A 72,089-nucleotide genomic window follows, 5' to 3' on the forward strand; every position below is an offset into this window, starting at 1 on the left:
TGCTATTTAATAATATCTGATTTTATTTTGTTTATACAGGAGAATTGAAGTATCCTTCGAATTTTAATGATAAACACATTTTCGTTATGTTACTATAGTTGCAGTACATCTGTTTTTCCTAATATGTTCTACCATTGTGATAAATGTATTAAAAGGGCAAGGCCACTTAAGGTCATATTGAACGATTTTTCGTTAAAAAAGCACTAAAACCTTATCATGGGAAATAATATTTTCTTTTTTTTGTTTTTGTAATTGCAATTACTACTCATAAATAAAACTTTGCATACCTATGTCCCTTTAACATTGAGCACATAATAACGAGATTTTTATTTTGATAATTCAGAGATTTTATAACAAAATTAACGAATACAAAGAATATTTAACGAATTTTTATTTGTTTATATGAAATAATTATTTATCCTTTTTAACGATATTTTTTTTTTTTTGAAAAATAAGTGCACTCATTGGAATATTTTCTTCTGCTACATTTATTTTTTAAAATTGATTCAGTAGGTAACTATAATTTGTGTCAAGTACATGAGCCATTTACTCTTAATCAAAATATTTCAGTTTTAAATTGTTATATTTTCAACTTAAATTGAGTAAAAGTTGCGAAAGCTTTTGAAAAATTTAAAAAAAAAATCCATCAGGAGAAACAAAAAATATAGGGAACGAAATAGATATTATCAATCATAAAATTTATAAAATAAACTTGTTCTTGTTTTAATAAAATATTTAAGGGAAATAAAATATAAAAAATATTTTACTATATTGATATTGAAATAATTTGTAATGAAATTGTCTATTGTTTGAAAGAGAGTACCAAATTTTCGCGCATGTTCTTTATTCACACAAAACCTGAATTATTTATGTTAGAGGTTATATGGTCCACATGTTCTTTAATACAAAAATATATTCTATTAAAATATTGTATATTTTATATATTAATAATGGTACATAATTAATCTATATGTATAAGATATTATGTCTACATATAGACACACTATAAAACCCTTTTCTATTTGGAATAGAAAAAAAAAACACAAACAATCTTTAAAATGTAAATATGTATGTTTTTCCAATAATAATACCATAAACTTGAAATGACACATGTCTTTAAAATTTTTACAATATAGATGTTATATAAATTCACTATACAAGTGTGTTTCTAATTTTAATTTAAAATCAAATATTTGAATTGGAAAATAATTGAGGGGCATAATAATTATAAATGAAATTGCATACTTGAACTAAACCATTTATTATTGCAGATCAATTTGATGATTAATTAATTAACGCATTTTTTATAAGCAAGTAAAAATAATTTCTATTTACGGTATTAATCAAAAACAAGTAAAAAACGAGAAAAAATAGAGTTGACTGTGTCAAATCTGTGATACCGTTACAAATTTGTTACCTTATGCACGAATTACGAATATAACTTCTGAAGTTGTATGAATAACTTCTGAATTGTATCAACAACTTTTATCAAACACATTGGCCCTACTAAGGTATAGGCTTAGGTTTCTTAGGTATAGTCAAACAAATTTGGAAGTAGTATGCTAGGTACCCGAACCAGTACCACGATCCCAAGCAATTTAAAAGGGGTTCTGGAATTTATTACAATAAATTATTTGTGAAAATTTGATGAACTTAGCTCAATTAGCTTTTGAACTATCATTTGGGCGGACGGACGGATTGACATACGGACAGACAAAGCTTGATCAAAAACATATACTTGAGTCTATATCTCAGATCATTATTTCTTATCGTTAAAAACGATAAACCAAATTTAGTATACCCTTCGAACATACGTTCGTATACGAATATAATTAAATTTATATATTATTTTACACTATTCTCACAATATTCTATGAAGAATCGACCGAGTGCATATTTTAAGGGGTACGCTATCAGTTTCGTTATTTTGTCATCGTAAAATTATTTTTCCGAAATTAATGTTGCAATTTTTATGTAATTTCTTCAAAACACTGAGTACTAATGATGAAGCGGTTAATAATAGCAACTTGATATATTATTTAAAAAAAATGCATAATTATGATGAATGTTCATTCATTATGTTGTATTGGTATGAATAATTTGCTTACCACCTTGTATGAATTCATAAAACTTGTTTTCATTTTTAGTATTCAAAAATAATTAAAAGTGGCATTTGCATTTACTTTCAGTAAGTATATGATTTCGTATACAATTCAATATTTTATTGTTATACTTATAAAACGAAAGAAAATTGGAAACGTAAATTATAAGAATACAAACAGAATCAATTGCATAATCGATAAAGTTTATAAGAAGATCAATATAATACGTGATACTAAAAACATTTCTATCAAATGAATCAAACTAAAAAACTAAATTTACGATATAGGTGAAATACTAAACTGTTTTAAAATAGAAAGTCTAAATGGCTCTGTTTATTATAATACAAAAGAGTAAAAGCATCCTTTTTTAAGATATTACCTTTCAATTTCTATTTTACTCTAAATTATTCTTTTATTTCCATGTATTATCTTTAGTATGTTAAAAGAAAACTAAACTAACAAAAAAAAAATAAAAAAGAATTTATTTTTTTAATTCAACATAAAAGATAGAAACGTGTCGTGAATTTCTATATAGTTTAAAATATTTTCTATTATATATTTTTTTTAATCTATTATCTATACACAATACTATAGAAATTGGGTTTCAAACAGAATACGAATAGTATACTTTTCCCATATATTTTGTTTTTAATAAATCAAATTTTTATTCTATTTAAGGTTCTCTATACTATTTCAAAAAATGTAAAATTATTTTTCAAATCAATAAACGTAAAAACAAGTGATGACATAAGAATTTATTTAGATATTTTAAAAAGAAATGTAAATTGGCCCTCATACGCACTGTGAAAATTACAACACTAACATGATTTCAACTGGTATTGAATTTAAGTTATGGATTTTTTTTTAATAATTAGATAGATTTTTTAATAATTAGATAGAAAATAATTTTTTAGATAATTTCAATTCACATACTCTAACTTTCCTTACTAGAATAATTTCGTTTTGTTAAGACAGCACCCTATACTTCATTGAAAAGGTGAATCGTATTTGAACATTGGCATTTCAACTGCCTAGTTTTGAAGAAAAATTTACTTTAATATTTATTTGTGTACGAATTTCATGCTTTCATCGAAACAAATTCTCTTATATTTTCAAAACTATATATAGATGAATAAATTCCATCAAACCTATACACACATTAAGTATATACTCGTATATAATTTAAATCTAACATTGTTTTTTAAGAATTTTTTGTTTTAAGTTAAACAAACCTTAAGGTGTGTACTTTTTACATATATATATATATATATATTTGCCATAATCCTTTAGAAAATGATTGAAAAATTTCAAGGATAACTTATCTCATATAATATAATATAAATATAAATAAATATATAAATATATATAATGTATATTTTTAAAAGGTACATACAAATAAAATAAGGAATAGAAAGTGTGTATTTTGAAAAAAAACAAATACTCATTATATTTTTTATACTTATTATTTTTTTAGGATAGCAAAATATAAAATAAAATCAATCAATATCAATTCTAGTTTGATTACTTTATCATTAATATTTTAAAAAGAAATATGCTAACTACAATAATATACATAAGAGTAAAATTGAATGGAATTATTTATTGTTACATATATAGATGATATCGGTCAGTTATTCATAATGAAATTCTACCACTATACAAACAGAAAATAATAACAATAACTAGATTCGAAAAGAAAATTGTATGAAATGCTTTTTTTTTTTATAATATATAGAAGACAAACATATAAATTATATAGATAAAAGGAGTACCTACATTGAATTTTGGATAAAATTGGGAGAAATTTTCTTTTTTATAAAAAAAAATGAGAAAATAATTCAGATATGTATTGATATTTTCCTTTATTTTTATATTTTAATTTAGTTTTTATCAAAAATATTTGTATTGAATTTGTGTTGATTCTGTTTGCTTGTATATATAATACAAAAACTTCTTTAGCAATTCTTATATTAATCTTCATTAGCTTTTCATTGCAAATTTTCTTATTTTAATCTTTATTAGCTACTAGTTATACATTTCCCATTTTATAAAATGTTAACGATTGTTTACTTGCAGACTTATAGCCAGTCGCAATTGCTTGTTCATTTGCGACTGAATATAAGGAAAAATTTTTATTGTGCTTTTATAGATTTATATCGTTAATTTTAACAGTAGCAAATAATAATGGGAACTTTAATATAACAATAAGAAAGAAATAATAATATGAACTTTTCATATTCTATTTGAAAAAAATTAAAATTCTTAGAATTATTTTAAACAATATTGAATTAAAAATTAAAATTAAATAAAATTAAATTAAATAAAATTTTAAATGAATTTTATTCATGGAATGAAAACTTTTAATATCAGTGATAAAAGCTCAAATAATTATTAATGATCAAATTATTAAAATATTTTTAATTACGTAATTTTTTCAATTGATAAACTTGGAAACTCAATTTCATATATATACATATGTATGTATGTACAAACTATCAAATCGTGAAAGCTCTGTTAAGTAGATTTTATTTTATTCATAGCTATATGTATGTATGTATATATCGTATTTACGTTTACAATTAATTTATGTTTTAATAGCTTATATTTTACCTATCTTTTTCATATATACGTGTGTATACATATAAATTTATTATCAAAGAGAATCAATTTTAATTGATTTTAAATTTTCAAAAATAATAATTTCGATGTAAAGTAAGAACACTAAAATATAGATCTAAAGATAAATAATAATATAGAAAATGTAAGTATTAATTTAATCTAAAAATGCATTTGTTAAAACTTATTTCTAGTGAGTATACTGAATAAATATTTTGACATATGTACATATGTATGCATGTGGGCATGTACATATATAAAAATTAAATGTTACAGTTTATGGAAATCCAAAAGCTCTGCCTATTATAATTCAAATACAATACCATTTTGAATACAAAATCTTCTATTAAAGAATTTAATTATATTTTTCGTTTTACACAAATAGATCTAATAGAAAAATATTAGCAAATCTTAATACAATATAATCTAATTATTGTAATAAAGATTAAAATCATGTAATATCTATAATATTACAATTATCTTTAAATTAAATATTTATTGTCATTAAAAACACACATATTCTTTATAAATTTGATTATTTTTTATAAAAATTTACAACTTTTCAATTTTCAGTGGAATACCACCTTCTGAATTTAATAACATACTTTTCATGTTGAATTTTAAAGGGATCGGTGTTGCATCGCATACACTAAATTTAAATTTACTTAGAAGCGTTACAAGACCAACTTTTGTTTGCATTTTACCAAAACGCAAACCCAAACAATTACGTGGACCATCACCAAATGCTAAAAATGTGCTAGAATGTCTAGAATTTATAGCCTCTTGATTATAATTATCTGGATTAAATTTTTCTGGATTTGGATATATCTCTGGATCATGTTGAATTGGATAAACTGGTATTATAAGTACTGTACCATTCGGTATAACATAATTTGTTCCCTCAACTTTATAATCTGATATGCATTTTCGCAGCAAATTCACAACAGGTGGATATTTTCTCAAAGTTTCTATTAAAAAAAATATAAATTATAATTTCTTTCAATTCATTTATTTATTGACTAATAATATTTATTAATTCAACTTAAAAATATCATAAAATTTTAATATCTCTTATTTGAATTTGTTAATTAAAGAAGTGTGATTAAAAAATGTTATCACACAAAAAATTTCTTAATCTTCTATATTTTACCTGATATAACTTGATCCATATAGTTTAATTTTGTCATAGCTTCGTATGTAAAATCTCCATTAAAATCTTTTAATACCTCATTTATTTCACTTCTCATTTTATTTTGAATTTCATGATTTTGAGCGATTTCATATAGAAGAAAGCCCAATGTAGACGATGATGTTTCAAATCCCGCCAAAAAAAATAAAAACACTTGAGCAGCTATTTCTTCAATAGTTATCCCATGTAATTCATTTTCATTAGGACTATTTTTAATTTTTATTAATAGATTTAAAAAATCATTTCTTTCAATATTATTTTTTTCACGATATTCAACAGTTTCCTTAACAACTTTTAAAAAGAAATTTATAATCACATCTTCAAATTCCTTAAAACCTAATTTTTTAGCGAAATCCGGAAATGATGCTTTAAAAAATGTTATAAGTGGACCATGACGAGTTTTTGAAACTAATCGTCTGCCCATTACACGAAATTCTGCATTTGGATCTTTTAAACTATTACATTCAATACCAAAAGCACAATTTCCAATTACATCTGTTGTAAATCTAGCTAATAAATCTTTAATTTCTATATGATTTTCTTTTATGATTAATTCCGAAAGTGTTTCTTCTAGCTTTTTGCCAATTTCGAAAACAGTTGGAAACATAAATTTCATTTTTCCTGATGTGAATGTTGGTGATAATTTATTTCGAAGTGATTTCCATTTTTGCCCATCCAATGAAAATAAATGTGCAGATAGCGGATCATCTTTTTCGTTAGAAAATAATCCACGATCCGTAAATTGATTAAAATCTTTAATTAAAATATTTTTAATTAAATCCAAATCTAAAATTATTAGACCTGGACGAAAAAGAACGAAAATTCCAACAAGAATTTCGCCTTTGAAATCATTATAAATTTTTTGCATCCATTCATGGAATATAACAGTTCTGTTTACATCTTTAAAATTTCCAAATGGTATTGTTGGTTCCAAAAATGGAATACCATTATTTTTCCAAAAGGAATACCTTTGCTTAATTAAATAATATAAAAACCCAAGTAAGCCTAAAACTATTGTTGATATTATCAAACTTATACCCATTTTTTTTAAATAAACCGCGAATGATCTTTTTATTATAAACTTTATAACTAACTAAGTTTACTAAAATATTCTTGCTCAAAAAAGAGTATTTTTAGTTTTTTTATATTGAGTATTATGATTACACACTTTATAAAATTCTCAAAGAGAAATATTTTGAACATTTTATTTATATATGTTGCTACATGTGTATGTACATATATACAAATCTAATCTGCTATTCAAAATTATATTGCTGTCCACTTTTTAACGCAGAAACTCCCGATTTGTTTACTAATTTTTAACTTGAAATTTTCAAAAATATTTTGATTTAAAATATTGAATTTATTCAATATGATTTGAATACTTGAAATAAATGTATAACTACAAATCAAAATTTAATGTAAATATATGTTTGTACATATGTATATAGATTTTTAGTAGTGTATACTAGGGATAGGGTTTTTACTAGTAGTTGCTAGAGATTCTAAAGACATTATATTATTACATTATATTAAATTTAATAGTGAAAAACATCAAACATAAAAAAAATATAAAGCGTAGGTAAAACCCTAGCCACAATGTCAGTTCACAAGAGAAAATTTGTAAAGTTTCCTAACATTTTAATCTAAAAATTGCTCTCTTTTAGAACTTTTATACATATACATAATATGTACATATTTAAACTTATTATAGTAACAATAAAAGAAATTTTAAAACTCAAAATAAAAATTTTCCTCCAAGATTGCAAAAATTATTACGAAAAAGAATAAATGATTATAAAAAAACTTAGATTTTTTCGATTTTACCAATAATATATTTAATAATATTACTAATAATATATTCACTGACATATTTGCTAATAATATACGTTATTTATTCTTGTATAAGTTTTTTAATGCTTTTACACTAGAAAATAATTCATAGACATATTTTTTTTTCATTCATATTTTTTTTGCCGTAATTAATTAATAAAAGAAATAATCAAAACATTGATTCAGTAAAAAATCCTGTTAATTAATATATCCATAAAAATTTAATTTATTAAAAATATATACATATGTATATGAACATATCTTAAAAAAAATTTTAAGAAATTTTCGGAGGTCTTTTATATATACACAACTTGCATATTACAATATTTTTTAATTACTATCACTTTCATCTACTTCCATTTTACCATAGGGTTGCATACACTTTAAAGTAAATTCAATGAATTTCAAATCTTTTAAATATTCGGTTACACGTCTGAAATGCCTTTCTGTATAAGGAAGAGCTTCCTCAACCATTTTTTCAAGACCAGTTACTTTAAATTTATTTGCTAAAATTTCCTTAAGTAAAATATTTAGAATCAATTGAGCTGCTCTACAGTTTTTACTATTCGTGTTCCACGTTATCGCATGTTTTAATAAATTTTCTTTATGTAAATCGTTTAATGATAAAACGGTCTCGTCCAGTCCCATTTCTTTGTTCTTCATTATTTCGTTTATAATTTTCAAAGTCAAAAAGGGTTTTTCTAGTTTAAGAGCTAATTTTAAAGCTTTTAACGTTTTCTTCTGAACTAGCAGATTATTTAGTTCCTGTTCTTGTAATACGATTTCCTGTTGTGCATTAAATTCAGCAATTTTTTTCTCTTCTGTAACGTCGTTCCATTTAATTAGGCAGGAATCTGAGCCGCCGCTAAAAAAATGCGTTTCATCTGGATGTACTGCGAGGGCCCATATCCTTGATTCATGTTTTTCAAAAGTACCGTTACATTCATTATTTTTAATAGTCCATAATTTAATAAGACCATCTGCACCAGCAGATAAAAACTGTAAGCCTCGGTTTAAAAAATCAGCACATAAAACTGAACTTTCGTGGCCTTCAAAAGACTTCAAGCATGACATATCGGAAACCGACCATAATCGAACGGTACAATCAGCCGATGTCGATAAAATTACCTGATCTACTGGAGAAAATCGTACACACCAGACACCTCTTTTGTGCCCACGCAATGTGCCCAAAAGTTGTAAATCATCTACTGACCATAACTTCGCTGTTTTATCTTGGGATGCTGTTGCTATAAGACGATCATTGGGTGATATTGCAACGCAATTAATATCCTTTTCATGTGCAATAACAGTATTTAAACAAGTTAATGATATAACATTATCTTCCTCAAAAGATTTTGGAACTTCCCAAACTTTTAAGCAAGTATCTTGACTAACTGAAGCGCACTTAGTATGTGAAATTTTTCCAAAAGTCACAGATCCAACACTCGCGGTATGTTTAATACCTAAAATTTTGTTAAATATATATTAAGTTTTTCCTGTGATCAAAAAATAAATTAATTAACCTTTCGCTACACATCGTACAGAAAAATTTCCAGTATTAACTTCCCATATTCTTATAGAATTATCTTTGGCGGATGAGAGCAGTAAATTTTTATATGATGCCAAAGATAATACAATATCACTGTGTCCTTTTAATATTTGGCAATTCATGTTACACGTATCATAAAATTTTATATCACTGCTGTTAGTTGCAACTGCGAGGTATTTACTCTTTTTTCCAACAAAGCAAACATCCAAAATTTCATCACTGAAACCAATTAATTGTTTTGCACAATGAAATGTGGGTATATTATGGATTATAATGTTATGATCAATGCTGACTACACATAATTGGTTAGTTACAGGACAGTATAATAATTGTGTGATAGCTAAACTGCCTTCCTCCTTTGCTTTAGATATGCAACTATTGACTTGCATAAAAATAATTTTTGATTCTGTACATTCCCAAATTTGAATCGCACCTCCTTCTCCTGCAACCGCTACAAATATTTTATTTAAATTCTTTTCCTCTCCCAGATCAAAGCCATTAGGAAGTTTTATATTGTTTTGTAAAATTTTTACACCTTCTAATGTTTCGTAAATGGGAATCACTCGAACCTTTTCCTTTGTTTCTAAATTCCATAAAATCAAAACTTTGTCCCTGCCAACGGAAACAAGGTTTTTAAAATCATAAGTGAAAGACAAGTCTGTAACTTTAGAAAAATGTCCAGAAAATGTTGCTAGCAAAACTTTTTGACTATAGTCCCAACAATTAATTTTATAATCATCTCCAGCAGCGAAAATTTGTGTTTTTTCTAAATCCGGGTGGAATTCTAAGACGCTAATAACGCCAACACTATCTCGAAATGATATCAAGCATGATTTCTTATCGTAATCCCACACACGAATTGAAGAATCTGAACCTCCGGTAGCGATTATAGAACTACGAGATCTAAAAACGACTTTTGATATAGGCCCTTTATGTGAACCTTTCCACATTTTTATTTGCTCTCCTTTTCTCGACCACAACTTTAATAAGCCACTTCTGTGCGCTGTAAGTATATGTTCATCATCTGAACTTAGTGCAAAAGTGTATATGATGTCTTCTTCTAACCCCTCAATCTCCTGCTGCGTTATTTTCTTAACAATTTTCCCGTTATCAACGTTTATAACATTAATTTCTGCCGAATTTTGGCAAAATATTTCTTTGCCATCTTTTGACCAGCATATAGTACCACTTGTAAAGAAGGCTCCGAAATTTGATTCTACCTCAAATCTATAAGCAAACAAATAATTTGATATACCTGCATGTTATAAATTTATTTAAACTTTACACTTCTTTCATTTTAATATGAACTGCCATTTCTGTTATAAACTTAAGTAAATCAGCTTACTGAAAAATTTTTTGAAAATAGTATGTTATTTAAAAACAAACAAAATATAAACAGCACGTGTATACAGCTTGACACTTAAACATGTCAGAAACTCATTTTTAAGTACTGTTTACATATAGTAGAAAATTTAAGATTTAGTCTGACTCTGATAACAGTCGAATATAAATGTGTCAATGACGACATCGAACTTTGTATGACGTCAAATAATAGAAATTGCTTTATTCTGATCTAAAACTACATCTGAGTCTGATGATAGTCGTGTAAGTAAACAATTTTTGACATCAGTTTTTCTCAGATGGCGGTTTATTAAAATTACCCTAATCTTATTCAAATTACTATTAGATTTTCTGAAAGTAAAATGGCGACAATTATTTTTCGGTGGGAGTTTGGAACAGTAATCAGATGATTTTTGCAGTAATCAGATCTGAATTGCAGTAGCCGGATATGTAACCAACCATCAGACCTCGTCGCTGATTTAATGTCGATTATGGAAACGGCATCTTATTAGTTAACGTCAACATATCATTTCAACCCTGGCGTAAATAAATATATACAAATTTTAATATATTTGACAACTGCTGCTAATGCAATGCAAATATAAAAATAAAAAAGCGATTGTAATATTTCAAGTTTTGTTTTAATTAATAGAACCAATATTTAAATTTTAAATGGATGCAAAGAAAACTAGAGGTAAAGGACGTGGCCGTGGGAGAGGTGGAAGAGGAAGAGGTCGAGGTAATTGTTCTAGCAAATTTTACATGCATAGACAAAAATTTATTTGTTTCGTAGGCAGAAAAGCTACACGAATTGTATCTTCTGACGACGAAGAAACTCCCCAAGAAACTATAGAAGAAATCGTACCAGATGAAAATGTAGTTAGCTCCCACAATGAAAACTTGGTTGAAGCAGGGGCTCCTGAAGAAGACAACAAAGAAAATGAAATGCAAGTAAAATCAGTAGAAGAAAGTCTTACGAGTACCGATTTACCCGGAGTTAATATGACGCCACAACACACAAGTACTTTAATTTTATAAAATATTAAAGTAATGAATTATAATTTTAATAATATCGCTAGTTGATATGGAAGCTGATATTTCTCAATTAGAGGCTCCAACTTTCACAACTTTATCAAAACGACCACCAGAACCAATGCTCCATTTAAAGTGGGATCATAAAGTTTCATTGATTGGAGAAAAAGTTTTAAATCCCATGATACATTGTTGCGATCAATGTGATAAACCAATATTAGTTTATGGGCGTATGATTCAATGTAAGCACGTGTTTTGCTTAAAATGTGCGAGAGCGGAAGCAATAAAAAATTGCCCCAGATGTAAAGAGAAAGTTATAAGAGTAGAAGAATCTGGCTTAGGATCAGTTTTTATGTGCATTCACGGAGGTAGCCGCTATGGTTCAACTGGATGTAGACGCACTTATCTATCTCAAGTAATGTTGTTTTTTCGAAAAAAAAAAAGAATAAATTTCTTATTCTAATTGAAAATTTAGAGAGATTTGCAAGCTCATATTAATCACCGCCATGTTACGCAGCCTCCACCTCCACCTGTTGCAGTAGATAAATCTGTATTAGAAGCTAAAAGTATGTCCAGGAAGGTAAAAACTTTATTCCTTTACCTTTTTAATTTATAAAATTGTTTATTTCCATTTCAGATTATCGAGCCCAATATTTCAAGCAGCGCCCAATCACAAGTCAATCAGCAGATTCGATCTCAAGTTGTTGGACAAATAACTTCTCCAAACATTTGCAAAAGCCAGTCTTCCATAGATTCATCACGATCTATGTCGGGTGTAACTTCAGCAGGAACTAATCAAATGTCGTCGTCTTCTATAAATAGGTCTGCGCAAAATCCAATAAATCCATCCATTCAAGAAGCTCAACATTCTATGAGTAAAATCAGTATACAGCAACAACCTCAGTTACCAATGACACATGTTCAAGCGCCACCTCCACCAATGACTCCAATGGTTGCCGCATTTTATAGTAAACAAAACCTTTTAAACCTTATTTTTCCGTAATATTTATTTTATTTAAACAGGTACCACATATCAACCTTCTTATGGGATGGCCGCGAACACATATAGCGCTCCAACAATGCAACCAGTAATGACACAAAACTATGGAACAATATCATCAGTTCAGCCACCTCCTCAACCTCCCCCACCGATGGGGCCAATGCCTATGCAAGCGAGTCCAATGCAAATGCCACCATCGGCTTGGCAATTTGGCCAAATGCAACCTCCGCACTATGGACAATTTGACCCAAATAACCAGTCCCAACCCTGGAATTCTCAGCAGCAATATTTTAGATAAACCATAAAATTAAAATAATTGATTTAAGATAATTGAAATTAAAACAACATTTTGGCATTCATTCTTTGAATATTTTTCATACTGAAAATGAAAATAATTTGTTTATTTCTTAATTTAATTTACAAGATTTCAATATTTTTTGAAAAATTTGGAAAATATCATATAATTAAGATAAGTTTCGGATTTCTAAATTTTCTTTATGCCTCATAGGACTTGTTGACTCTTATCAAAAAACTAGTGTACTACGGGACCTAATGGTTCTCCTCTGATTGAAGAAAAATCTAATCTAGAATCTATTGTATCGTCAATCTGGCCTATAACTGCAATATTGTCGCCTCTTATTATATGCAAACCCAAAACGATTTGCTCAATACCAGAAGTTGTTGAAAATACTCTTTCATGAGATTCATCCAAAATTATATTTATTGTTTGATCAAATCCTTTCAATGTGCCGATGAAATTTCTACCATCTGCGGTTATAACTGACACTGTATGATTAACATAAGATTCTAAACCTGAAGCCATTTTTCATAAATTTGGATAAAAATTCTTATAATATATCAAGTTCTGTCTTTCAAGACACAGTTTCCCAATAACTTTTTAAACGTTTAAAATCGGCTTTTATATTGTATGTTTCTTTTTACGTGGAATGGCAATTCGTGTATTTTATTATATCCTTGTTTTTATAGCAAATCCGACAAATATTGTAATAAACTTTTTATTGTTACATTAAAAAATATGCAACTAGATACCTATTTAATTTCTAATTAAACTTTAAAGGTAGCTATTAGATTTTGTTTATGTTTCAAACATAACCACAATTATTTTTTGAAATAGGGATATGCAGAGCTGTAAAAAATAATAAAAAACATTGGTGAATGAAATCACTGAAATAATTATCATCTGCGTTTGCATTGATGATCTGATCAATTATTTTAGAAACGCATAACAGATTCTAAATATTCGGAATATATGTACACAGCATTAATGAAAAATGTACAATATGAAACGAAATACAACAAAAAAATCATATGCAAATAAGCAGTACAGAATTTCAGAAATTTACATGTTTTGATCATTGCGGCCAGGCAGATTAATTAAAAGAGAAAGTTTCCTGAAAAAATCAACATTACTTCAATTAAAATTGCAAGTTAAATTTAGAACTAAGTTCAGCCAAAAATTCGTAGTTGATTTCCAAATCTTAGTGCATAGTCTGAATTAACCACTTGGTTGCCGATCAACACTTTTGGAAGATTTCATGTAAAATAACATAAATCTACCATAATAAATTTTGATAAGAACGTAAACTCGCGCACAGAATTTTCTTTTTCCAAAAAAAAAAGGAGGAAAAGGTAACCATTATCGGAAAGAAAAATTGTTTTATAACTATATTAAGAAAAAAAAGTAAAGAAGAGATTTTGTAAAGATTTTGACAAAAATCTTTAATCTAAGTCACAAAGCAGTGAAATATAGATTAATTTGACAGAATTTATTTGTATTATCGAACAAGATAACATATCCAAAGGATATGATCGTTAATTAATATAAAGAACAGTTTCTAAATAAAAATATTTTTCCAACTCCACTTAAATTTTGAAAACACAATTTTGTTACTTATGACTTTCAAATCCTTAGAAGCGTATATGTCAGAAATATGATATTTCCAACATTCGAATTGGGATGACTAAAGATTGACAACCAGCTGGTATTTGTTTATATGTCAAAGCACAATATTTAAAATAATAAACATGCTCATGTTACGTATAGCCTCTCTTCAAATGAGAAACAACTTTTTTTCGGTATGATTTTGTATGCAAAAATTTTTTCTCTGCCAAGATTTGTACTTCGTAAAATAAATATCAACCGAAATTGCCGAATAAGTTGTTCAAGTCAAATAAAGAAAGACATAGCAGACTCTGATAAAAAAGAATGGCGTGTAATTTACCGTCTACCAATGGTTCGCTGGATAGCCTCATTCCATAAATTAAAATTTTATCAGGCTGGTTTAACGGGAATAGCAGCCCCAATAAGCTTTGCTTTAGAAACCTCATCACAATTACCTCCTCAAACTACTATTATTGTGTTATCATTAGGTAAGAATCCTAATATCATATATGTTTTGCCCTTTCAATTTGTTTTATGATTTTGTTTTAGGATTTACAGGACTAATAACTCTATCCATTGCAAGCTTTTTGTGCCAGAACGTAATTGGATTCATTTACCTTAATTCTGATAACCAATATTTGCGATTTTCTTATGTAGATTTTTGGGGAAAAAGAAACGATTCAACCCATAATTATGAAGAAGTTTCAAATATAAATAATGCAATCTTAAATTTATATCAGATTGTCCAAATGAACAATTCTAAATCATCGACATTTAAATTAATGCATAGATTTGGTGAAATAACAGATCCAGCCAGTTTTTCTTCTATTTTTGGCGATTAAAACTATTTTATTTAATTACATTACTTTTATGCTTTGTTATTAGATTATATGAAAAATATATAAAATTATATTTAATTTGTAAGATTTTCCTAACCCCATCTGTAATGAGCATAAGCTCTATTAGCTTCACATTGCCTATGTAAATCATTCTTTCGTTTAACTACCCGGCCTTGGCCAGCAGCTGCATCAAGTAATTCCCATGCCATTTTTTCTGGAAGATGTACATTCCTTTCTTTTTCTTTGGAAGCTTGAATTAACCAATTCATCGCCAAGAATAAGGACCGATTTTCTGTTACAGCAACTGGGACTTGATACTTAACACCACCCCTTTTGATTGGAGTTAATTCCATAAGAGGCCGGCAGTTTGCTATTGCTTGATGAAGTATCAATTTTGGATTTGTCACAATCTTCTCCTTTTCTTCAGCATCTGCTAGATTATAACGTTCTAATTGAGTTCTCTTAATATTCTCAAATGTCTTTTCAAGTAATTCTCTTGCTAAAGACTTTTTTCCTTTTCGCATAATATAATTAGTGTATTTACTAATAAGATCGTCATGAAAAACTGACGATGTGTCGTTATTCCTAGCTGGCTTAATTGGAATATGAACCAACTTTAAATCCTCCCCAGACTCAACAAGCTCCTTTTGCTTCTCCTTTTTAAAGACTGCTGATATATATTGTTTAGGGAACACGGACATGTAACATTTTTGATGATTTGTTACAACGTGATGTCGTAGTAATTGTTCCCATTTTAATACACTTATCATTTTACTTGCAAAAATGTTCAAATTGATTGAAGTGAAATTTAATGAACCGTTTTCAAACTACGTGCGGTTATAAAATAAAATAAGCTTATTATAGTTTATTATGTTTACTAAAGTGACTACAAATTTCCATTATAACATACGCTAAACCAAAAGCAGATGTTTCATTGAAAACGAAATATAAATATACTACATAACACGCCTGACTTTTCTAATTTGCTTTGAAAATGGAAATTCAATTGGACAGTCTTAGCTACGTTTACACTACAGTTAAAAATTAGATATGCGAGATAATATATCAGTATAGACAAAATAACTTGCAGTAGAAATCGAAAACTAACTGATGAATTAAGAAAAATGTCATAGATTTTATAACAAATTAAAAAAATTTTTTATCCAGAAAGTTGATGACAAATAGGTCTGTTTCTTTTTTCATTTTAATTTCCCACTTTATTTTATGATATTACTTCATAAAATAAAGTACTTCATCCACGGTGCGGATTGAATACTACGATATTGTATGCTTCAGTCTGACATTAATTAAAAGAAAAGTATAGATTTGAAAAAAATGAGGTATGACCTTAATGAACACGTATCGCATAGTGCTTATTTCAAAACATTCTCATTCTCGTACATTTTAAATCTGACGGACATAAATGATCTACGCGACTACGTAACGTATTGGATATTTCGATTTGACAACACGTAGTTTCATTATTTTTCTATTTATTCTTATCATTTTTCTGCCAAATTAATCTGGTTATTGTCATCTATATGTAATTACGAATTCAAAATTTAACAATATAAACTTCTTTTGAAAAATAATTTTAAATTTTAGAAATTTAAAAATTAAACTATATAAACATGCTTTTGGAAAATTTTGTAAAAACAAATTTTATAAAAAATACTCACATAAAATTACATATAACAAGTTTTTAACAATAATTGTCATTCGTACCTACGTATCCTTCTCACCCATTAAAATGGATCCTTAAGATTCATTTACAAAGTAAAATTGTGAAAGAGTTAAGAATTTATGATAGAAAACAAATAAGTTAATATATTAAAAATAGAAAAAAAAATTATATAATCTTTTTTATTTAAAGATTTTATTTCTGTCAAAAATTTGATAAGATTTAGACAAGACTTTATTTTTCTGGAACAATTTTGTTTGATTTGATTGAATGTTTACCCATCAAATTTTCATCAGAGTTCCGAACAATCTTTCAAAAGCGTCAGACTTTGCTTGATGTGTAATCGCTGGCTTGAAATAATTGAGCAAATTGGATGTGATACATACATATTTAATTTAATGTGAGCGTTGAGCAACAAAGCATTCTTACTGAATATGAAAAGCGATATGTCAATTGAAAAATTAAAAATTAGTTTTACAGCATTACCAGTTTACTCAAAATCTCGAAATTTGACCAAAAATGTAATTCTGTTGTTATTTAGTGTTAATTTTCGTGTTAATATTGTTTATTTTAAACACTCACATAAGAGTTATAAAATAGGCTCAAAATATTTGCCAAAACATAATTTTTGTTAGTTGATTAGATTATGTATTTAATATGTTTCTTAAAAAAATTCTTTCTGGTAAAACGAATTATGAAAATACTTTCATAAGGAATTTGTTTAATTTTGGCCTCTTTAAAATATTTTTGTATTGGTAACACTTTTGCTCATTCAACAACATTCTGGTCATGGCGGCAAGAATTAGATTTTAGTTCGAACATGTTCTTCATTTCATATTGCAAAAAAGTTAAAATATTAAAACTATAATTAAATTGTATAAAATTTAAAATTTGAACCTATATTGGCAAATTATTATTCCGAACTTTTTTTGAAAGCATAGCCAGAATGTTGCGAAAAAACAAGCCAATTTTGTATGATCCGCTTATTATTCAAAGGGTCAAACAATATTTAGAAGAAAATGTCCACCAAACATACGTTGATGTTTCGGTAATGGCGAAACAACTGCAGGATAGATACCGAGAATACAATAGAAGAAAATCGGGACCGTTTCGTCTTTTAGTTGAACAAGCTTATAAAACAGTATTGCATAGTTATGGCTTGGATAGCAATCCTTCAAGTGATGATAACAATTCTGAAGTTGAAATGATGGACGATAATTCAACAAACTCAAATCAAATGAATAACATGCTTACTAACTTGTATAATAAGGGTAATATTAATAGAAATACAACAGGAAATGTACCAAACCTGTCTTCAAATGCTGATAAAGCTATCGACATAAGCAGTGATGATAGTGAAGATGACAATGGTGGCACAAATGGAAAGCCACCAGATAATTCTGCTCTGAAGTTATCTAAAGAAGTTCTAGTTACAAAATTAGCAGTTAATGATGCAGCACAGTCCAACAAAACCTCCAATCAAAATCCTGCAAAGATTACTGTCACACCAGACTTACCACGTGTAGGGTTACTTCATCTGAAAACTACATCGCAACCTCCAACGGCAACTACAGAGAAAAGTGCAAGTAAGAAGCGCAAGTTAGAAACATTATTACAGCAAAATGAATGGCCAAATTCTACAGGTAATGGGCATATTCCGAAAAATTTTTTAAATTCTAGCCACATGACTCGAGGTAGAAGATTCAAAAAAGAAATAATACCGGAAACCGCACAATTCACTTTTTCGCAAATTGGGGGACAAGAAAAAATTTTGAAGGAATTATGTGAACTGCTTTTTCATTATCGTAATCCTCAAATTTATTACCACATTGGTTTATCAGCTCCAAGAGGCATTTTATTACATGGACCCACCGGATGTGGAAAGTCAATGCTTGCAGAAGCTATAGCTGGAACTTTGGAACTTCCATTATTACGTGTTCCAGCAACTGAACTAATCGCTGGACTTTCTGGTGAATCAGAAGAGCGGATACGTGAAGTATTTGAACAGGCCGCCTACTTTGCCCCATGTGTTTTATTTATAGATGAGATAGACGCCATTTCGTCAAATCGAATAAATGCACAGAAAGATATGGAAAGGCGAATTGTATCACAATTAATAAGTAGCTTAGATGGACTTGAAAATATGGAGAACGGTGATTTGGTTTTAATTATTGGAGCGACTAATAGACCGGAAGCACTAGATCCTGCGTTAAGAAGAGTTGGTCGATTTGATCATGAAATAGCTTTGGGAATTCCAGATAGAAAGGGACGTGAAGAGATTTTAAGGGTTATATGTGAGAAATTAGTGTTGGAAGAAAATTTTGATTACGATAAAATAGCTGAACTTACACCTGGTTTTGTTGCCGGTGATTTGCAAGCATTAGCATTTCGGGCTGCTTCAATTGCCGTTAAACGTAAATATTTCACACAAATAAGAAAAAGGCAGGCTGAGCTTGAGAAAAATATTGAAATAGTAGATCTATTAGACGAAAATCCAGGAGAAAATGATCAGATAAATACGAAAGAGAACAAGGAAACTGAATCAGCAGAAGAAAATCAAACAGAAAAACAGGAAAAAACTGAAAGTATTGAAAAAAAATCAGATGAAAATGAACCAAAAAGCCAAACAGAATCTCTTGACACAAATGCTATGGATGTAGATGAAGACAAAGCAAATGAAGAAAATAAAGAAACAACTCAAGATAAAGAAACAGGCACAAAAATCAGTGAAAATACTGAATTGTCAAAGAAAGAAGAGGAAACGGTTGCTTCCAAAGACAGTGAAGCACTCAAAACAGATAAAAAGCTCGTTGAAATACCTCATACAAAGAAGGATCCGTCTTTGTTGGAACTACTACATTGGCTTCATGGAGCTTTCTGTGACATAAAAGAAAAAGATTTAAGCGATTTATGCTTAAAAATGACCGATTTTACAGATGCTGTTAAGATTTTGCAACCGTCAGCCAAAAGAGAAGGATTTATAACTGTCCCTGATGTTACGTGGGATAATATCGGTTCGTTAAAAAACATTCGTAGCGAATTGCAATTAGCTGTTTTGGCGCCGGTAAAATACCCAGAAAGATTGAAAGCATTAGGGCTGACTACTGCTTCTGGTGTATTACTTTTTGGTCCACCGGGCTGCGGCAAAACATTGTTAGCAAAAGCTATTGCGAATGAAGCTGGAATTAATTTTATATCAGTTAAAGGTCCAGAATTAATGAATATGTACGTTGGTGAGTCTGAAAGAGCGGTAAGAACATGTTTCCAGAGAGCAAGAAACTCAGCTCCGTGTGTTATATTTTTCGATGAATTTGACTCATTATGCCCCAAAAGATCAGAAGGGAATGAAAGTGGCTCGGGGACGAGAATCGTGAACCAATTATTAACCGAAATGGATGGTATAGAAGATCGAAAAGGAGTGTATTTATTAGCTGCAACCAATCGCCCAGATATTATTGACCCAGCTATTTTAAGGCCCGGACGTTTGGACACTGTTTTGTATGTTGGTTTTCCTGAGCGGAAAGATAGAATAGAAATTTTGGAAGCATTAACGAAAAATCGTTCTAAACCATTACTTGATGAAAGTGTACATTTTGATAACATTGCTGATCTGACAGATGGATTTACTGGCGCAGATTTAGCGGGTCTTTTGAGACAAGCATCCTTCATAGCCTTAAGAGATTCTATGAACATTGTACAAATAAAACCAGAGGACTTGAAATTAACATTGCAACATTTCTTAGATGCATTAAGATTAATTAAACCTTCAGTTAGTCCAGAAGAGCGAAGAATTTATGAAAATCTAAGATTAAAATATGCTGCACCTAGGAGCAATACAAAATAAAAATATAAATAGAGTCATCAACAGAAAATGAATGTTATATGTTGTCTCTTTTTATGAACTTTGGAATTAATTTTAATAAAAAGCATTAAGGTACATAAAAACTTTTATTTTGTCAGATAAGAAAATAAATTTTAATTTTTACTTTTCAGACAGATATTTAAAAATATGTTCATTTTTATATAAAAAATATCTAATAAAACTATAAATAATCTACGATTTTTCAGATTTTATTGGATTATTTAATTTCCTATATAATAATTCTGCAAATTCTTTTATAGGATGTTGAGTGAATTCATCTAATAAACTGGATCTGGCATACTCCAAAACATCGTTCACTAAATTATGCAAATCGATAGATTTTGGTATGAATGTTGAATAATTTAAAAGTAATTCGCTTAATTTATTTACTGTTTGAGATCTTTTAAGATCTCCAACTGTTAGAACTTCAATCATCTCCTTAAAAATTTCGACAAGCCATGCTTGGGTAAAATTAGATGGTTTTGGTCTACTGTGCTGAACAATTTGCATCGAATTACTTACAATTCCAACAATAACTTCTTCAACGTTAATTTCAATTTTTTCATAGCGAAACACGCTAACAACTTCATTAAAGAGATCTTTAATTTGCTGTGGCTGAACATGTAAAAGATACTTTTTTGGTACAATATTTTGAAATTGTTCAACAATACATTCCATAACCTTTTCCATGTCATCACATTCAAAATTTTTTGCAACATATCCAAGAAATTTTGAAATTTTTTCAATATATTTTCTCATTGAATCTTCTGGCATAATTTGTTTGCTAAAATTTCGTATCATAAATGTGTGTACGATTCGTTTAATTTTATCAATAGTAAAAACATCAGGTCCATACAGATGAGTTGTCGGCATTATAGATTCGATATTTTTGAACAATCGTTCATCATCATTTAATAAATCATCTGGTGGTAAAATTTCAACTGTACTATCTGGTTGTAAAGGTTCTTCACCATCTTTAGGATGAACTTGAAGAGGTCTTGTCTTAAATCGTAAGGATCTAATTTCCTTTTCTAAACTCTAAAAAAAATTTTAAATATTAAAAATTTTATAATTCTACATAATTTAAATACTTCGATTCTATTTTTTTGATGTCTTTCAACATCTTTCAATTTTTGTAAATCTTGCCGAAAATCAGGTGAAGTTCTTATGGTTTGCTTTTCAAAATTTTTATTTTGTAAAATTAAAACCTCTCTTAAAATATTTTTTTCTTCTTGCAAGATAGTCAAAATGTTATATTTTTCGGCTCCTAATTGAATTTCTCTATTCAAAGTTTTTTCCAGTTCAATCAATTGTTTCTATAAAATATTAAAATATAAATTTAAATGATACAATAAAAAATTTTCATAACGAAATTTTTAACTTTTTTTTCTTCTACGTGTCCCATAATAACTTTTCGTTCTTCATCTAATGTTGTTTGTAATTGAAATATAAATCTTCTTAATGTTTCTTCTTCTAATTGATTAACATCTAGTTGGCAACCAAATTTACGAAACATGGCCTGTTGAATTTTTTCTTGAAGTAAATGTATTTGGCGATTCATGTATTTACAGTCTGTAGTCATTCTTGTTAGGTGTATAATATTAATACGATGAATTCTTTTGGTTTCTAAGGTTTCAAGATCTAATTGGCCAACTCTTGAATATAATTGAAAAACATTATCAGAACTAAATAGTAAAGTTTTTGGTATGTTATTAATATTTTCTTTTTCTTTTAAATATTGGAGTTGATCCATTTGGACTATAACAACTGTTGATATTTTATTTAATAATGCCTGCTTTTGACGCTATAAAATTTAAAAGTTGAACTTAATCAATACTATATCTTAATATTTTTTAAACGTATAAAATTTACTCGAAAATCCGTTAATTTTTTTCTTTCTTTTGCGAAAACTGATTCAGATATTGTTAATGCTGTTCTTCGATCGTTTAATTCCTTTTGTTTTTCATCCCTTAATTTCGATTGAACATGTATAGCTTCTTCAAGATCATGTCTCTCATTTCGCAATTTAAATGCCAAATCGTAAAGTTTTCTATCACAACCTGGTGGACAAACATTCTCATCTAGCCGTGTTGGTATTATATCAAAAGAAGATAAACTTTCATCATTTCGTTCCTCTATTGATGATTCTGAAGAAGAATCTGATTGAGATTCATCTAAAAAAGAAAGTTTAGAACATTACATTTAACATTGTCCTATGGTGGGAACAGGTCCTTAGAACATATAAATTACTGTAATGAAAATCAAGCAAAAGCATACTGGAAAATATTTACTGTTTCCCAATTTCGAATAAATTTTGAAACAATAAGCATTCTTAAAAAGTGAAACAACTTAAAAAATAAATATTGAAACTAGCTTACTATTGTTAGTAACCGCCTTTTTACGAGACCGACATTTCTTTTTAAATATTCTTCTTAAAAAATCACAAAATTTATTTCCCTTAATAAGTCCCATAAAATTGTTAGAAATTTGTCTTATCTGGTCATTCATCTTGTCGTATTGTTTCTTAATGCTATCAATATTTTTAGCTAATCCATCGATATAAGTTTTCAAAGTATTCCTTTCGCTCATAGCTTTAAGCGCTTTTGATGATAGTTCATTTTCAAGTTTTTCACAATCTTTTAAAATAACTAGTTCTTCGTTTAAAGTTATTAAGTATATCTCTAAAAATTTTGAATCAACTTCAATTTGTAATTTACTTTCACCCAATTCTAATAAGTTATCATCGAATTCTTTGATTTTATATGTGACTTCCGATATAATTTCATCTTGTTCAATTATTTTATTTATTACCATTTGATACTTCATCTCTAACTCCCATGGAGTATCACTTGTTGAACTATATTTTATTATATCTGAAAACTCCAAACATGTTGGAGAATCGTTCATTATTGAATCAATTTTTGATATGGACTTTACTTCACTAATATCAATAACTATACGACGAAAATTTTCCGTTTGATCTTCTTCAGTCATTGTTTCTTTCAATAAAGTTAAATCAATTAATGACGAGGTATTAATTAAGCTACTTGAAATTTTTTCATCTTTAAATAAATCTGAAATTTCAATCCCTGTACCAGGTTTCACATGCTCAATTAAACTATCTCCTGGATATTCTTTTGTAAAATCAATATCATTTATTTTTGGAAGATTTCTTTTCTTTTTCTCCGGTATATACATATGAATTAATTTAATTTCTTCGGTCTTACTTTTAATTAATTTATAAAGTTTATTCTTACGTTTTCTCAATTCATATAATTTTTTGTTGAATTCTTTTTTATTTTTGTATAACATCTCTCTTGCTCTTAATAACTCTTTATATTTATTTAGAACATTATCATAAGATTTAGGTTCATATTCCGGATCAGTTTTCAATTTGTAATCACCAATTGAACGTTCAGCTTCTGCAATAGATTTAATATCATCAATATGATTTTTATTTGGATTCGGTTTTTTATGATTCATTTTCTCCCAATCTACATAACGCAACATTTGATGCTGTTTCCTTTCTCTATAACGTTCCAATAAACGCAACATTTTTGGTGGAAATTTTGGTATTATATCATCAGGATTTAAACCTAAAAAAAATGTTTCTTCTGGTGGATCTGGCATACTAATGTCAAAACTTTTTTCTGTCTCATATAAATCCATAGCACTATGTAAAATTAGCATAATTTATTAATTTAAAATTGAAAAATAATTGTAAGTGTCATTTTAATAAATAATTAATTTTAGTGTTTTAAAATATAAGAATAGTGACTGTGAAAACCTTTGACATTTTCAAAACAGTTTTGAATAAGAACTACTGTGTAAAAGTTGCTATCCCATAAAATTAAAATAATTCAATCAATTTATATTTTGTAAACATTTCTAGTGCAAATTAATAAATTTTTGTTAATTAAAAGCAAGTGAGTATCAGGTGTTATAAAGAATATACTTAGATAAAACTAGCATTAGTTAATGTATAGATCTCAATTAATTTAAATGAAATTTTAAGAACTCAAAGAAAAAGTATACTTATTTTGAAATTATAAAAATGATTTTCTAAAAATTAAGTGCATATTTCAATCATCGCAAAAGGCAATTAGGTATTCTTTTTAAATAAAATTATGTACCTTATTTCATCTCCATTTTCGTCACTGTTTTCAAATTATTAGGAAATTAAAAATTAAAGATATTAAAAAATACATTTTAAAAATTATCGATTATATTTTGTATTTTTAATATTTACTATTCATTTATATTTTATTAATTAATTTGAGCTTCTATAACAAAAAAAAAAAATAATATTCCTCATTTTAATGGCACAGAAATCTAAATAGATTTAATAGTATCCGCACACTTTTTGTACACTTATTGAGATTTGTCAAAAAAAAATTCAATTAATTTCTAATCACATAATATTATGAATAGTTACTAGGTTTGTTTTGAATACTTAAAATAATATTTCGAAAATAAAATCTTTGCTTTTATAATTATTACAATAAAGCAATGTTTTGACTTGCCTTGTGCTGTCTCCTAATAGTAATAATCTTTTATCAATCTCTTTCTTAATATCTTCAATTTCGGGACTCAATTTTTTAATTCGAAATGATTTCACAACTGTTTCACTCCTTAAAAATTTCAATTCATTTTTAAATATAATATTTTTGTATAATTTTTAATTAAGGAAATATAATAACTGCTTTTGTATGTACTAAAAAATATGTATAACTATAGAAAACTTACCCTATTCCTTGAATTTCAAATGGCATATGTTCCAAAGGAGTTATAAAATAATCCATTACCTTTTTTTTACCTAAAATTGCCTTTTCAACATTAAAAGCTAATTTTCTTCTAACTAAATTTAATTCAGTTTCTAGAGTTGATTTTAAATTATTGGTTATTCTTTCATCTAAATCTAATTCCTCGTCTTTATACTGTTGAGATGGAGCAATCATTTTATTTCTTCTTATAACATCTTTAAATTGAAATCGATAAATAGCTGCAACACCTAACATTTTTTCTTTACGATCATTTCTTATTTTCATTTTTTTGTCTTCTTCTGCTTTAATTTTTTGCTCTTCTAATGAAGGATAATTAATATCCTCAATATCTTTAACAACATTTGGCGGAATATAATCGGTTTTTGATGTTAGGGATTCATGCATTACTGAGCCATTCCATTGAAATGAGAATATATTTCCATCATATCCACAAGTAAATATTTTTTTTCCATCCCAACTTTTACATATTTTTGAAACACGTGCGATTTTGTTATCATGTACTCCTAGCAAACAATAGTCAGTTAAATCAAGAAAATTGTTTGGTTTAATTGAATTTATACGTAATAAACCATTCTGTGTGGCAAAAACTGAATATTCATCACTATAAATTAAAAATAAAAATTTCTATTCATCATAAAAAGTGAACGTAAAAATCTTGAAATTAAAGCAATTTTGCAATTAATTTTATCGATTTACTAATTATTAATTTACCTAATTATTACGTAAAAAAATAAAAACAAATCTTACATTAATTCACAACAATAAATTTCAGTATCATCTCCATCAACTACCATTGTACTCTTTTCAGGTTCATCTTTGTCAAAGTCAATTTCATATATATAACCAGCATCATATCCAGCTACTGAGATCCATACCGTTTCTGTTGGAGTGTACTTTAACCAAAATATAGAATTTGGTTTTGGCGGATAATAAAGTGGAGGTTCTTCTTCTTCCTCCTCAGAATCCTCTAAAAAAATGTATTCAATTATTTTGTTCGTGTGAATATCATTTAAATAAGCCTAAGTTAATAATTTTATTTATTACCCCTACCGCTAATTATATTTAAGTCGGTTTCCATTCCTGGACTTAATTCCTTTGACTTCATCAGCTCATCTACTTTTTTCTGCCTTTTGGCTGCTTTTTTCTTTTCCTTTTCTCTTAAGCGAATATCCCGCCGAATTTTACTTTTTACAGATTTAAATGTTGCTTTTTTTATTCGAATATCAAATAAAGCGTATGTAATTTCCGTATCACCAGGTTCATTAGGCAAATCTGTTTCAAAAATTTCTCCAGAATTAGTCCCAATTAATAACTTTTTCTATTGTGTTGAGAAAACAAAACAATTATTTCCAAAAGAACCATAATTATACAATATTACATAAATTTAATTCTAGTCATCAATTATTTTTAAAACTCACATCAACGTCATCCCAATTGAAAGCTGTCGGAACCGAAGTTAATTTCACAAAACCTATTGGTAATAATTTAACATAACTTTCTCCATCTTTTATAATTGCATGAACAAAAATTGTATAATCTTTTGCCCCAGATATCAAAATTCCTTTTTTTAAATTTGTAGTAATTTTAGTGATTGCTTTATTATGCGGTTTGATAACATCAATTAAATGAATATTTTTTACCGTTGTTAAATTTGAATCAAATTCTATTACAAATTCTCGAATAATACCATCTTCGAAACCGACAATAATAACGCAACCACTTGAGTCCAGCACTGTTGGCAACCATACTAAATCACTTCCAGGATAAGTAAATTGTTTGGTGAATTGTAGTTCTTTTTTTTCATAGTTATAAAAATGCAATCTTCCTTCAGCACCTATCGTAGTGATATGTGGAGATATAGGACTTGTGTCAGCCGACATAATTTCGCCCCCATGACATGAATAAATGAGGCGGGGTGTTTCAGGTATATTATTTTTATCTAACCAACAAATCCATATACCACCCTTACCATCCTGTGAAAATGAATAAATTGAAAATATTATTTAAATCATATTTTTTATATCAAACAAAATTTTTAAAAATAAAAATAATTGGTGTATTTATTTATGTAGATTGTGGGGGATCAGTATAAAAAGTGCACAAAATTTTAGATAAAAAAATGAGCAATTTGGGGTTTAGTTTTATTTTACGTTATTTCTTTAATCTTTAATCCTATTAACAGTCAATTTTGGCTAGGAATTCAATTTTTTTTATTTAATGCTCCTTGCAGTGTTTTACTTGCATAAATTAACAAAATTTTTGAATCTTTTTAAATATTTGAATAATAACGGGTACCTTCCAATACTAACAACCTAGTAAAGATATAGGTTAGGAATTGACTAACTGGGTTACATGAAATTTGTACTTGTGTACATATATACTTATTCTTTATACAAATTTGATTCTCCATTTTATTTCAAACTTCGTGCATATGTGTGTATAAAAATGCTGTACATTATATTAAGTTAATATTCAAATACATTATATATGTAAGTATGAATGTATGAATGTATATATTGTATGAAATGAATTATTATGCGAAAATATTTTTCTAACTCCTTCTGCAGAATTTGGCAAAACTTACAAGTTTTATTTATGTTTGAGGACGTAATTTTGTTCAACTCATTCTTATATTCAACACATTTCTACTTTTTTTTACCAAAATTCCTGTAAAGGCTCTTTTGGATATATGAGAAGCTCGGGGAAGACGTGCTTTTCAATTATACACTACTTACAGCTCAAATGCCAACAAAATTGGCTTCAAAAATTTAATAAGTGGAAATATCGATAATTGATAAATGTTCTTTCTGATCTTGAGATTAAAAAAAAAAGTTGTTACAAAATACCAATTAGTTAATTCAAGCAGAAGTTATAAATAACTAGAATATTGGGAAAAAACTGGTGCTTGTAAGGTTTTTGACATATTAAAGTTGTTAAAAAAAGGAGATAAAAATTTTGTCAAAGTGCTTAAGCCTCAAAGTGCTCCAAGCTGATAAAAAGCATGTTTCCAATTTTTAAAATTAGAATAGGAGCGAAATAATCTGTCTTAACCTGGCATGATAATCTGTCTTAAATAATATATTTTGAGGATAAAAGTGCAATATGTTTACTGTAAATATAGGTAAAACGGAAGCACTAATTGCTTTGCAGCTCAATCATATTTCTGCAAGTTGTTTTGACAATAATTTTATAACAAAAGCAACATAACCTACAAAATTGAGAAAATATTTTTCTGATTTTTACGACCTCCAATACAAGTGATAAGAATTGATTTTTTTTTAAATAATAAACAAAATATACTTTATCAAATTGAATAAAAATAAATGAGAAAAACTACATAATTGCTGTTTACGCGAGTGTTAACTGTTGGGAAAAAATATTAAGCATCAGAAACAGTATTGTCAATTGCTTCATTGTCATTCAAGAAAAAGATTTCAATCAGAAAGTACGCAAAACAAAATAACTCCAAATTTTAGAAAACTTTAAGTACGTATTATCGATTTATATAAATTATTCTAAACTAGAAAATGGTTTTCACAAGAAAAATAGTTCAAACAACGTATTTAATTAGTAAATCATTGTCACGGAGTAACTTAGTCAAGCCAAAGTATATTACAACATCCAGCGTAAATTTATCAAGTGAACAGCGTTTATATACTGATAAACATGAATGGGTATCTGTATCAGGTGATATAGGTACAGTTGGTATATCGCATTATGCTCAAGAAGCTTTAGGAGATATTGTGTTTGCTCAATTACCTGATGTAGGCAAAAAACTATCTATTAAAGAAGAATGTGGAGCTTTAGAGAGTGTTAAAGCAGCTAGTGAATTGTATTCACCAGTTTCTGGAGAGGTTGTAGAAAAAAATTCCGAGGTTGAAGATCAGCCTGCATTAATTAATTCGAATTGCTATGATAAAGGATGGTTATTTAAAGTAAAGTTATCAGATCGTGATGAATTGAAAAAATTAATGGATGAACAAAAATATTCTGAGTTTTTAAAGACTGATGATGCCCATTAGCAATTTATTAATATAAATTTTCAATTTTAAGTAGGTTTTTTTTTTGTAAAGACACTGTTTTTTGTTTTTTAATTTGGTTTGTAAAAAATAAATAATTAACATTAGTTTTGGCTTTTTTTATTTATGAAAATTGAAGATTTCGTTCGATAGATTTGTGCGTATACAAGGACTATATGCATATATATGCATATGGTTGTAGATAACTAATATTTCGTTTAAAAGAATTGAAAATTTTGGGATGAGGTAATGTGTTATATGGAACAAAGGATAGTAAAAGAGACTTCAACTAAAATGTATTGAAATTTAACCAATTAGGTTTAATAAAATTAATTATTATTATGGTGACCGTAAAATACTTAACTGCTACTAAATTAATTAATTAAAAATAAATAATTAAATTTTAATTAACAATAATTCGACATTGTCTATAAAAATGTAATAAGCCCATATTTTGCTTATAAGCATAACCTATGATAGCTTCTCCTTATCTTTAAAAAGAAATAAATTTTTTAAATTTTCTTATTAAAAGTTTAAATTTTGGCCACGCTTACATTTTTTATGTAGTAGGTAATATTTAAATTTATTTGTTTCATGATAGTATTATCATCGAACATGAAAAAATTAGCAAAATTTTGTTTCTAAGATAGTGAAAGAATACAAATAATATACATAGCAATTAAATTAGCATTAGTAGCATATAACATAATAATATGTATAGCTCTGGTAGCATATAACATAATAATACGTATACAATTTATGTATATTTATGGTACGTACTCGTATTTACTTACAGCGTGTTTTATGTACTACAGGGTATAAAAAAAATCACTTTTTAAATATTATTATTTAAGGCTGTTAACATTAGTAATTACCAGAGTAAGACATTAAATATTATGTGTGTATGTACAGTAAAACAAAATTTGGAATAACTGACACTCCATCCGATATCTGTTTCAATTGTTCTTTTCTTGATCGTTTTTCACAATTAAAAAAACCGTGCTATTTCTTCTGATTGTTACAACCAATTACATATAGTACAAGTGTGCGATTATAACACAGTTTTTTTTTAAATTTGTTATACATACCTACATACATACATATGTATATAGCTGAAATTTTATATTTTATATGTGATGTTCGTGTCTGCAATTACAGGTGATAAAAATGTGCTTAAAATACAGAAGGAAATGAAAACACATTTTTTAAAATGGTCCTAAATTTCTTAAAATGTTTTTAACACTATACATATACATATGTATGTACATGAATAGGTTTTTAATACGTTTAACTTAAGTTTTTTGAATTAAAATTCTAGTTTATACTCATTCTAATATTCTACAAAATTTTCGTAATGATAGCGCGCAATTTGTAACATTAATAATAATAATTGCAATAACAAACATGAATAGAAATATTCAATTTTTATTATAATAATATTATGTATGTAAGTATATTAATTGTTGTTACAAAATTGGAGGAGAAAATGTCTTAAAAATAATCTTATTTGTTGTATGTACGTAAATATTGGCTATATAGCACATTTTCCTACATATGTACATACGTTCTACCATTATTTCCGATAACCTATTGACAAGTTCATCAATAAAAAAGAGTTATCTATTACATTAACTACATATATATATTTAATTTGTGTTATACATCCATTTACGTATGTATATATGTACAAACATGTTCGTGTATTTATTTAGAATATGTACAGGATGCTGTAATAGAAATTTGTAATACTGATTTTGATGTACAAAATTATATAATTTATTTAAAAACATAAATTATATAATTTTATTATACATAAATTTTCTTCCGGGTCTTATATCATTTTTAAATACATTGGGTATTTTGAATATGTTTAGTAATGCTATGTAAAGCGGAGTTTTTAAATAACGAACATTTCATAGAACAACTTAGTGAGAAATTTCTTTGAAACATCCAAGACTTTTTTGTGTAAATTAACTATAACACGAAAACTCGGTGTTTCGACTTACGGGTATTCATTGTATAAATTCAAAATAAGAAGCTTTAAAGAATTTACACACTTGTTTGCTCAGTATTTGTTTAAGATTTACCACGTACACATAATATTTTAGAGTCTTAATGTTTTTTAATCATAAAAATTAATTGTAATACATATTTTATTTAATACTATTATGTTTATAATAAAGAAGCGCTTATATTTATGATCAAGTAGGAACTATATTACTTGTATAAAGTGAAAGTTTTTTAACTATAAAATTTTTTTTCAGGTATCACGATTGTTATACAATTCTAAAAATAAATTTGTTATATCTTGGAAGCTATAGAATCTACTGCACTTAAATTTTATTCAAGAAAAAGTTTCGTATTATAGGTGATAAAAATTTGTTCGCAAAAGTTTTTAAAATAGCTGCCACAAAACTTCAAGAATAGTTTGGTGAAATCACAGAAAGCATACTACAATGTTTCATTCTCGAAAAAATGCCTTTGGTAAATGTTAGGGCAACTATTCGGACAGAATTTGGTTCCTGTTTAGGATAGGTGCTAAATAACTCCTCAAGAAATTTACTCAAATCTCGAAAATATTAAAGACACAAGTTCATAACAGGGCCAACTAAAATATAAACATGATTATGTATAAGAACTGTTATTGATACTACATGTACGTAAGTGCACATACTCGTACGTATATAGGTATACAAATTGTTTCCATAATTCAAAATTCACGGCTTGTACACTATGTAACACTAAAATTTAATCGTAATGCATATTAAGAATATAATGATTAAAGTTTATATAATGTTATACTCAATAATATATATGAATTATATAATGTATATACTCAATAAGAATAAGCTTCCTTTTTTTTTAGAAATGCTCCTCAAAATAGAAAATAATATATACATAATATGTATATAAACACAAGTATATAAGTATACAGTTATACAGCATAATCTACATTACATTGAAATTTTGTATATTATGCACATACACACATTGTTTTATTTAAATTAATAATTTCGTTATTGCTTCAGAAATACGAAACTATATTATGCATTTAGTACCTATAAATTACAAAATTGAATAATTTTTTATTGAAATTTTAACTAATAAGCCATTGAGTATGATTGAAAGCGTATACAATTTGCAATTATATAACAGTATTTATTATGAGTTATATATACAGACAGGAAAAGCTCCTTAACACGAACATTAAATAAATGTACCATTAGTATTCGAATGCATACAATTTATGTACCTATGTAATTAAAACCAATGATCATTGACTTGACAATGGGAATCGGTGTTTCTTTATTAAATTGTTCTTAAACGTATATCTATAATAAATTTTTATATTTTTTACTACCTACACATACATATTATTTATGAATTATCTCAAATTTAATTCATATAAAAAACGGTAAAAAATAAAATTGATCGTATATATGTATTATATGAAAATGGATGTGTATAACAATTATTAAATTGAATATTATGTAAATATACTGCCATTTAACATTCTTCAGAGTAATTGTACTATAATGTTATATAATAAACACAATTTTATGTAATAAATACATATTATGTATATACTTTTTTAGAATTTTTGGGTATAACGATAATCTAACCTTAGATTAAAAAGCCGCATACTATCCACGTTCAAAATGGGGCCAGTCAACTGATTTGAGTTCTATGAAATTACAAGTATTTTCTTTAGTTTTTCTAAAATATTTATTTTGAAATTTTCCTTATAAACAGCTGCAATTGTTTTTTCCAGACCAAAAAACAAGACCAAATTTATTTTAAACTATCAGGGTGTTTTACATACCATGGCAAATAATTTCAGGGATGATTCATTTGAACAATTTCCAGCAAAAAATCATGCTGATAGGGGGGTAGTGGTGCGGATTTGCTAGTTTTTGAGCTACAGCCTGTTGAAAACAAAAGGTACCGGACTTTTCCTATATATAAATAAATACTTATAGTTTCGGAACCATATAACATATAGTTATCACTATGTGCTTGTTTTACAGGCGATTGTTTGTTCTTATATTTTTGGTTATAGGAATAGAAGTTAAAAACTCTCAATTCCAACTACGTTCTGCATTCCTTAGTTTTTATTAATTTATGGCCTCGTAAAAACAAGATTGACCCGTAGAACAATTTTGATTGTCCAAACCTATTATTGTATTTGAAAGATCTTAAATGAACAAATATCGAACGAAAAATAACAAAAGTGTTTTAAGAATGTTTTTGTTTCATGAACGAACTAATACTTGTCAAAAATACTATAGTATAGTGTAATCTTATTTCATTTGCAATATTATAAATTCAAATATTAAGTTAGGAAAATATTGCTAGCAAATACTAAATTAAGAAAATTTTTTGATAAAAGAATATTTGTTCAGGAAGGCATTTGCAATAATTAATCTTAAAATGGAAAATTTTTCTGATTCTATTTTTTAGAAATCTTAAAGCAGCAACACTTAACAATTGCCATAAATAACTTTTGGTATCTCTTCTTTCATTTTATTATCAAATTTTAAGAAGAGAATCCAAAATCATTGTACGAGTATTAGTAAATATAGAAAGAAAATTTATTTGTTAAATTCATGATAACAAAAATTCTCATTCAAAACGAATATGTACATATGTTTGTATATATGTACATTTGGTTTATTATCAATTAAATGTAATGCATCAATATCAATATAGGTACATATAATAATAGTGTAAACGTTTCTCATTTAATTATCAGTTTTATTATTTTATTACATTTCATTATATACCAATATAGTATGGCTATGCTTCACATTGAAACGGCAAAAGTATATTGTTTAGTTATTTTCGAGTTCCCGTTGGAAAATATTTAATTTAATAAATAATTGTTGTATAAAAATTTTATAGTAATAATTAAAAATTGTCTAAGAAATATAAAAACAATACATTGTAACTCTTCTATTCTAAAATCATGGATGTTATACACAATGGATGGTTTAGTGAAATACAAAATGAATTGTGGCCTGGTCAATGTTTTTCATTAAAAGTAAAGAAAATTTTACACGAAGAAAAATCAAAATTTCAAGATATTAAAATAATTGAAACGTGAGTAGATTTGAATTGTTAATAAATTTTGTTGCTATTATTCATTTATTTTACTAATATGAAGTACGCTTACGTGGAATGCCGCCTATTAAAATTAAAACAAATATTTTATAATTAAAAGAATTTTTACAATTTTTAGAAGTTACTCTTAATTTCAAATGAATATTGATATTTTAATTTTTTTTAGAACAAATTATGGGAATTGTTTAATTCTTGACGGTATTATACAATGTACAGAACGTGATGAATTTTCTTATCAAGAGATGATATCATTTATACCACTTTGTTGTCATTCAAATCCAAAAAAAGTGCTAATAGTTGGCGGCGGTGATGGTGGTGTTGCAAGAGAAGTTTTAAAACATCCATTAGTTGAAGAGATACATCAAATTGAAATTGATGAACGCGTTGTTGAATTATCAAAAAAATATTTACCTCATATGGCAATTGGATTTAAAAATCCAAAATTAAAATTAACAATTGGTGATGGATTTGAATATATGAAAAATCATATAAATGAATTTGATGTTATAATAACAGATAGTTCAGATCCAGTTGGACCTGCTGTATCACTTTTTCAAGAAAATTATTTTTCATTAATGCGTAAAGCGTTACGACCTGGTGGTATTGTTTGTTCTCAAGGTGGTACATTTTGGACTGATTTGCAACATGTTAAAGAAACTATAGAAAATTGTAAAAAACAATTTCCAAATGTTGGTCACGCAGTTACTGCTGTTCCGTCATATCCATGTGGGCAAATTGGTTTCATTATAGGTAGCTTAAATATAGATCAAAAATTATGTGAACCAGTAAAGATATTTTCAAAGGAAGAAATCGATAATATGAATTTAAGATATTATACAAGCGATATTCATAAGACTGCTTTTACATTACCCAGATATGTTGAGAAAACGTTGTATGAGAAATGAATTAAATTTTGAATATTAAAAAAATAAGAATTTTTGTTTTTGGTTTTCTATTCCTTAAATATAACATACCTGAACATAATAGCTACAATCTTGAGGATCATAAATTTTTATTTTAATTAAATCTCTTATTTCACATAAACGATTATCATCACCAATTCTGAATTCATAAATTGGTTCGATTTCAACGAAACGATCATCATCTGGTGGATTTGATAATTCAACAGTTTCCCAAAACCAAACACGAACGTAACCATCTAATGATGCAGTCATTAATTCACCATTATCCATATTCAAAAATGTAATTGGTCCATTATGACAAGGTTTTCGATTTTTTCGACAAACTTCCAATTTAATGAGACCAGCATCCCATAATAAGAGATTTCCCCATTCACAACTAGATATAACTTTTTCATCGGGTAACATATAAATTGTATAGATATCAGTTATTTCAGTTTTACCAAATCTACCAGGATCACCTTGTAATTTAAGACCAGTAAAAGTTTTTGCCATTTTCCAAAATTTTATATGCCCCAATCCGCATGTTGTTAATAATATTGAATTATATGGTGAGAATAAGACATTTAAAACATCATTCTGATATGATTGACATCTTAAAATAATTTTACTTTCTTTCCAATTCCATATTGTAATCATATAATCTGGTTCACCAGATTGTGTTGCAAGCAATTCACCATCAGGTCTATATTTTGCACATGTATATGAACTATCTGCTCCGCCTTCTAATGTTGCAATAATATCATTACTCGGATAATTGTATATAATTATTAATGGATTGTTTCCATTTTCACAAATTGTTAAATAATTTAATTTTGGATTTGGATTTTTCTGTAATTACAATATTTGAATAGAAATTTAGACATAATATAGAAGCAACAGACAATATACAACTTTCATAAATTTTAATTATTGGGATTAATGAAGCCAAATTAAAGCTACAAATTTTAAATTTAGGCTATTAATTAAAATAAAATATTTTTCCAATTTTTCTTTATCAACTTACTAAAATGAAACCAATTCCACCACCGCTAGCACTTCTTCTATATTTCAATTCTTTAGTTGCTATGTGATAGTAATGAATATAATTTCCAGACGAAAAAACTAATACATTATCCGTAATTAAACATAAATTGAATAGTTTTTTACAATTGTATCCAAAAGAATAACTATGTATATATAATTGAAAATATTTGTACATAAAATTTAAAACATTTTAATTTTATCGAAATGACTCACTCAAATTCAATAATATCCTTTGGTACAGTACATGATTCTGAAAACCACATACCAGATATATAAGACGATGAATTATTCACTTTTTCTTCTTCCGATTGTTCAACCATTTTCATTCAATTCAAAATGTATTCTAATTTTTACAGAAAAAGTGAAAACTTTACTTACGTATACAAAATTTTTATTATACAAAAATTAAAAACAAATTGTCTTAGGTTGTCAAGGATAATTTTGTTTTTAAAACAAAAATAATTTGATTATGTTAATTTTTAAAATAAAAGGGGCTTATGTAAAAGAACAACAAGTAAATGTATTATACTTGATTCTTGTTTATTTTAATGTTGCAATACACAAAATGATGTTGTTATACCATATTGGTTAATACCAATTAATCGCAACCATCTAATCAATGGTTACAATGGGGATTAAAAAATTTTTAAAAGCAAGAGATTTAAAAATAAATTTACCTAGCTATACCTAGGTTCAACTTCGAGTTAAATAAATGTAATTGTTATATAACTACTTTATTTATATGCTTCAAATATAACTTGTTTCTTTAATACAAAATGTGATTTTATGTATTGATTTTGGAGTGCTATTAATTAAGGGTAATTCAACTATAAAATACTAATACCGTTTTCATTCTACTCTTGTAATATTGGAATATATTTTGTATTCTCCCCTGTATTAATTGTTAATAAACCATTTTATAAAAAAAAATTCCCGTAAATCAAAATAAGCTATCAAAATTCGAGGTTGTTAAATTTACGTGCTAAATATATGTACTCCTGCTGCTTTGAAAAATAATATTGAACTTGAAAACTTGGCGATATTTTGATCGAAATGTGCAGAAAAGTATAAATCAAAATTGGAAGCTTTCGCATAGCATCGATTGTTTTATGAATTCAAATAAATATTGCATGCAAATTTGCAGGGTTATAAGTACACTGCAATGAATTATACATATATAAAGTTAATATACTCGTATACATTGGAAATTATTTAACATTATTCTTATATAAAAATTTTCACCATTTCTTCTATTTTACTTTTATATATATATTTTATTTTAAAATTACGAATGTAGAGTGTCAATATGCAACAGCGTATATACATAAACATACATATATATAATACATATTGTAATTATTTATTAAAGCATACTTAAATAGGTAAATTAAATATATTTATGCGTACCTAATCGAGTCTATAAAATTTTTTAAACTATCTCTTCAAATATGACAAATATATGAATAAATAATCCAATACAGTTTTTTTTTTATTAAATTTAAGTTTAGTTTTGTATGTTTGGAATGGAAATATGCATTAATATTGAATTCTTTGTTCGATTTCATTAAAAACCAAATTTGGAATTTCTAAGATTTATTTATCACTTTACTTTAGTAACATAAATATAGTACCGTAAACAACAATATAAACGGCATAAATATTCACTATATTAAGCATTAATTTTATATTTAATATACATACATATACACATGTAAGCAATAAAATAAACTGTGCAAAATTATTCATTTGATTCCGATATTCAACGATATATATAAGTTTAAAACATCAACTTTGAGTCCACATTATAAACAGGGTGATTCAGAAAGGTATATAACAACATATACCATTGGTTAGAGGAGGAATTGCAGAAATTTTCACGAAATTTTTTCTTATAACAACTTTTTTTTTTGAGTATAACTTCCATTCTGAAAAAGATAGGAACTTTAAACAAACAATTTCTGAAATGCCTAGTGAAGGGCTTAAAATAAACATGTGCTTGATTCTGTATTTTATGTACCTTCGGAATACCAAGCATTTGAACTTTACTCAAATTTTTCTCTTGTTTTTTTTTTCCAGTTTCTAGTCAAAAAACTAAATAATTTCATAAGAAATTTTTTAAAACCTTGAATTCTTTTTAGAGAATTTTCACCATTTCTATATCAAGATTTTAAAGGCCCTATTTTTAACTATTTTTGAATTTAATTGATTTTATGCACTGTAATTATCAACTATCATAATTTTTGGGGACAAGGGTTATTCGAAAAACCAGCTGACATTTTAAAGAGCCGTTATTTTGATAAAAAATCTTAATTTTAATGTTTTTATTGAAATGTAACAAATAATAACAAAATTGAAACGAAATTTTATACAAACTTTTTAATTGAAAACAAAAATAGAATTTAAAAAAATTTGAAATTTTTGGAAAGAAAAACTAGAATTTTGTATTACAAAAAAAATCTAGTATAATTATCCAGCTGAAACGAATTTTTAAAGGCGTGCCATATAAATTTTGACATTTATTTTAATAGAAAAAAATTTTTTTTTAGTAGGAAAATTTATTTTGTTTTTCACAAAATGGAGTACGTAAATGATATTGTATTAACATTATGAAGCTAGTAAATAATTAATAATTAATTTAATGGAATTTATAAATTTCAAACATATTTTTACTAAAGCTAAATTGACAAACGGTTGATACCACAACAGAAATGTTCCAGTAAAGGAATTGATTTAAAAGATCAATTCCTTTACTGGAACATTAAGATTTTGACGTGAATTTCATAGGGGAAAGTGTTCGTTTTGTGTTCACCAAAGTGTTCGTTTTGAGAAATTTATAAAATTTTTGGATAAGGAATTCGTATTTTTCCAAAGTTTTTGATAAAGGAATATTAAATTGAATTCAAACTTAGTTTTATAATACTTGATTTGATTTTAATTAAATTTTTGGCTAATATTGTGGTTTTTGTGCTATATCTTCTGTAGCATCAAAAATGTTTTAATGTCTGAGGACTTAAAGTAAAGAATAAGTAGCTGGCAAAAATTCTATAAAACAATTTTATGGTTTAAAAATTTTTTTTACGAAATTATCCAGTTAGAAAAAACTGAAAAAATAAAAAAAGGGAAAAATTTGATTTTCCCTAAAGTTACATAAAATACGGAATCAAGCATAGCATGTCTATTTTAAGTTCTTTACTAGGCCTTTTAGAAACTAGTTTTTGAAGTTCCTATCTTTTTCAGAACGGAAGTTATAATCAAAAATACTTGATTAATTAAAAATTTCGTGCAAATTCGTTAAAATGCCTGCAACTTGGAAACCCTTGAGATTTGGTACCCAGTCCGGAACAAATGTTTTAGCCATTTTCGATCCTCTAACCAATGGAATATGTTAATGATTACCTTTCAAAATCACCCTGTATATATATATTTCATACTAACACATACATTTTAAACAGTAAGCCGCAATTAATAAACAAAATAAAAAAAAAATATTTTTTTAATAAAAAAGGACCTTATTAAGAAATTCATTGTATATATAGTGGCTTAACAGGTAAACTTATCTTATATATTCGATGTAATTTGTACATATGTATACATAAAAACTCATTGCATACATAAAAAATGCAAACAAAAATTTCATATTAATTGATTTCAGTGATCAAATCAGTGATTTTTAAGTGTAGCACATTCGCTTTAAACAATTTAAATTCACTAGTGTAAGAATCACTTCTATTTCTTTTAAATAATGTTTTTTTTCCTATATTTTTATTGCATACATTTAGGATCAAAATTAAATAAAATTGGCGGCAATAATTAGCCATCAGTTACAATATAAACAGTTTTATTTATTGATAGCAAGACTTATGCCGTTGGTTCTTTACTTTTATACAGAAAAATAAAAAAGCTTACCTTTTTAGATTATAACTCGGAAGGAGCAAATTGTGATCTTCATAAATTAGGGATTTGCATATAATTTATGAAAATAAAAAATGAAAACATAAAGCGCTTTGAGAAACTATAATTTTTGAAATGGAATGATAAGTTTTTTAAAAAAAACTTTTGGCATAAAAATTTGCAGCTTTGTTAAAGACTGCGCGGAAATTTAAGAAAACGCATAAATAAAAAGTTTGGCAGCTGGACAGATTTAAAATTTTTGCAATTTTTTTTTGAAAATGCACTAAAAATTTTTTAATAATTTCTTTATAAATATTTTAATTTTATTATAAAAAAAAAATATTTAACAACTATAATAAAAATGGTAAGTGTGAGCGAAATTAAAAGAAATGAGCTCAGTAGTGTTTTTGTGATATTTAAGAAATGAAAATTTAACACAATATTCACGGTGGTGTGAAGTCTTTTTGTAATTTTCAATGTTTATAAAATTTTCTTTTGAAATAATCTATGTAATGAGACATTTATATATTTATGAACATATTTCTTCATACATAAATATAAATAATTACATATTTCCATTTTTATATAAAATTAGAGTTGTTTTACAAAAATTTCCTTTTAAATTTTTCTTGTACTTATTTAAACATATACGAGTAAATATGTATGTATATATATATGTGTGAAAATTTACTTATATTTTTCAATGAAACCTGTAGATGAGTGTGCTTATTTGGGCAAACAAGACTCCCGCATTTTTGTTTTCTGTTGTTTTCTAAATTTATTATGAAAAATAAACATATGATAACAAGTTTGAAAATTTTTTATATGTTATACTTTAATTATAAAATCAAAACGCATATTATAATATTACTTAAGTATGTATGTATGTACTTAAAGAGGCATTAACACAATTGATGAGTTATTTTAGAAATTAATTATGAGAACAAGAAGTTCTTCTTATACAGTTCAATTTTAAACATAAAAAGAGACGAATATACGTTATACATACAACAACATTGTTTTCACTTTTCCAAATTCTTTCATGTATTCAACAGAAAGACAATAATTAGAATTGACGTGAATTTAGACGTCATGTTTTCAAATTACATTTATTTATTAGACAATTTAACTTTGTAAAACAATAAAATTATTTTACCTGTACATACATTTATATATACTTTCTTTCTATAAGTTTTCAATTTGTTTATATTTTGTGTACCTACTTATTGCGTTTTTATACATTTTGAATTGAGCACAAACACTACATTATAAGTATAATAATGACAAATGCATATTTTTTTTAAATCTCTTTACAAATTGAATTTATTGCAATATTTTTTGCTACAAGGTACCCCAGTAACTCCAAGGTTAAATTTGTAAATGGTAAATTTTTATTAAGAATTTCATTTTACGCCTTCCTTTTTCGATTTATCGGGCGTCGAATTTTTATTTTTCTGAAAAGTGTCTATTTTCTTTAATCTAACGATATAGCACCGATATAATAGTATGTCAATAACAATTCATCGTAATAAAATGTTATACTTTAATTTTCTAATATTTCAAAGAATCATTAGCATCACATAGACCTGTAAGAGCGTTTTTATGAATGATATTGAAAATATGGAATTTGTATTATACAAATTTGTAGTAATAAAATAGGAAATAATAAAATATATACTTTCATTAAATATTTATATGCCACATTCATATATATATATATAGAAATTTTTAATTAAAAAGTGTTATATCCTTAAAATAATCACGATGTTTTAACAGAAATTTTTATTATATTTGCGAAATGCAAAATTTCAATTAGCAAATTTTTACATTTTAGTTCCAAATTCTTTGAAATGAATAAAAATCATTGTAACCGAAGATTATGCTCGAATATAAGCGTATAATAAATATCCTTGGCTCTCAAAATATCTAGTATTTTTTTTTTTGACCAAACTACATTTTTTGACTAACCTGTAGTATTTTATTAAATGCTTATATGCCAGCAAAATTGAATGTATACTTATACATAAAGTACATAATTCCATTATCGTATTTATTTACTTAAAAATTCATTGATATTATTAACTAACATTACTAAATATAACAGTTGCTAAAATGACTTTTTCTTTTGTTCGTTTAGTTTTCCTTTTTCTTTTTGTTTTTGTGAATTTCTATTCATAAATGCATTTGACAATATTAATTGAAGATTGCAAAATACCACCATACTGTGTAAATCGTAAATAAATGACAAAACAGAAAGTTGTCAATGAATTAATAAGCATTACTATAATACCACTATATTACTAAATTATGTCTATTTTAATTTTATTTACATTATTTTGGATTTAATGGAAATTTATTTATTAATATGTATGTGTATGTATATATGTATGCATCAGCATATGGAACATTTCATTGAAATAAAATTGCGGACAATTTTTTTTTGCCCCATGCTTAAATTAAGTACTTTTAATAATTTTCCAGCCTATTCAGTAACAAAATTTTAGCTGATTCAAATAAGTGAACTAAGTAAAGCTCGTCTTGTAATTTGGAATTTGTCCCAAAATATAATTTCATATTATACTTCCTCTTCTTCAAAGAAGTCATTTCTTTTCTAAAGATTTATTAATCATCTTATTAATATTCAAAAAAGCTAGATTCGATAGAATTTATTTTAGGTAGTCGGTATAAAAGTGGCATTACTTTTACTTTCTAATTTAATAATTCGGCTCTTAGATGACCTACCGAGCTGAGAAAAGGTTATTGGAATGGTTTCGATTAACTTTTCGTTTAAAAGGTTTTCAAAGTTATTTTAGAAAAAGTTTTTGTAGGGAACGGGAAAATGTTACCGATATATCTGAGACATGATAAAATTTAATGAAATTTCCGTGGTTGATAACTTCAGTACAAGAAGATCTATAATGAAATGAGTAAGAATTGGTTGGACACTTTTCGATGGCGGTTTTAATTCTATTGGATATGAACGGATGGGCATTGGGTTTATCTTCCTAATTACAGAGAAGTTATAGTGAGAGTGATTTAAGAAATTATAATAATTTTCCTCTACAAAACTTGATAGCAACAATTTCTTAGCAGCATATAAGAGTATTATTTATTAAAAACGGAGTACATACCTAATCCTTATGATTGTGTCTAATTAAAAATCATAATTTTGTTTAATTTTTATTAAAATATTTGTTTAATTAAGTTTTGTATCTATGTATTTTTATTTTTGTATATAAAAAATTTGTTATTGTACTGTCTGCTTTATTAACATTAAATAATTCCGAAAATATTTGGAAATTTTAAATATTTAAAATTTCACCAGAGCTATTTTAGTAAATTTTTGAAATACGTAGGTATGTACTTATTTACTTAAGGTAGCACAAGTAAAATAAGGAAAAATATTAGAAAAAAAAAAACAAAATAATAAAATTTCAAAACAAGAAAAAATTAAATTTTATAACAGCATAAAATTTTTCAAAGTCTAAAGTCAAGTGCAAGGTTGATAATATTATAATTGCCTTGGCATTAAATTCAACGTAATAATAATTAAATCTTGTTGAAGTTGCCAATTTTTTTGTCTCTGGTTTTTTTTTTGTTTAGTAGCAAACCGATATCATATCATTATTAAAAAGCTTGCGCTTTGTATAATTTTTCATATTTTCCTTTTATTTTTCTTGCTTTTTTTTCTTTTTGTATCTTCTTTCCTATATATATCTTATATTCATAAATGTATATAGTTATACAAGTATTTGTTTGGATTAAGCACGAACAAAAGTAAAAGCGAAAACCTCAGCATACCTAATAAAATATTTTTGAGTAGCTTGAAGCGAGTTTTCATTACAAAAAAAAAAAAACTTATAACTATTAGCCAACATAAAAAATAAAAAATTAAGAAATAAAAAAAATTTAAAATGATAATAAGTCTAGGACATTATATTGTGACAGTGACGTTCTCAAAAATTTATTGTTGACATTGTGATTATTGAGCTTTAGAAAAAGATCTCACGTATCTACTTATATTATATTATTGTACATCTTGTCAGTCAAATATAATTGAACAGTACTAATTATTATTAATGTTAAATTTGTGAAATTGTTATATTAATTCATCTACCAAATTAATATTAGTTGTTATACACATGCTAATTGCTATCTTATTAATGCGAATGCGTTCTTCTTCTATGTTGTAAAATAAATTAATAAATTTCGCCTTATGATATGCAATTTTTAAGTTTTAACTTTATTTAGGAATGAAGAGAAAACTATTAGGAAATGACACGCACGTAGCATCTTATATTCTATTTGTAATATACAATATAACAGTCAACATATCATGTCAGTATTTTAATATTAAACATATTATTTATAGGTTCTTTTTGATAAATACCTATAAAAATCTCTTTATAATGTACTTTTAAATAAAATATAAAGTAAAACATAATAAAGAGCACAATTTACATAATAATGAAAGAGTACATTTCATTGGTCCTGAAATTTTTATATAAAAATTTAATCTATTGCCCTCCGCAAAGGAATACGTTTAAATACGTTGAAAATTCTAATTTTATATTTAAATATGGTGAAAATTCTAATTTTGTATCTAAACTCTAATACAGAAAAAAAATTCTAATTCAAGTTCATTTTAAATATTTCCAATTCAAATATAAACTGCATAATACTTAATGAGTACGTCATTGAGAAAATGCATTATTTTCATGTAAAATACTTGCAATATGATCAATAGTAATAAAAAAAAATAAAATAGCAAAAACAACAGCAATACAAACAGTAAGAGTGGTATGAAGTATAAATTCTCTGATTTTTTTGTTTTTATTTTTAGATAATCACGTTTTTTCGATTTGGCTGCCTGTTTGGCTAGCCTAACAACATTGACTGGATTGACCGGCTGGATTTTTGTTTTGTATTTTTTTTTTGTTTATTTTTTTTTCGTTTGGTACTCAGTTAAGTTGTGTTTCTTGGGTGACTGATGATTTAGTTGAACAAAAGGAATGTGCCATTACTGCCATTAAGCAATTAATTTATTTAACTGAAATTATTGGTAATAACGTTTAGTGTTTTTTGCTTTATAGTTTTTTTTTTTGTTTTATTATTTTTTTTCATTATTTCTAAAGATTTTTCTCGTTTTCTTCTATAGTTTTTATCTTCTGATGTCTTGTTCTTTTTTTCTTCTGCTATTTAAAAGAGTATTTTTTTCATATAGTAATAGTCGATGGATAACTAACTTTACTTGCTACATAATATATTGTTGATTTGTTATTGTTGTTGTTGTGATTATCATTATACATAAATTGTTAGTTACTTATATATACTATTACAGAAACAAATAAAAATTTAAATTTAATATTTTTCCTGATAGATGATGGCTATATATAGTTAATAAACGATTAGTCAACATCTGTACTTTAATTATATTTGTATATGTACATAAAAATGCTTATACTTTTAAATTTATTAATAATAATGAAATTTTATTCACATATTGCTATATAAGTATATATATACAAACAAGCAACTATTTTATGAGCTGGACTTTAAATAATATTGTTGTATAGACGTAATTAAATAAGCGTACATATGTACAAACTTATTAGTTAAGAAAAGATGCTACTTATGGTTATTTTATGATCGGATAATGGTCGTATAGTCAGTTGTCTCATAATCGTAAACTATCGCTTGTTCATTGTAATTTATAGATAAAAAAAAAATAAAAAAAAAAATAAAAGACAATGTTTTTCTTTTCATTATTTGCAATTTCGTTTTTCCTCTTTGTATTTTTTGAAAAAGAAAATGAAATTATTTCTTAGAAATATTTGTGGTGAACTTATTTATTTTAATTTATTAACTATTTCTGTTTTCTTCTCTTTTTTTTTTTGCTTTTCAGTGATTTTTTAATGATGAGAGTAGTTTTTTTCATATTTATAATAAATATTTATATATTTATTTTTTAAAAATTAAAAAAAAAATAGCTGGTGACATTGTAATAGGTGATATTTTCTTTTGTATATAACAATAATAATTTATTAATATAAAAGAATGGAATAAGAGAACGTATTAATTGATTTGATAATGACAGTTTGAGAGATCTAAAGATTTGAAATACAAGGATTAAAATATCTATTTTTTAAATTTTGTAAATTGCAGTATTGGATAATAAATAAGATTCGTGCTAAATTTAAAGAATACAACAAAAATATTGTAAAATAAACCATTAATTTGAATTTACCAATATATTGGAAAAGCTTTATTAGAGAGATTTATAAAATTCTTACAAAATTCGTATGCGATTCATTATGAAATTTTGAAACTTAAGTTTTCTAAGTAAATCAATGGTTTTAAGAGAAAACGAGAAAAAAAGTTGACACGGTCAACTCTGTGATACCCGTACGAATTTGCAATCCTATGTGCAAAAAAATATACCATAGCTGACTATGGGATAGACTATGACTTTAATTTGCCATATTACCATGTTATTTTATGCCAAATTTCAGTACTGTATTTTCAATATTTTCTAAGACATGGCCAAACTACTACTGAAGTTGTATGGTAGCTACCAGAAGGAGCTAAGCAATTTCAACGAATTTTATCAAACACATTGGCTATTATCTCAGGCTATTATTTCTTAGCATTACAAACGGTAAAGCAAATTTAGTATACCCTTCGAACATGCGTGCGTGCGGGTATAAAAATTTTGTTAAGCCGTAAAATTGTGTATCAAGTAAAATTATGTTACAAATTTTATTTTTAAAGAATATTTAAGGTTTTTACACTTTCATGTACAAGCAAGAAAAAATTTCGTTTTAAAATTTTCTTCTATTTTTAATAATTTGAAAAATATCAAAGAATTAATGAAATTACGGAAAGGACTTGAATTAAAATATCTTAACAAACCAATTTAATTTGATACACTGGTGTTCAATAAGTTTAAAAATATTTAAAATTAACAAAGGATTTTATAAGAATGATGAATATAATTTGTTAAATTATTGCAATTTCTTTTAATAGCATCCATATATGAACCAATGATCCAAGAATAATATAAATTTACCGCTCAGTATATAATGTTACGAGAAATAAACGACTAAATTATGGACATGTTATCTGTTCGAATGTCTGTTCTAGCGATAATTAATGTATTGAGATAGTCTAAAAAAAATTTCACAAATGGCATAAAGTTTATTTAAAAAAAAGTCTATTTGAATGAATAGTGGCTCGAGTAGCTGCTATACTAATACAACTGCAATAAAAATTTAATTATATCTTGGAATCTGGAGTTTGAAGAACAAATTTTATATAAATAAGTATAAATTGACAATTGAGTAATTATTCGTGTAAAATTTGGTTGTGGTATAATATGTCCCAAAAAAATATCTACGGCAAAATTTCGAACATAATATTAATAATAGCTCAAAATTGACTCCAAGTATATATAGCGATAAAATTTCACAAAAATAAGTTTAATAACCATAACACGGTTGTTGTGCTGTAACATTTATTATATTATACAACTAACTTCTGTCTTTTACTTTGCAATATGATCAATACATTCATAATAATTTCTTTCATAATAATTTTAATTTATATAATATCAATTATAACATAAATGTATGTAAATAGATATATCATGTGCAAATTTAATCAAAAAATTGTTCCTGTTTGCAACTAATAATAATTTTCAAGCATTTAATTATCTAAAGTTAGGCAATTCAATATCTAGACGAAGTAACGTCGATATTATTTTTACTATCATGCTGTGTATCAAAGATCTCTTGAAATACATTAATAAATAAAGAGCCATTATATATACATATTTGGTTTTGATCCATACAAATCATATGCTCTCTGCATATTTTTCAAATTGTTCATACATAATTCAAATTATGTAATGTTTGTAAAAAATATCTGAAATTCTTAATGTTACAGGCTATTCACTTTCATCATGAAATTCTTAACATAATATGACATTTATTTACATATATACAAGCTTCACGGAATTATGATGTGCGCACAAAAACACATTCCATAAAGAATATTGTAATTTTAACTTTCTTTTCCAAAAATAAACAGAACTTTCAAAAACGTACGCATACTATATTTTCAATAAAGTTCATGGGCATAAAATAATCAAATTAAAAAAAAACAAACTTTCATAATTTTATTTGTTTTTTTTTTTTTGTTATCTTTTATAAAATTGCAATTATTTAAAGGTGGAAAAGAATTTTCAAAATGACTTCCCATTTATAATATCTACAAATATTTACTCATAATCTATTTAAATTTAGAACCTATTCACATGTCCAATCAGATTAAAGATTTTTAAAAGGAATTATTTATAGCAATTTTATGCTAATTGTTTTGTAATTAGTAAGCATAGAAATAATTGAACATCATTAAATTTCATAAATTTTCAACTGTGATTACTCTTATAGCTAGAAACTTAATAAAAGACGAGATTGACAATGCATATAGGAGATAAACAACAAAAAAATTAATAATTTTACAATTTGTTAGTTGAAGAAAAGGGTAAGAATGCAAATGTAAGTTAAGCCCTTTGTCCACTAACCGCTTCAATTTGTTATGCATATTCAAAAATTATATTTACTTTTACAAGTTTATTTTATTAAGAACTAGAAACTAGAATCGCATTTAATTTCTTTTAGAATTCAATTAAATTGACAACCGTTTCATTTGATTAGTTGCTTTTTTAAATTACTCTAATAAATGGAGGCAGTTATGAAATGAAGCTCTAATGTAAAAGTTCTGAGAACATCATTTATGCTATTCTAGCAAAAAGATTTCATATTTCTATGACACTATCTGCCATGATTCAAAAAGATTTCTATGACACTTTCTGCCATGAAAGAATCGCTAAACTACATATTGTTTCAGAAAAGTATAACTATATAGAGCTTCAACTTTTATAATTTAAATAAACTATATTCGAACTTTGTTTTTACCTTTGTAAAATAATCTCGCCCTGAAAATTTTGTAAAAATTATAAAATTTTTAAATGTTTTAGTATTCATTGTTTTGAAAACAAATAAAATTTACCAGCTGTTACAAACACTACTTATATGTAGTCTATCTAATTGTTGATATGGTCAACTAAATGGAGTGATTAATTTACATACGAGTATATGGTATATTTTTTTTATATGAATGTATATGAACCTACCTACCTGTAAATCATTTTAAATAATAATATTGGGCATATTTTTGCGTACAAAAGAAAATGTGTTAACACCATACTAAAATGTTGATGAACTGTCTATAAACTAAATAATATACAAAAAATTTTTTTCACTTATAATATTTTCGCTTTAACAAACCAAAAATTAAAATTCAACATTAAATTTTTTGGTATTGAAAAATGAAAATGCATACAACAATTGATAATGAATTTCACGAAACTAAGATAGAATTTTAATTTCTTATACTCTATTTAGGTTCATACATGTAAATGACATCTAATATATATTTATATACATATATAAAGTAGATAGAAGTGCAAACTGAATAAGTAAGTGATATTAAATTAAGTAAGTATAAAATTGTAAAGTTGAAAATGTCAAACAAGCTACTTATATATTAAAAGTGAGACTTTTTCTTTATGCAAAATAACCATGTAGAAAACAAATAATTGTGGTGATATTAAAAATGTGGTAAAAATAATTTGCATTTATTATACTTAGGTCTCTATATAGTAGAGTTTTGCTTGTATATAAAGTTTTCTTTATTAAAAATATGCTACCAATATCCGTGTAACTTAATTTTATAAAAAATTAGAAAATAATTTGAAAAATTTTGTTTTTTGTTTTTCTTAAAATTTCCATTTTTCATTTGTTTAGTGTATTTTAATAATATTATACTGGGATAATATAATTTGCATGTTATTTAAATATTTATTATAAGAAAAATTTTTACCACCCCTACCTCACTCAAATTATCGCCTCCTGAAATTTGTAAAATTTGAATTTTTGGCCTGAATTTTCTGAAACTGAAAGCTTTTTCAAATTTCTATAAATACCGAAAGTTAACGATAAGTGTCATGCCTTAAAAAAATATAATTATTTTTCTTATAACTCATGCAATTAACACTTAGATTCGATCATTATGTTGGGACTTCTTTCAATTTTTTATTTGCCTCATTCTATACAAACTCGTAATCTCTGAAATTTTTTCGTATATGAATGAAACTAATTTTACACAAATATTTTACACAAATATACACAGCAATATACACAAATTGTTCTTAAGAGCAGTATTGTTAGTCATTTGCTAATGGAGAAAGTGCTACATTTCAAACCGCCGGTTTGACCCAACTTTATTATATATTAAATATACAATAATTAACAAATGGTAACTTTTTACACTAATTTACTTTCGAAAGAATTACAACTATAAAATTAAATTTAGAGTATTACCAGCGCTATAACAATAAAATTTAAACTTTTAACAACTTAGGCAAATTTTAGTTTTTATATACCTATATAAATATGTAAATACTCTATAAATAAATGTTATCCGTAATATAGTCTATAGTCCGTAGAAAATGTTTGTATAAATAAATGTTATTTTTCTAATGCTGTAATTTAATCCAGAAAATGACAAATCGTTAAAACCGTCAGTGTCGGATTCACTCATAGATAAAATACGAAAATTGCTTTTGAATTTTAAAAAAATGTCAAATATTGTACTTTATACGCATATTGTCTGCATACTACACTTATTTTATTTTTTTTTTTATTATAATAAATTTTTAATTCATGAAATTTATGTGAATTGGATTAAAAATTTCAAAAAACATTAGGAACTTAATAAACATAGAAAAAAAATCAAAATAAGTAAAGTAATTCCTTTATAATAGGTAAACGACTACCTTTGCTGCCTTGTTTAAGGAAATAGAAGCAACTCTGAAAAACAAAAGAATAAAATATTCAGTTTATAATTGACTATCTACACTTTTGATTCTAATAAAATGAGAAATTCAATTTTGCTTTGGCATTTACTTAAAACTTCATTAAAACATTCCTCATGCATTATTCGCAAACAAGCGAGTGATTTTTTCCAGCAAATTATCAGTAACCGACTTTATTGAAAGACCTTTAAGGAGCGGGTTATTTGTTAATAAATACATTTTTTTTCCATAACCATAGGCATAGTCCGATTCTGCATATTATATACATTATGTATGTTTTGTATTTTTCATCCTAATTAAAACCCATTAATTAAAATTTAATACAGCCAGTTTCATTTGCACATGTTGTTTTTTGCAATTATTATGATAAAAATAAATAATTTTACTCATAATTTTATAATTTAACGATTTGTGTAATAATTATCAGTATAATGTTTAATTTATTGAATAAAATTAAAAAGAAAAATCAACTTAATATCATGCAATAAAATTCATTTAATATAATAATTTGAAAATAATCATCATCATCAAAATATTAATTTTATTAATTGTATGTTTATTTGGAAAAAAAAGTGGTTAAATCAGTAGATTATATTGTATATCAGTATTATCTATATTTACCTATATAAACATCTGTTATACACATAACAGATGTTTATATAGGTAATTACTATTGCTATTTTATTAGACGATTACTATCTATCCAGACGCGGTGGTACATAAAGTATTACAAAATTTTGATATTTAATAATAATGTCTTTTTTTGTGATATTAAGGTGATAAAACATAAAAAATTAATGTATTAATAAATATTAATAAATATTTATGTATACTCGTATGCAAGATGCGTAAATGTAAAAAAAATTATCAAATTAATGAATAAATTTAAATGTATGTACATATGCAGTAATTTTAAATTTTCAGTCTTTTTTCAATGTTAAAAAAAATTATTTTGATTATTAATTATTACGAGTATTAACAAGACTTAAAGAAAATGTATAGAGCTTTATGTTTTATATTATAAAATGAATTTTTGTTTTAATTGTTATAAAAGTCAAATGAGGTAAAAATGAAATAATTTCTACAAAACAAATAAATAATTTCAAATAAAATGCAATTCTAATTAAAATTTTTTTGTTCAATTAATTTTAACCCTTTAAAATTATAACAACATGAAAAGGGTATTGGCAATTTCAAAAAATTAAAAATTTTCTTTTCTAATTAATGTCTGTGTTATATTTAACATTTCTTGACACTATAAGAAGTGTTATAAAAGTAGTACACATGCTTAAGGTAGAAAAGGACACCAATACAACATTAAACTAACTCTTAATAAATTTTTAAATTTGTATCATACAAACCAACTTCCCAAATTACATAATATGTACGTGATAGAAATTAGAACCCCTTAAGATATGCAATATATGCTTTAATACTTTAGTCTCTATGTATTTTATTGTAGGTATCAACAGAAACCACGCAAGCCAAATATAAATATAATTATAAAATAGCCAATATTACGAGGGTAGATAGTTCTTTTAAAACTCGTAAAAATGGTCTAATATCAAATATATTTTGCGACAATGAGTACATTAAAAAAGTCTAATGTCGGGATTCATTGCACCCGAACATTTTATATACTTAGACAATGAGGGTTACTATAATATGTGCGTTACATGCAAAACTTGATAGATTATAACCCATCTTGCTTGACTTACAGTAATTTAAAATTTGATATGTGAATACTTCTAATAGAGATGCTTTCATTAATAGAAATTATTGCTGGTTAAAAGAACAATTCTAAACAATGAAATACCGAGTGTGCGAAGTACTTCCAGTTTTTTCTTTTTAATTTTAAATTTAGTTGTAGTATAGAATAGCTTAAGTTAAGTTAGGAAAAGTTCTTTTAATTTTATATTAATAATAGAATTAATTTTAGGTTTTTTTAAAAAAAAAACAATTTTCCTACAAAAAATATAAATGAAATCCTTTACTTCAATGTACGAGTAATTTTAAACAATTGGTAGTCCTCAAATAAATTATAGAACAAAACTATGTACATAAATTTTTCATAACTATGCACAAATTTTTTTTGAAACTTTATTTTTATATAGTTCATAAGAAAAAAAATTGATTAAATAAAGTTTAAAAACAAAAAGTTGAAACCACTTGTTACTACATAAAAAATGTCCAAGAATTGTTGATTTTAGGGGGGTTGTAAAATTTAGCGATTCTTGGGTAAATTCACATTATGTGAAGTTAGGTGAACTTGAAATAAACGAAAATAATTTTAAAAATATTGGCCATTTTGTTTAATATGTATAGAAACTTGAAACATAGAAAAACTGAAACAAATTACAGTAGACAATCTGAGTGCTATTTCAACGAGTACATTCTCCAATAAAAAAATGCATTCATATTCAAATAGTTTTGTAAAAACAATTTCCAACAGATGTGGTAAACATTGAGATTTACACCTTTTGTTTATTAAAGAAAACTCTCTGAATTTCTTTTGCAACTCTGATTTATTTTTCCTCTAGATTGTTTTGTAATTTTTTATTTCGTCAAATTTTAATAATGTTGTTTTAAGCGATCGAATTTAAATGAAATTAGACAGTTTGATGTCGAGAATTACATGCTTTTAAGAATATTTCTATTAAGGGAGTTTTCTATTATAATGTGTAAAAGTATAGGAATGTATATTATGCTATTTAACTGGACATATATTTTAATAAACAAAAAGGAATTATTCAGTCCAATTCAGCCGTGGTAGAAACATAAATTTTTTTTTCAAAAAAAATTAAACTTTCGACAGATCTTATCTTTACTTAGAGTCAGTTTAAGAAATTTTCAAAATCTCAAACACTGCAATTACAATTTTGTATATAATTATAATATGTTGACAAGTACGAATTATTTTTGTAATGGTGAAATTGTTGATAAATTTTTCATTTCAGATTGATTTCAAAATCCTTTATGTGGCAAAAATCAACAAAAATTTAAAATCATTAATTAATCTTTTTTCTATAATTTTTAATTGTTGTTTCTTCTATATTTTTGTATGTGAACAAAATCAATTCAATTGCAAATTTAATTAATTCTTCATACTTTTATGAATTCAACTTTAACTTCTAATTTTTTCTTCAATGCCTTGGCATCGGAGCTTAAATAAATTAAAGCTGCATTTAAATCCCTCTTGTCTTTATTTTTAATAAAATTCTCATACACTCTCTGCAACTAGTGCATACATTAATGTGCTTTAATCCATTATAAACCTAAAATGCCTGTAACACTTACAAAATAATTAAAAATTTATTTCAAATACTTAAAAGCAGTTAAACAAATACTATTATTTTTTTAAATGTAACCTTTTTTTTCCAACTTTTTTCAAATAAAATTTTAAACTTTTTAACCAATTTAAAAAGAGCTATAAAACAATGAAAAAAAATGCGAAAAAAGAAAAGATTATTTTTTGTTTTCTTTCAAACAATTTTTCATTAAACTTTTCATTTAATCTTTATTTATTTTTTATTTTGTCAAAATTAAAAAAAAAGAAAAAAGAAAACTAAAATAAATGGAGAAAAAAAATGACCAGTTTAAAGAATTAAAAAACATTAAAACGGCTGTGAATTAAGTGGTAAAATAACTAAAATTATCATCAATATCATTACTGACTATCATTATCATTATCAATATTAACATTACCACCATCGATTGTCAATAATATTGAATATATATACATATGTATACAAATATATTATGTGTATATATATGAAAGTAAGTAAAAATATTTGTTATGTTCACTCATGCTAGTGTTGCCAAATAGATTAGCCCAAATTTCTTCATTTTCTTAAAATAATATCTTCATTTTGAAGATTTGATAAAAAAAAATCATTACGAATCCTTCGAGCAAAATTAACTTTCATTGCAAATTTAATTGAAAAAAGTGAGAAGCAAAAATATCAATATTTTAATTCGAACCAAATCAAACGCCAAAAAAAAATAAAGTTGGATCAAAGTAATGGTTTGTATTGTGGCACTTTTCGTTTCAACAAAAGAAAATACTACTTTTGAAAACAATCTATGCATACCTACTACAATTTTAAAATTATTTTCATTCGTATACAAAACTATTTCTAGAATTGCATATATTTAGGATGAACGATTTATGCAGTCTTTAAAATAAAGCAAAAATTAATTTAAATAGGGGTTAACATAATGCTCAATTTTAAGGGTTAATTGTGTGAGTTAAGAAAAATAATTATATTTTTTAATGGCATGGAATTCACCGTTACCTTTCTGCATTTATAGAAATTTAAAAAAACTTGCGGCTTCGGAAATATAAGGCTTCAAAAATTCAAATTTTACAAATTTTAAGAGGCGATAACTTGAAATGGGGTGGAGATGGAAAAAAATTGTTTTCCAACGAAATAAAGTATTTAGTAGTATCTAACAGCTGCTAGAACTTCAGTTTCTTACAACTTGTGGTCTAGAAGAAAAACGTCATCACAAAATTTGGAAAAAACGGATTTTAGATAACGGTAAATTTTAGCGGCTATTTTGGTTTTTTAAAGTTCAAGTATAGTATGACGCGGTAGAAGAAGCCAGCCAATGGCTGCGTTTGCAAAATTTGAAAAATGCTTATAGTTTCATTGCAATAAATAATTGATAAATCGAATTTTTAGAGTTCTCCCTATAACTTTTAAATAGGGGGATAGGTAAAAATTTTCTTCTATGGAAATAAGTTTCTAGTAAAAATCTATGTACATATAAAATTTCAGTTTTCTATCTTCAAGGGTGTAGAAGTTGTATAAACATATCCACGGGCGGACAGACGGGCGGAACGAACAGAGTGAAACTAATAAGCACTTTTTTCAAAAAATTTTTGGGAAAGTGTATAAAAATTAAGGACATCCAAAATCACATTAGACGTCTTAAAGCGTATGCGCATTTAGTTAATACCCCAAGTCGGTTAATATAGAATTAATTGCAGGGAAATAGCTTTCAGTCATAGAAGAAGTGTTGCCATGCGTTTTCTATTAAATTGACTTTTTGATCAAATTTTTTTTTTTTGTAAACTTTGGAAAATATGGAAAAAAGTGTGAAAACTTTTTATTCTGAAAAACTTCTGCAGCATTAAAACTTAATTTTGAAGATATTTTTGTATGTAAAATTTTAAAATTTTAAGAATCTTATTTTGAAATTCCGCACAAAAAAAGTATCAAGAAAATATCTTCATTTTGAAGATAAATCTTCACTTTTGGTAGAGATGCATTCAGCATAATTATGCTTATTACATACTTATGTACATATGTATGAATGTGTAGTACACAATATATACATATTCGGTAAATAATCAAATAATCACACGGTAGTTTATATTTTATTTATTGTTATCGTTTTTCTTACTTATACTTTATTTTTTTTTTGCTGTTTTTATTATTCTGGTGGACACCTCATGATATTAAAAATGCAATGTATCGCTCTTTTTATACATACGTTATACATAAGAGTTTGGGTATATTAAAAATTCATTTAGAGGAAGAAAAAGAAGAAGAAAAACAAAATAAATAATATTTTCTTTTATAAAAATTATTTGTAGGATCAGTCTTTATTAAATCGATCTAACCATCGGACGCACATTGATTTTTCTTCTCTCATTTTTCCATTTTGTAAAATATTTAAAAAAAAAAACAAAGAGTACATATATATTTACATACTCTTAGATATTTTCATTACCAATTTAAAGAAGTATGAAATGAAGTAGAAGAAAGGAAAAAAGAAGAAAAAAATTAACGTGAAAAAAAATTACAAAAAAAAAAGAAAAACGTTAAAATATAAAAAACGGTTGCTTATTTTTTCATTTCTTTAAACGCACGATAGTTAATGAAGAGCGCGCGACATAACGCCATCTAGAGTTTATTTTTTTATTATTATTTTTTTTTTGCTGTTGTGTTGTTCCTGAAAACACACGAAAAAAGTGCGAAAGTACTTTTTTTTTTTAAAGGAATAATAAGATATTTATTTTTTTTTTACTGTGTACGTACACACGCATTTGTATAATAAAAAGTGTAATTAAAATTTAACGTTATAAAAAAAAATTGGAGAAAAAAAAGAAAAAAATTAAATTGTTAACAATAATTTAAAGTCGTTAAAACCTTCATCGTCTTAGTCTCTATTTTTGTTTTTCTTTTTGCATTTGTTTGTTGTTTTGTTTGGTGCTTGGTTTTTGTTTTAACCTTCTTTTAATAATCATATATTAAAAAGTACCTAATAAAAAGTATATAAGAAAAAGGGATTTTATAAATTATGTAAAAATAATTTTTTTAAAACTAAAATTCAAATAACAAAAAACAAGAAAAATTTTTAAATGTGATTAAACCTTTTAAAAAGCAAGTATTCATACATATATATATATATATATATAAATATATATGTATATATATACATATATGAGTGCGCGTATATGCTCAAGTAGAATATTTGAATTGGTTTCTTATTTGACTTTAATTGAGACTTTGTGAGTAAAAATATTTTTTTTTCTATTTAATTTTTTTGGTGAAGCTTTGGTTTGCCGTCGCAACAGTCTCACTCTCACATATAAATACAAAGGTTGTCGTAGCATATTTATTAAAATAACAAAAAAAAATTTATTTTCTGAATGAAAAATATTGTACAATGAAAAGTGAAATATAAAATTAAATGCACATATTTATTTTTCGTTTTTATTGTTAGCTAACTGCCACAGTAGTTAAACATCAGTCTATAATTATTATTCGTAATAAAAAACCAAAAAAAATATTTTATTATATTATTTATTATTTCCTTTTTTATCTTTAAAACGCTTAAAATTTAATATTAAAATATCAAAAAAAAAAAAAAACATAAAAATAATTAGAAGCCGCAAATATTAAAGCCGCAAATATTAAAGCCGAAATAAAAGGATAAAATTAAAAAAAAAAAATAAAAGTTTTCTTTAATTTTTTGTTGCTTAAATTTTCGCACAGAAATGAAAATTTTTGAAGGCAATAAATTTATTACATGCATTTAATTATAAATATTAAATAAGTATAATTAAAATAATAAATTTTTTTTGAGTTCTTATTAATTTTTTTATTGGGGGTATTTATTTTTGATTTATTGAAAAAAGGAAAAAAAATATTTAAGACTTATAAAAGAAAAGGAGTAAAAATATTTAAAGAATTAAGCGAATTGAATGAATTGAGGTGAGTAAAATTTTAAAATCACACATGAATATGTAAACTTAAAAAAAAAATATTTCGAAAATATTGTAGAAGTGCATATACAAGGCTAGTGTTATCCAAGTTCGTATTTGGGTTGTAAATTGGGAACATTTTAAGAAAATTGAAAATGATTTTCAATAATATTAATTTTCAACATAATTAAGATAATTTTTTTTCAATAGTAATAGAAAAATAATAACAATATTTCTCTAATCATTCAAATTTGTACGGTATAAAATCGGTCTCTGCCCTCGCCATAATTACACATTGCATTCGTGTTTGCTTTCAATTATAGAGATTTTCGGAATATTTCGAAGTTATTTCATTCTTAATTTCTGCCAGCTTTAATTTTCAAAAAATCTTTGTTCGCCAGACCAGAACAACTGGCTTTTTTTTTTTTTTAATTTTTCTAATGAATTTTTGATCGTGTTAAAATCTGAATTGAATGACGGCTTCATAATTGGCCTAAAATTGTTCTATTTCAACTATTTCTTTGTATTCTTTACCGTGTGACGACTGGTAACATCTTGTTGTAAGTTAAAAATTTTCAATAGACGGAAGTAAACATTCGTTTAAAAGATTTTGATGCTTTTATGTTTTCACATTTTCGTTCTATAAATAAAATATAACTGAAGTACCCTTTGACTGGCCCAACACCTATTCCACATTACATACTGTAGTAATAAATTTCTAAATTTGCTTCTTGCAATTATGTATAGTATATTTCCCTTTTTTTCCTTATCACTATGCCTTGTTAATCATGCTCCATTAATTAATCAATTAATAAATTTTTCACTGCGCTAAACAGAATTCTCATTTGCCTTGTATTGCAAAATCTTGGGGAGAGATGGAGGGGTAAGACAATTTTCTTCTTATTATAAATTATGTATATAAAGTGTCTAAAAGTTGTTAAAATTTCAGATTTCTTTTAAAAAAACTTACCGTATAAAAGAAAAATTATATCAAAATTTAAAAAAAAAAGTGTTTCTGCGTTTGTAGAATTTTAAAAATGTTTGTTACTTTAATACAATAAATATTCGAAAAATGGCATTTTAAGACCTTGAAGGGGCTATTCCTTTTGAAAATTTTCTTGTACAGAAATAATTTTTTAATAAAAATCTATTTCTATACAAATTTCAGCTTTATATCTTAAAGGGTTCAGAAATTTTATAATCGGACAGAGTGAAACTAATAAGCATTTCGCTCAATTTTTTTTTTTTGAGAAATGTTAAAGGTTTATATAAAAACAACTTATTCTTTTCCTTCTTGTTGTTACGTTTCTTCCTAATATTTTATACAAGTATTACACGTGTGTTTTTACGTTTTCGCATTTGTGAATAAAATATTTTCAAGGACTTCTCTTAAATGATGGAGAATTGAACACGAAATATACACACAACCCCAGCAATTACATACGAAATTCCCAAAAGTTTTGAATTTACGAAATAGCTTATGGATGTATTCAGCACATTATCAAACTTTAAGTTACTAAATACTAGAAATGCAAATTAGGTGGAAAATTTTTTACAAAATTTTTACTAACTTTCATGCGCAAATCATCATCATTTAATTAATTTGCTACTTTTATCTAAAAAAATACTTTTTACCTACCGCACTTATATATTTTGTAGATAGAAATAAAGGATATGGAAGAAAATAATTAAATATTTTTAAGAGTAAAATAAATTTAATTTCATTTTTTATTCACATTGTATGACTTTTCCTTTTTCTCATGTAAAGAAAAAGTCTCAAATACGAAATACGTACCTACCGTACAACACACACATTTATCCAATAAATTTTAATTCTTAAAATATTTTTTCCCACATTTATAATAATCCTAACTTCCTTTCATTTTTCAAAAAAAAAAAATAAAAATCGGAAAATGCAAGAACAAAAAATTTATCAATGGAAATAAAAAGGTAAGAAAAAATAAGAACAAAAGAAAAAAATATCAACGCAATGAGAAAAAAATTTTAACATCCCAATTTCTTCCATAACTTACTGAATCCAACCAATATTATGAAAATTCCTCGAAATACCGTTTAAAATTATGTAGCTATATGTATATATTGACCGAATGAAAAAAAGGCAAAAAACCTGATATGGCCGGCATATAAACGACTGTCATTTAATAGTCTTACAAATAATCTGAATATAGATCTAAAGAAAAACGAAAAGTTCTTAACCAAGATATCTCTTAAAAATTTTAAATTTTCCCAAATTTAATTTCTGAGACTTAATTTTGTTAGTTTATTCACTATCCTATAGGAAAATAAAAATATACATTGGGAGATTCGCATTAGAAACAAAAATATTTCATTGAAAACTTAGCATGTAATTATGTAGTGTATGCGTATATTGTATGAAAAAGTAGGAACTGTATAATAAGAGATTTTAGAATGCTGCTTAGAATAAAATGGACAAGAGATAATTAGAAGTAAGGCCCACAGAAACAGAAATCTGTTGTGGTTTTCAAAAAGTGGATAATTATTTATGTGTGTGTCTGGTTGTCAGGAGAAAGAGATCACTTACTTTGATAAGTTTGCATTTTCGCGGTTATAAAAATCTTTCAGAAGATTCCCTGCTTTGGATCCTAAGGCTAATTCATTTCATATGTTCATTTGAATACCGGCGAATTAAATCGAATTCTTTTTGTTTATTGTTGATTTGAGGGTTTCTAATGTTTTATGGATTTAATAATTACCGCACTTTGTTTCTTCAGTAAGAGTAAAACTATCGTATATAAACAATACCTCTCTTTTATTGTAAAGTAATGCGGTCGGTAAAAAATTATGAATCTTGATGAAAGCAAAAACAAAAAATCTTCAAACAGAACAGGTCCCCATTCAAAATAACAACTTTAGAAAAAAAAAAAAATAAATTCGATTTTCATTTTTTGGTTTTTTTTCTTTCATTTTTTTTTTTGTGTTCAAAGTTAGCTTAATAACTTTAGTTTAGTAAACACTTTTTATGAATTGACAGTTTTTATGCTTCTTTGGTATATTATATAAATACATATGTATATATGTACTAAAGCATAATGATCGAATCATGCCGAAGCCGACTGCAATGCCACTATTTAAGTTGTTTTTAGTTGTTTTATTTTTTTTTGCGTTGTTTCGTTTAATTTTGCTTTTATGTTTTATCTTTATTTTTTGTGTATAATGTAAGAAAAACCGTGGGATGAATGAAATGATACATTAAATATCAATTGATATCATGTTGTGCAGGCAGCAAGTATCATACTCATATCCAGCTTAAAAGTATTTAAAGATAACATAAGTAATATTATATACATGTATATGTTTATGTTTATGTACTTGAACTGTCGTGTAATACAGAAATGACATACAAAAATATGAATATAGTTCACTATATTATCATGTTGTAATAATTATAATAATATAGTTATAAAAATGTGTCTGCAAACTATTAGTAGATATATGTATATAGTAGCATATCTATATATGCAGAGATAATTTGCAAATATGACTCAAAGCAGAATGTTTCATTCACGGTATTTAATAATAATTAAAAATTTGGTAGAATGTTATAGCGAAGGAGATAAAGTATAATCATACACATACATTCCTTATAAAAGTTGACCTTTAATTTTATGGGGTTTAAAAATGATATTTGCTCTTCTGATTTCAGTGAATCTTGATATAATTTGCATTTTAGAGTTTTTAATATACGTAAGCTTCTTCAGTTTTAACAGATTACATAACAAGTAAACATAAAATTTCGTAACAAAATTTATGGTGGAATAAAATTTGATGGTACTAACGTACAACACCTCAATTATTGATATAATGAAATCTATTAATGCCGTGGAACATAAATATAATTGCTAAGTAAATTATATAAGTAAATCGTAAAGTCTGTAGCGACTTCTGTAATTTTTGTAATTAATCTTACTGAAATGAATTTGTTTTTGTTTTACATACAATGTTGTAGACGCTTTGTGATAGCACCAAAATTTCTTATTACGAGTTTTCAATATTCTTCTCCATATTTAATAGGGAATCGTAGATAAACTACTGTTTGAGAGGCGATGTAACGAGTTCATCAAGTTTTGAAATATGTCAGGCCTTAAAAATTGAAAATTTGTTAAGCATAGATAACCTGAAACTCTGCCAAGCCTCTGCTAATTATTTTTTAAATTTTTGTTTATTTTTATGAAAATATTACATAGATTTTTTTAAAATTTTATATATAAACTTCATTTAATAATAAGTGAGCTTATAACCAAAGACGACTTTATAACAAAATTAGCTGCCAGGAATTGAACTTTTGCTAAAGGCCAAATTAACAAATTTACCCAAATAAAAACAGTATATTTTGCAAAATACATTCCTAAAAATTTGATATACAACGAGGAACTGAATATGTAGCCTTGTTTCTAAGAGCATGCTAATTTCTTCTGTCTTAATTAATTAAGCACTATGAAATACATTCAAGTTCTGGAAAATAAAATGTCATCAAAAAACTTGTACGATACTTAATTTTAGCGCAGTATAAGTTTGTTTAATACATTGTATATTTAAAATGTTGAAATCTTAGCAATTTTGAAAAAATATTATTATATTTACTTTGAATATATAAGGCGGTATACTCTGTATATTACCGGAAATTAATTATATATACATAGGTATTACGCGTGCAAAGATTCTTGAATATATTAGTCGAATTAAAGATAAGTATACTATTATATATGTAATGGAAGCAACGCAAGTGCAAATAGGCAGCTAGTATATGCAATGTACATATACATATGTATATGTATAAAATATTCCAGTTAATATTAAATATCATTTTAAATAATAGTTAGTTTATACTCATATATGTGTTTTTGTTTTGAATAAATATTATTATTAAATAATAATATATTGAACACAGATATTATCAATATAACAGTTCAATTGGTATGCTAATGCAAATACATAAAAATTTATGATAGGTAATTTTATTTGGAAATTATAACTCTTATGTATATTATGCCTATATACATTTATGTAAAAATTTCAGTTTCACTTTAAATAATTTGTTTTTCCCTCATTGATTTTTGTATAATGTTATACTATAAATTATCACTGAAAAATATAGTGTATATAAATTTTTATGTATCCTGTACTTTTTGAATAAAATTTTTAATTTAATTTAATTGTAAATAAATGAAATTTTTATATTAATTTATATTGTTTTATGATATCGTAAATTATATTGCCAAAATTTAAACTATTATTTTGTTATATGGCTTGTTCACTTCTATAAGAATACAGTCAAAAGTTAATTAAGTGAAACTTCCTAAGCAAAATATTCCAGTGCATGTGTGTCAGTGAGTTTTTTTATTCTGAAAATTTTTTGTATTTTGAAATAAGAGAAAAATCCTTCTTTGAGAGCATAGGTTGTTATATTGGACCTATACTTTTGAGATTCTTTGCTTAATTTTTTTAAATTATTGTGCAATTATTATTCAATCATGTCTACACTATTCGTATTACAATAAAATTAGAAATTATTAAATACTAGACATAATATATTAGACACTGGATGCAAAACAATCAACTTTAATCGCAAGCATGACTGTATAGGTTAATCAATGACATGTTGTATAATATGCAAGTTCATACTTATCCAAAATAAAAATATATTTGAAAAAAAGGAAGTTTTCACATGCGATTTTTGACATTGACTTGAGTTATAATATTTTCAATTATTGTTTTTATTTTTGATTTTGTCAATTTGATTTGATCAAAAAAAAATTTCATATATTTATGAGCTTTCAAAGATTTTAATCGCTGTCACCATTTCATGTCATCCTTTTTAATTTTATAAATTGTTTTTGGTTTCTATACTCTTATAATAACGTAAAAACTCGAACCATTTGTATGTACATATATATATGTGTATGTGTCCACTATTCCCATTTTCCCCTTTTTTTTTTGATTTGTCATATTTGATTAACGTTTTCTCTCCTCATTTTTTTTTCTTTTTTTTATTAAAGGACCATTTAGCGATTTTGCGGTACTTTTACTAAAACATTCAGAAAAAAAAGCAACTTTAAATGATGTTTAAGTATACTTATGTATATCATGTATACATAAACACATTGTATATAAACATTTAAATATTATTTTAATATAAATTTTGTAAATTTATTGACATACAAAGAAATTATTATTAATTTGAAAAGAAAATTTTTCTGCGGTAGGCCCTAGTTAAAAAATGATTTCGTAAGCGAAATTGTGAAAAAAAATTAACAAATTTATTTTTATATTTTGGGGTAGCTTAAAATCAATGACTTATACACTTAATAACTTACTTACTAAATTAGTTTTGAAAGTATCCTTTTAATTTTTTAAGCTACTGTCTTTCTTTCCAACTTTAATTACAAACCAAAGTTTGTAATTATGTGTATAGGACTTAAATTCACAATTATATTATTAGTGCCTCTTGTCTTATTCCTTAATAATTCAGATTGCAACAAGAAAAATTTTGAATACTACAGTATTGAAAAGAAATGCCGAAAATTATTTTAAATTATAAATTCTAATACAATCGCTTTTAGATTTCTTAACATATATATCTGTTAATAAACGTCATTTACCTAACATACATACGGCTGTACATTTTGGAATATGCAAAAATGGTATAGTACGCCCTATTACATAAATAAAGTAACCATATGCTATTACAGATAATTTTTTAAAGAGTAATATATGATTTTATTATGAATAAGCAGAAATAACAAATAGAGAAATATCAAATATTTGGTACAATAAATTTCCTATATTAACCCCATTGTGCTCAAATTAAAAAAAAGATAACAATAATCCTACTATGTATTTAACTTGATATTTCTTTGATATTTCTTTGAATATGTGACACTTTTTTGAATTTTTAACAATACTAAGAAAACTTTAGGTAAGGTAATTTTGAAAAGACCTATTCTAATAAATGCTAAACTACAAAATTTCCATATTACAAAATTTTAAAGAAAATATACTTAAATTAACTCTAACATCTTGCGTAAAAATTTACGTATGATTTTGCATACTAACAAATTCGCTAATACAACAAAGTATATAATATATATGTATACAAAAATGAATGACGTGTTCAAGCATATCATAAAAATTGGCAATTTAATTTATATTTTATATTTTATATGCAATTAATCTATTCAAAGTGTCAAACAATATTTTAAATTCTTTAATATTCATTTTGTTTTCATTTCAAAAGATTAAATCGTCAAAAATATTAAAAAATAAATTTATTATTACAATATTAATTCAATCAAATTAATTTCCCATAAAAAGAAAACTTCCTTTCATTTTTATTTTTCATTTCACTGGGCAAAACGATTAAACGTCCTTTGCCACAATAACACAAATAAATCGTAATAATTAATTGTGTCCAAAATCTCGACGATTTTTATTTTGTTTCATTTCTTAGTATTTTTTTTTTTATCCATAAGCAAAACTTTTTCCCAGTGTCCGAACAAATCAAAAAAAAATTATTTTTGTTTTGTTATTTTTTTCTTATTTTTTACCATTCAGCAATATATCATTCTTTATTTTTTGTATTCATTCACTTAATTTTGCTTTTCTTTTACAAAATTTTTGTTTTTTCTTTTATTTTGCAAATGTTAACATTTTTGTTACTTGTTAATAAATTTTTTTTTTTCGTATTTTTATAATTTTCTATATTTCTCTTTTATTTCTTTTTCAATAGTCATACCAAAGGAGATCAAGTATAAGAATAAAAAAAATACAAGTAAAATTAAATAAAAACAATAAGGACATATTAATCATTTATACACAGAAATCATAACGAAAACAATAAAAATAATAATAATAAGGAAAATATAAAACGATAAGTATAAAAAAAAAAAATAACAAAATGATCGCTAACGATTGGCATAAATTGGAAAAATTTAAACAAAAATCATCATTTCGTATTGCAATGGCGGTATTTATATTGATTACAATACTTTTAAATTTACCATCATCAGTGAATTGCAATAATAATAATAATAATAACAATAATAAATCAGTTGAAGATACCGAAGAAATTTTAGAAACAGCAGAAGCATCAGCAGCAGCATCATCATCAGTAATAACAACAGAAACAACAACTGGTATAACAGAAATAGAAGAAGAATATAATAATAAAAATATGAACTTGCATCGAATTCAGACGCCGGAAGGTATGTTAAAATGAAAATATCAAAAAAAAAAAAAAAAAATTTGTGAGAACAAAATGTTTTAAATTTTTTTTTTTTAATTTGGTTTTTTTTTTTTGTTTTACATAGCTATATGTATAAATATGTATATGTACATGCATTTTATATGCAATGCTAAATTGTACCCCTATAAGTAGACTATACCAACCTAAAAGAATATTTACATATTTCTTCTTCTTCAACAGCTGTAGTATTTATGTCATACATAAATGTTGGGAAAAAAAAATTTTTGGGGGCCATTTGAAATTTATTATTCTAAAGGTCAATATTTTTATATTATTTTTTTTGTTTAGTATTAAATATTGATTAGATTTTCGTATTAAATATATAAATTGCTCAATAAATGGTTCGATCAGGATTTGAATACCCGAGATTCTTTGACTTAATTAGGGTCAGAGTCATAACCATTATCGATCGGATTAATATTTACTTTGTAATTATCGATTAATTACATAATATGATTAGAACAAAGAAAGCATACACAAATTTTAGATAGTGATGTATTCTGTGTGTAACTGAAGACATTTCAAACAATTCAAATAAATTATTATTTCAATTGTTTGAATTATAATTACGTTAATAATTGACTGTTTTACAATATGGCAGGAAAAAATTGAGTTAATACTGTTATACATAATAATATTTATGTTAAGTAATAGTAAATGTATCGTTACGAACAATATTCTTAATAAAATATATTAAAATAATACAGGCTATTTAAAACTCCTGAATCGAAACCCTGAATTAGTATGATATAGAATAAAATATTATTGAGAAAATTGTGCTCTTAACATTTTCTTTTTTAAATCGTTACTAAGCCTTAAAATGGAGTGGTATTTAACTTTTAGGCTTAAGCTACCTTTTAAAGTTGAGATAAATACCCTAGTTTTTACAAGTTTTATTATCATTCGAGAAATTTGGAAAATTATGTGGATTTGGGAAGCTTATTTTAAGGCCCATGAAATTCATTCCCTAAAAATTTAAAATAATTTGTAAATAAAATTAATTCAACATAGTTTTCGGGGTGTTGTATGCGACGTTGTTGTAAATTTTTTATCCATCGCTTTTAATTTAAAAAAAAAATTTGTTAAATGCACATTATAAATTTGTTATTAATTTTTTAATACTGTACGATATTATTTAAATTTATATTCTATATAATGTTATTTTATATTATATATGTATAATGTACAATATTTGGATTAAGAATTACATAATGTAGATATTATTCTATAAGATTCCAAACAATTGCTCTAAACAATTGTCTTTTTTTATTTATAAAAACGTTAGCAAGAAAGAACCTTGAGAGTATTTCGTTAAACTTTCACGTTATTAATTCCAAAAACTTCTTCAAGTTTAAGTAAGAGAGGTGACTGACAAAGCGAAGAACAATAACCTATTCCGCTCAGAGTCAAAGAGTTAGGAAAATCAATTAAATTTAGGACACTAAAATTTGTTCTGATTTTGTATGCGCGCATCTCAAAGCAGACCAACTCAATTTTATATTTTTACCTTTCTTTTGTTTTTTGTAATTTTTTTTTTTTAGTGAACAAATTAGCCAACAGCGCTACTCGTATAAATTTTTTGAAAAGCAAAATGAAATTAAAAAATATCGCTTGAATCAAAAAACAAAAAAATTTTTAAACTACAAAAATATCAAAGGAAAAACAACAAGAAATGCCAAAAATGAAAATTTATAACAAAAATGATGAAATTGCACGCGTATCTGGATTTTATATGAAATTGTATTTCCTTTCTTGGTTTTAATCGCATTACAAAATAACAATACGATCGCATATAGTTCAAACGCGGCAAGCTTTAAGAAAATTAAAAAATTTTGTTTTCTTGCTTGCCTGTTTTTCTGATTCGAAAAAAAAAAGAACTTGTTTAAATTTTTTTTTCTTTTTTTTTTGAAGCTGTAGACTTTTTGTTAAGAAGTTTTTTTTTAATTTTGGTTTTTCTTTTTTGGAAAAAGAAGCGCCATTATTTGTAAAACGGTTTGTATATTATGTTCAACTACACTAAGCGAAATATGAGATAAAGGGAAAGGAATTATAACATAAATTTTAAAGTAACATTATTATTATTTAATGTTTATATATAAATTGTATATAATAATGCTTATTTGCCTATATGTATTTGTATTTTGAATACATATACGAAAGGACAACATAAAATTAAGTCAAATAATTAAATGGAATATTGTCATTGCAATGAGCTACGTTAATTTTAATTAATAATATATTTTTTACAGCTACATTTTGCAAGTGATATTTCAATAAGTTCTTAGCTTTCTAGTCTATCAAATATCGAATACATTTGAAACAGAATTGCTTTTGCGAACCCTAGTTCTGTCATTGTGTTAAGTTTGAAAAACTTTTATGAATTCTTTTAAATGGTATACTGTATAACACTTTTATGAATTCTACACTACTGATACTAATTGAGAACAAGTTACAATACATGTATACCGTATGGATGCCTTTAAAATTCTTAAAATGACATGCAAATGAAAAAAGAAAACTAAATGGTATTCGAAATATTAAGGTTAATTTTAGTCTGTGTAACAGAATTTTGTATAATTTTTAATCTCTTGTTATAGGCTAAGTATAGCCTACCCATTAATCCATTATACTATCATGCATCATAAAATTCTAGATAAAATAATATTATAGATAGTTTAATGATTGCGCCCGGCTATTTGCAATTCATAAATGTGTTATTTTTCATAACCAGTGTTCGTACTAAATACAATAAAACTACACGTGTATGTAGTATTCCCATATATAAATTTCCATATATAAATTAGACTCATACAGTATGAATCAATTTAAAATTTCTGTAAAGCTTTATCCTGAAAAAGTTGAATTGCTTCTGAAGGCCTTTCTTTTTAAAATGTTTTGAAAAAAACCTATTTTTAAGGGACCTAATATCTTATTACTTGATGTTATATTGTCAATTGTTAGTTGCAGTCAATACAAAACATTGTTATTCTCGACAATAATTTTAAATTTTAACATTCTAAAGTTCGAATTACAAAATAAACCAAATTAAACAAACCAAAAAAAATGATATAAAAACTTCTGCTAATATAAGATTAGTTCCAATTATTCCCGTATAACGTGAGAAAAGTTAAAGAAAATATTATGGAAAGAAAAGTTTAATTCCAGGGAGATTAATTGAAATATGCTCCCAGAGGTTAAAAAAATAAAATAACATATCTTATTTAATTTTCTTTTTTTGTTTTTACATTTACGTAAGTATTTAAATTTTAGTGCTCAAATGCATATATAAAATAAGTTATATGCAATTTGTCTATGGAAATATGAGAATCATGTAAAAACTAACCTTGCCGAATGTTTTGCTTTTTCACTAGAAAACCAAGAATTCTTTAAAATGAATTAAATATAGCATATTTGCATTGTTAAATTGAAAATTTCTAATTATAGTATACTAACATAGTATACTCTGCATAGTGAAATTATAACCAAATTTTATTTTTCAAAATTGAAAAAATAAATGATACCATTCAAATTTTTAAAAATATTTCAGAGGAATTCATTATATATATATGTTTAAATAAAATTTATAATTTATTTACTTTTCATACACATTTAAATATTAAGACAATAAATAATTTTTATATTGTGTTCATTAAAACCTTCTTAGACGCGATTCTGTATACAATAATGTATATGAATATAAAATATGCATAATGCATACATGTTTAGTTTTTAAATGCAAATAAAGTTAATAAATATAGTTTGTGATCTTAAATCTCTACAACATATACATATAAATCTTGTTATACAGTAAAGCCCAAATAAATGCTTCCCAGTCAGCACTACAAATCATTTACAACTTAACTTTTGCAATTAAAATGAAATTTAATATTAAAATTTTTTGATAATATTTCTCCACGAAATTATGATTTGACGTTTTCTTACTGTTGAACTACTTGTTTTTGGTTTGCAACTAATTACTGTTGATCGGTTTACCAACTTAAAGGGACTGAAAGGGATTATTCTAAAATATTTGAGCAAATTTTAGGAATTTTTATAAAATTCCCTAAATAACGTTTTATCGTAAGTGTTTAGCTTCTCAAATTTCAAATATCTAAAACCTTTTTTTTTTAAATTAAAATAAGAATTTAACATTTTTGTTGTTGCTTCTTTTGTATATTCAAGACACATCATACTTATGAGCTTATAACCTCTTACATATATGAAAACACATTTATATTATTTATTAACTAACATCATATTATTTATTTTTTAGATGAATTTTTTTCAGAACCATGATATTTAATTTACAAATGGCATACTAACCTTTTAAATTGAATATAACATTCTTATTACTAAACACTTTATATTATAAGACTTGTTTTGAATGAAAAAAAAAATAAAATACCAAATTTTTAAAGCGACAAGTGATAATTTACGAATATTTTATATAAACAATGTAAAATATTTAAAGATTTTAAACTCTAAAATTTAAATTTCATTCAACTATTTAAAATGTACATTGTAAAATAAAAATGTGCTTAAGTAGATTTAGTGGATAGTTTGTACACATGTGCACTTATTTATATTTACTTTATTCATGCTATATGAAATGTACATTTAACTTCTTTCTTATATATGAATTCTTTAGATCACATATATACTATAGAGACTTTTCATTTTAGAAATTGTAGTAAAAAGTGCACATTACTTAGCAACTATTCATATTAACCGTAATCTAGCAAATATTATTGCGGTTAAAGACTAAAGGAACAAAAAACAAATAATTGAATTTCCATACAAAAGTTTTGAAAAATTTTAATTATGTACATATGAAGGAAGAGAGAGATGTATACTAAGTAACAATTTGATAAACATATACACATACATTGATCTATGAACAAACTTAAACACTAAATTTTTAAAAATATTTGTAAGAAAAACA

General features: G+C 25.5%; 11 protein-coding genes across 11 annotated transcripts in view; 6 read left to right on the forward strand and 5 right to left on the reverse strand.

Moving 5' to 3' along the window:
* Nucleotides 1-5,236: 5,236 nt before the first annotated feature.
* Nucleotides 5,237-6,949, reverse strand: LOC129615031 (cytochrome P450 6a9-like). Its single transcript, XM_055530076.1, has 2 exons — nucleotides 5,869-6,949; nucleotides 5,237-5,686 (listed from the first exon to the last, which is right to left on the reverse strand). Exons 1-2 carry the CDS (start codon nucleotides 6,947-6,949, stop codon nucleotides 5,271-5,273), a joined length of 1,497 nt encoding a protein of 498 aa, XP_055386051.1. The 3' UTR covers nucleotides 5,237-5,270.
* A 935-nt stretch (nucleotides 6,950-7,884) lies between these two features.
* Nucleotides 7,885-10,715, reverse strand: LOC129615258 (transducin beta-like protein 3). Its single transcript, XM_055530378.1, has 3 exons — nucleotides 10,575-10,715; nucleotides 9,264-10,516; nucleotides 7,885-9,203 (listed from the first exon to the last, which is right to left on the reverse strand). Exons 1-3 carry the CDS (start codon nucleotides 10,601-10,603, stop codon nucleotides 8,071-8,073), a joined length of 2,415 nt encoding a protein of 804 aa, XP_055386353.1. The 5' UTR covers nucleotides 10,604-10,715; the 3' UTR covers nucleotides 7,885-8,070.
* Nucleotides 10,716-11,208: 493 nt separating this feature from the next.
* LOC129615302 (E3 ubiquitin-protein ligase Hakai) lies at nucleotides 11,209-12,966 on the forward strand. The gene is made up of 6 exons (XM_055530437.1): nucleotides 11,209-11,369; nucleotides 11,424-11,651; nucleotides 11,710-12,077; nucleotides 12,138-12,242; nucleotides 12,300-12,630; nucleotides 12,686-12,966. The coding sequence occupies exons 1-6, from the start codon at nucleotides 11,303-11,305 to the stop codon at nucleotides 12,958-12,960; spliced, it is 1,374 nt and encodes a 457-aa protein (XP_055386412.1). The 5' UTR covers nucleotides 11,209-11,302; the 3' UTR covers nucleotides 12,961-12,966.
* Nucleotides 12,967-13,188: 222 nt separating this feature from the next.
* LOC129615303 (U6 snRNA-associated Sm-like protein LSm8) lies at nucleotides 13,189-13,752 on the reverse strand. The gene has a single exon (XM_055530439.1). It carries the CDS (start codon nucleotides 13,483-13,485, stop codon nucleotides 13,195-13,197), a length of 291 nt encoding a protein of 96 aa, XP_055386414.1. The 5' UTR covers nucleotides 13,486-13,752; the 3' UTR covers nucleotides 13,189-13,194.
* A 965-nt stretch (nucleotides 13,753-14,717) lies between these two features.
* On the forward strand, nucleotides 14,718-15,482 carry LOC129615316 (transmembrane protein 186). The gene is made up of 2 exons (XM_055530456.1): nucleotides 14,718-15,053; nucleotides 15,115-15,482. Exons 1-2 carry the CDS (start codon nucleotides 14,762-14,764, stop codon nucleotides 15,405-15,407), a joined length of 585 nt encoding a protein of 194 aa, XP_055386431.1. The 5' UTR covers nucleotides 14,718-14,761; the 3' UTR covers nucleotides 15,408-15,482.
* On the reverse strand, nucleotides 15,375-16,393 carry LOC129615315 (28S ribosomal protein S7, mitochondrial). Its single transcript, XM_055530455.1, has one exon. It carries the CDS (start codon nucleotides 16,172-16,174, stop codon nucleotides 15,497-15,499), a length of 678 nt encoding a protein of 225 aa, XP_055386430.1. The 5' UTR covers nucleotides 16,175-16,393; the 3' UTR covers nucleotides 15,375-15,496.
* A 1,479-nt stretch (nucleotides 16,394-17,872) lies between these two features.
* Nucleotides 17,873-21,121, forward strand: LOC129615503 (nuclear valosin-containing protein-like). The gene is made up of 2 exons (XM_055530763.1): nucleotides 17,873-21,019; nucleotides 21,079-21,121. The coding sequence occupies exon 1, from the start codon at nucleotides 18,032-18,034 to the stop codon at nucleotides 20,927-20,929; it is 2,898 nt and encodes a 965-aa protein (XP_055386738.1). The 5' UTR covers nucleotides 17,873-18,031; the 3' UTR covers nucleotides 20,930-21,019; nucleotides 21,079-21,121.
* Nucleotides 21,084-37,137, reverse strand: LOC129615173 (cilia- and flagella-associated protein 44). Its single transcript, XM_055530271.1, has 14 exons — nucleotides 37,031-37,137; nucleotides 36,798-36,960; nucleotides 35,846-36,622; nucleotides 27,150-27,704; nucleotides 26,776-27,049; nucleotides 26,479-26,698; nucleotides 25,827-26,332; nucleotides 25,694-25,763; nucleotides 25,471-25,599; nucleotides 23,326-24,620; nucleotides 22,820-23,121; nucleotides 22,329-22,751; nucleotides 22,039-22,263; nucleotides 21,084-21,985 (listed from the first exon to the last, which is right to left on the reverse strand). Exons 1-14 carry the CDS (start codon nucleotides 37,135-37,137, stop codon nucleotides 21,140-21,142), a joined length of 5,892 nt encoding a protein of 1,963 aa, XP_055386246.1. The 3' UTR covers nucleotides 21,084-21,139.
* LOC129615505 (glycine cleavage system H protein) lies at nucleotides 28,950-29,857 on the forward strand. Its single transcript, XM_055530765.1, has one exon. It carries the CDS (start codon nucleotides 29,259-29,261, stop codon nucleotides 29,751-29,753), a length of 495 nt encoding a protein of 164 aa, XP_055386740.1. The 5' UTR covers nucleotides 28,950-29,258; the 3' UTR covers nucleotides 29,754-29,857.
* LOC129615504 (spermidine synthase) lies at nucleotides 34,575-35,893 on the forward strand. The gene is made up of 2 exons (XM_055530764.1): nucleotides 34,575-34,850; nucleotides 35,038-35,893. Exons 1-2 carry the CDS (start codon nucleotides 34,717-34,719, stop codon nucleotides 35,774-35,776), a joined length of 873 nt encoding a protein of 290 aa, XP_055386739.1. The 5' UTR covers nucleotides 34,575-34,716; the 3' UTR covers nucleotides 35,777-35,893.
* A 29,529-nt stretch (nucleotides 37,138-66,666) lies between the features above and the next one.
* The window catches only part of LOC129615403 (uncharacterized protein DDB_G0289357), a 12,425-nt gene continuing 7,002 nt past the window's right edge, over nucleotides 66,667-72,089 (forward strand). The window contains exon 1 of the mRNA XM_055530599.1: nucleotides 66,667-67,106. Within this exon, the coding sequence (XP_055386574.1) occupies nucleotides 66,800-67,106 (307 nt within the window). The 5' untranslated portion in view covers nucleotides 66,667-66,799. The remainder of the gene's footprint in view (nucleotides 67,107-72,089) is intronic.

Source organism: Condylostylus longicornis, unplaced genomic scaffold, assembly GCF_029603195.1.
Source record: "Condylostylus longicornis isolate FDR11 unplaced genomic scaffold, ASM2960319v2 ptg000135l, whole genome shotgun sequence".
Taxonomy (NCBI): Eukaryota; Metazoa; Arthropoda; class Insecta; order Diptera; family Dolichopodidae; genus Condylostylus; species Condylostylus longicornis.

Coding starts and splice junctions, on each gene's coding strand:
- LOC129615031 (XM_055530076.1), bottom strand. CDS start 6,949: ATGGGTATAAGTTTGATAATATCAACAATAGTTTTAGGCTTACTTGGG. Junction 5,687..5,868: donor TATGGATCAAGTTATATCAG/GTAAAATATAGA, acceptor TTTTTTTAATAG/AAACTTTGAGAAAATATCCA.
- LOC129615258 (XM_055530378.1), bottom strand. CDS start 10,603: ATGGCAGTTCATATTAAAATGAAAGAAGT. Junction 10,517..10,574: donor CATATTAAAATGAAAGAAGT/GTAAAGTTTAAA, acceptor GTTTGCTTATAG/ATTTGAGGTAGAATCAAATT. Junction 9,204..9,263: donor TGTACGATGTGTAGCGAAAG/GTTAATTAATTT, acceptor ACAAAATTTTAG/GTATTAAACATACCGCGAGT.
- LOC129615302 (XM_055530437.1), top strand. CDS start 11,303: ATGGATGCAAAGAAAACTAGAGGTAAAGGACGTGGCCGTGGGAGAGGT. Junction 11,370..11,423: donor TGGAAGAGGAAGAGGTCGAG/GTAATTGTTCTA, acceptor TTTGTTTCGTAG/GCAGAAAAGCTACACGAATT. Junction 12,078..12,137: donor GACGCACTTATCTATCTCAA/GTAATGTTGTTT, acceptor TTGAAAATTTAG/AGAGATTTGCAAGCTCATAT.
- LOC129615303 (XM_055530439.1), bottom strand. CDS start 13,485: ATGGCTTCAGGTTTAGAATCTTATGTTAATCATACAGTGTCAGTTATA.
- LOC129615316 (XM_055530456.1), top strand. CDS start 14,762: ATGATTTTGTATGCAAAAATTTTTTCTCTGCCAAGATTTGTACTTCGT. Junction 15,054..15,114: donor TATTATTGTGTTATCATTAG/GTAAGAATCCTA, acceptor ATTTTGTTTTAG/GATTTACAGGACTAATAACT.
- LOC129615315 (XM_055530455.1), bottom strand. CDS start 16,174: ATGATAAGTGTATTAAAATGGGAACAATTACTACGACATCACGTTGTA.
- LOC129615503 (XM_055530763.1), top strand. CDS start 18,032: ATGTTGCGAAAAAACAAGCCAATTTTGTATGATCCGCTTATTATTCAA.
- LOC129615505 (XM_055530765.1), top strand. CDS start 29,259: ATGGTTTTCACAAGAAAAATAGTTCAAACAACGTATTTAATTAGTAAA.
- LOC129615504 (XM_055530764.1), top strand. CDS start 34,717: ATGGATGTTATACACAATGGATGGTTTAGTGAAATACAAAATGAATTG. Junction 34,851..35,037: donor GATATTAAAATAATTGAAAC/GTGAGTAGATTT, acceptor AATTTTTTTTAG/AACAAATTATGGGAATTGTT.
- LOC129615173 (XM_055530271.1), bottom strand. CDS start 37,137: ATGGTTGAACAATCGGAAGAAGAAAAAGTGAATAATTCATCGTCTTAT. Junction 36,961..37,030: donor AAGGATATTATTGAATTTGA/GTGAGTCATTTC, acceptor ATATATACATAG/TTATTCTTTTGGATACAATT. Junction 27,705..35,845: donor ATTGTAGCTATTATGTTCAG/GTATGTTATATT, acceptor TCATTTTCACAG/GATGGTAAGGGTGGTATATG.